This window comes from Cyprinodon tularosa, unplaced genomic scaffold (genome assembly GCF_016077235.1).
Source record: "Cyprinodon tularosa strain WSP-4 unplaced genomic scaffold, ASM1607723v1 ctg813, whole genome shotgun sequence".
NCBI lineage: Eukaryota > Metazoa > Chordata > Actinopteri > Cyprinodontiformes > Cyprinodontidae > Cyprinodon > Cyprinodon tularosa.
This window is the reverse complement of record NW_024039578.1, coordinates 1-58,036: the sequence shown is the minus strand read 5'-3', so window position 1 is coordinate 58,036 and position 58,036 is coordinate 1. Positions and strand designations below refer to the sequence as shown.

At 39.7% G+C, this 58,036-nt stretch overlaps 2 protein-coding genes and 2 long non-coding RNA genes across 4 annotated transcripts; 1 reads left to right on the top strand and 3 right to left on the bottom strand.

The window, feature by feature from the left end:
- Positions 1-7,984: 7,984 nt before the first annotated feature.
- Positions 7,985-13,610, bottom strand: LOC119774456. Its single transcript, XM_038271976.1, has 10 exons — positions 13,412-13,610; positions 13,135-13,336; positions 12,885-13,053; positions 10,715-10,808; positions 10,598-10,633; positions 9,481-9,531; positions 9,077-9,204; positions 8,800-8,935; positions 8,631-8,701; positions 7,985-8,534 (listed from the first exon to the last, which is right to left on the bottom strand). Exons 1-10 carry the CDS (start codon positions 13,608-13,610, stop codon positions 8,316-8,318), a joined length of 1,305 nt encoding a protein of 434 aa, XP_038127904.1. The 3' UTR covers positions 7,985-8,315.
- A 4,845-nt stretch (positions 13,611-18,455) lies between these two features.
- Positions 18,456-18,941, top strand: LOC119774455. Its single transcript, XR_005279536.1, has 2 exons — positions 18,456-18,567; positions 18,673-18,941. It is a non-coding gene; the product is annotated as an uncharacterized LOC119774455 (long non-coding RNA).
- Positions 18,942-19,136: 195 nt separating this feature from the next.
- Positions 19,137-22,021, bottom strand: LOC119774463. The gene is made up of 4 exons (XR_005279538.1): positions 22,009-22,021; positions 21,425-21,606; positions 21,200-21,319; positions 19,137-20,433 (listed from the first exon to the last, which is right to left on the bottom strand). It is a non-coding gene; the product is annotated as an uncharacterized LOC119774463 (long non-coding RNA).
- A 6,782-nt stretch (positions 22,022-28,803) lies between these two features.
- On the bottom strand, positions 28,804-38,555 carry LOC119774478. Its single transcript, XM_038272003.1, has 2 exons — positions 38,454-38,555; positions 28,804-31,826 (listed from the first exon to the last, which is right to left on the bottom strand). Exon 2 carries the CDS (start codon positions 31,817-31,819, stop codon positions 30,209-30,211), a length of 1,611 nt encoding a protein of 536 aa, XP_038127931.1. The 5' UTR covers positions 31,820-31,826; positions 38,454-38,555; the 3' UTR covers positions 28,804-30,208.
- Positions 38,556-58,036: the final 19,481 nt, after the last annotated feature.

Sequence of the window (58,036 nt, the reverse complement as noted above, 5' to 3'; positions counted from 1 at the left end):
AAGCTGGAGTACCCGAAGAGAACCCACACATAATCAGGGAGAACATGCAAACTCCTTGCAGAAAGACCCCGGTCCGGGAATCGAACCCGGAAATTCCTTGCTGCAAGGCAGCAGTGCCACCCAGTGTTCAGCCCACAACAGTGATCATTGAAAAGAATTCACCAACAAACAAAGCAAAAAGATTCTCAAGCATTTGATCCAGCTTTTCTACGCCGCACCAACAAGATGCCGTCAGCAGGTTTTTAATTTTCAGCAAATCCCGACAAAAGTTGCTCTGATTTTACTGGATCTGAGAACATTGAGATTAGTGAACCAGAAGAGAGGTTGGTCACTTGTGAGGTACCGCAGGGCTTCCTTCTAAGCCCGTTTGTTTCTGTGACCTCGATGATCTTCCTCAGTCAGATAAAAGACTATTGCTGCTCTCTTCATCGGATGTATGCAGATGACTCAGTAAATTATTTCTGTATCGACACGACATCCTCACTACTCACAGGGTCTGAGTCAATGAGTTATAAATAAGAAAGACCAGAAATGATGACTCAAAATCCCCCCCAAAAAATTCAGCTGGAATCACTGCTGCTGAACAACCACAGATCATTTTACAAGCTCTTATTACTTCATGTTTTAAATATTTATTTGACTAGATCAGGGATCTGCAACCTTTCATATCCAAAGAGCCATTTAGCCCCGAATCTGACCAAGTAAAAGTTGTTTAGAGCCTGAAAATATAACCTGACTTTTTTTTTTTTAAGCCTTTTTTTTATATCTCATATGGGAAATTAGTTGCCAACAAATTATGTATTTTTAGCTTTTAAAATAATAATAAACACATAAATTCCAAGCTAATTCAAAGAAAAATTCTTCTAAAAACATACTTCTGGTTCTTTTCATGTCATTCTTTTCCATATTGTGTTTATTTCCATCTTGTGTTTAAGAAAACATTTAAGACTAGTACATTATTTAGCTCTTTATATACATTTTAGCCACTATTAAGAGCCGCTGTAGGGGGTCCAAAGAGCCGTATGTGGCTCTGGAGCCGCAGGTTGCAGACCCCTGGACTAGATCATCCTTTAGATGTTCTGATATAGTTTTAGTATTTTAAAGTTTTTCTCCTCTCTGTATAAAGAATTTAACCCTCTTTCAGGTAATAATCTACTGTTTGCTATATTATTGGGTTCAGCATCTTTTTCAAACCAAAAAAGAAAATTAAAAACAATCCACTGGACTTTGTTTTGAAGTTTGAAGACTTTGCTTCCCATCCAGGAAGCCTTTTCAATTCAAAATGATGAAAAATCCATCTTCTTCCTTTCATTGTCTGTTTCCTTTAGCAGGATATTCAACGGAGCTGATTCCTAAAAGGGACTGGAAATATAACAGAGTTTTCTACATAAAACTCAGCTAAAACATCATTACAGCCTGCAGCTAAAGCCCAGAGGTGTTACCTTGTTGTTTGTTTCAGCGAAGCAGCGGGACGCTGTAGATTTCACACTGGGTTTCCTCTGCAGTCTTTGTGGTCTGTAGCTTCAGCTCTGTTTCTTTTTATACTTAAGGAGGAGCACTTCCTGAAAGTCCAATTCCTGGGAAATATTTACTCTGCCTTCATACAACCGGTTTCAAGCACACAGAAATGATTTAAGACAATAGTTTCCAACCTCAAGGAACAATAAAAGGTTAGAAAGTGTTTTATGCAGTTCCTCTTTTCTGCAGCTGAAGTTATTTCATATTTATTAGCTGCTTGCAAACTGTTGTGAACATCCTGGACGTTGCAGAGCTGCATGCTGCAGCTCATGTTGCAGAGGGGCGGACTTTGGTTTGACTTTGGGGTGTTTCAGCATGAAGTTTTATAACGTTAAGTATTAAATTTTTCTTATAATAGCGCCACATTTTACACCATTACAATACATTTTATCTGAGGGAACTTTACAGAGACAACTCATTAAAATCATCCAGAAAGACCGATTCAAAGGAAGCCCAGCTGATTGCATCCAGTCACTGCCTTTGCAGGATTCGTTCCTCCTTAATGAACTTGTGTTTACAGCAGACTTTAATTTGCACTTTTTCAGTGACTGCAGAGCAATCCCTCACGCTGATTCATGCAGTTACTTTTAAAAGGAAAAATGTTCTCTTTTGATACGAAAAAACATCCAACAGAACCAGAACCAGGCTCTGTGAACGATCCTCTGCTGAGGCTGCCTGGGGGTTTAAGGAGAAAGAAGAATGCAGATAGTGTAATGATCTCGCCACATTTGCTCTGCTCTTTGCTTTGCTCTGTACTCTCAGTTGCTCTTATTACACCCGCCTGCATCTGCTGCTATTTAGCCCTCTGGGCTCCAGCCTTGTGCTGCCAGATTATGTAGCTTTCTAGGAGGACTAACTCTAGCATTCCCTTTGTTGTGGTTCTACCGGTTCCTGATCTGTTTTTTTCCCACGGACCTCTGAGTTTTCGACCTCCTTTTGTGCTCTGTTCTCCTGTTTATTTTTTGTTTTGGAATGATACCTGCATTCCGCCTGGTGCCATCCCTGGACCATGTCTTCTGACCATGGCTTGGATTACCCTTCTGGATCTTTCAGTTCCCATGGCTTGTTCTGGCAGCTGAAGGACGCTGCTTCTCTTCTCTCCTGGATCTCTGGTTCCATCTCAGCATAAAGGAAAGGAGTTCTGCTGGACGACACTCATCTGAGCAAAGACTGAACTTTGCCAAGTTGGTGGCTTTCATATTCATTATTATAATCCATCGTTTGAGCTTAGAAGTCACTGACCTGTGCCTCTAGTCCTGCAGAGTTTCCAGTGAGCCCTCCACAGCAGACAACCACACGCTTTATTAATAAACTCTTTTTTTTAAATATACCACTGTCTGTCTCGCCTGAATTCTGGGTCTTATGTTCTGAGCCTTCTGACAGAATCTTTAATCAAGGAACATTTTACACGTTAGAAAAAGTCAGAAAAGGCAGGACGCACTTGTTGGAAGATGCGTTAAACATGGCGGACATGGAAGGAGGCTGTGATAAGGAAACCTAGGAACTGTACTTTAATACTGTTAACATCAAATATATGTGAAGTTTTAGAAATAAATTTGAATAAATTAGAAATATATAATTCTGCCTGAAAGAATGAGATCCCAGATACAAATGGGTTGAAATGAGTTTTCTCTGTAGTATATCTGGGCTCTCCCTGAGAGAAAGGGGGAGGAGCTTAGTCATCCGAGGAGGACTCAGAGTAGAGCCTTCGCTTCGCCACATCGAGAGGAGCCAGAAATTACTCCCTGGTGAGGTGTTCCAGGCCCGTCCAACCGGGAAGAGGCCCAGGGGGAGACCCAGGACTCACTGGAGGGAGTACAGTAGTTGCCATTCAACATTTCCCCACTTTCCTTGATGGGTTCTTGGCTGGTCTTTGGCTAGTTCTTGGCTGGTCCTTGGCTAGTTCTTGGCTGGTCCCCTACAATTCCTTTTTAAACATCAATCTTTGTACTTGAATATTTTTTCCGTCATGATTTGTGGACATTAAGATCTAAAGGGAAGCGAGATCTCCTGCTCAGACCCTGTAATTCGATGAAAGGCAGGAATCACAGTAAAAAAATATGCACGCCCAGGAGAAGGCCAGTGGCTGGAAGTTGCAGGGGATTTTTGCTGGGAGTTGCAATGGAGTGGGCTGCCATTTGGCTGGCGTTTGACTGGTTGGGGCCATTTTTAATGGCTACTACTTTATGCTTCTTGGCTGGCCTGGTAGCGCCTTGGGAGTCCCTCAGGGGCATCCCTACTGAAGCTGCTACTTCCGTGACCCGACCTCAGATAAGCGGAAGAAGATGGATGGATGGTTTTAGAAATATGCTGAAAAAAATGACTTAATTTGAGAATACCAGATTTAATTTAGAAGAGGCAGAAGGACTGTGGTCACGGTAGCTTGTTTGTAAAATGAAACCAAGAAAGCTTTTGAAACAAAATAAATTGTCTTACTGGATTGTTTGATGTTGAAAAGAACTAGAACAGCTGTTTCAAACTGGTTCCAGAAAGGGCCGTGTGGCTGCAGGTTTTCTTTCCAACCAAGCAATAGCACCAGACTCCAGTCACCTCATCAAGGGAGTCCAATCTGAACATGATGACTTGATGAGATGAATGGAGTTTGGTATGCTATTGTTTGGTTGGAAAGAAAAACCTGCAGCCACACGGCCCTTTCTGGAACCAGTTTGACTCCTGTGAACTAGAAGATGATGTGAAAGGAGGGACAGGCAGGAGGTGCTAAAATTGAGCTTTGCTGCCTTTGAATCTATTTCTATTTCCTTGTTGTTTTATCTGGAGGACTGCCTTTTGACTTGCAAAGGCAATAGTTTATATCCAATTACTGGATAAATCATGTTGAACTAGAATTCTATAAGGTATCTGGTCCTTAAGGTCTCTAATAGGGTGTGTAACATTGGTTGGTATGAAAATGGCATATTAGCTGTTCTATGAATCCTAATGCAAGCCTGGTTAAAAACCCTAGAATGAAACGAGGTTTTCTTCCTTTTATGGTATGATCATGAATATTTAGATGAGCTGTGCTCTGATTGGTATGTTTACAACGAGCGAAGCTGCTGAGCAAAGACGCATCATAGCAACAAGCACTCACTCACTGAAACATCAAATTGTTGATATGGTAGGGGGACCAGACGGCCTCTTTTTCCCAAACATGTCCTGCTTTTCAGACCTAAAAAATGTCCGGGGGGGGAATTCAAAATCGTCAAGGATTTTGGTTGACTACAATGCAGCACGTAGTTGAAACACACCGGACACTCGAACCAAGCCATCAGCTCCCAACCTTTTATATCAAACTCAGTTATCAGACGTTCAGACAGATAATCACTCCTCTGTTGGTCCACTGCATGGTGCCTGCGCCATCTTTGGTATTAGTCGCCACTGTCGGGTAGCGACAGTCTATGGCAACAGTCGGCCGCTGTGACAGCAAATTTGTGACAGCAAAGAGCTCTCAGCGCAAAGCATTCTGGGATATATCTGCCTCTTCTGATGCCTTTCTTTTCTTCTCATACACTTCGTAGACACTTTTGCTCTTACGACCAACTGCCATTTTCCAAGAACCACCGTGAGAAAGGCAGAGATGGGAAGCAACGAAGTACAAATACTTATGGCGACTTTTTACTTCTACTCCTTACATTTTTACACAAATATCTGTACTTTCTACTCCTTACATTTTAAAAAATTGTCTCGTTACTTTAGTTTTGAATCATTTCAATGGAGTTACCGTTATTAGTTTTCACATCATCAATACCAAATTCAATCTAATTGGATGGGAATCTACGTTGCATTTGACGCACCACTACAAGATGAATCGACAGATTCGGCGGTATTCATTGGCGGCAAATCATTGCACCTTGGTGGCGGTGGCGTTAGCATAGTAGCATGGACGACGAGATGATTGAAAATGAACACAACGGAGATCTAGTCCTATTGGCAGACATCCATTTAAAATGTAGGCAACGGCATGAAAAAAGTGGTTTCTACTTTTACTTTTATACTTTAAGTAAATTTACAAGCCTGTACTTTGTTACTTTTACTTGAGTAAAGAAGTTTAATCAGTACTTCCACTTTTACCAGAGTATTTTTTAACACAAATATCTGTACTTTTACTCAAGTACGGAAAGTGAGTACTTTTGCCATCTCTGGAGAAAGGTGAGCTTCAATGACTGCATTAAACCGTAGCTCACCACATATACACGCCTGAAAGTGCGCAGAAAAAGATAGATAACTGGGGTTGAGCACGTAGGACAGCCTTACGTAAACATATCACAAGAATGAATGACAGTTAGGAGGACCGCTTATTTAAGATCCGAGTTGGGGAAAGCAATTAGATATTGAATCAAAGGGCCACTAAGATGGAGCCTTGGGGAACGCCACATGTGATTTCTGTGCTGTCTGATGTAAAGTTACATACTGACACTAAAAATTCCCTGGTCCTCCAAGTAGGATTTAAGCCAGAATGTGCTGGAGTGGAAAGGATCATCCAGTTTTCCAGGCGATCTAATAAGATGGGTGGATCAGCAGAGTTGAAGCCGCTCCCTTAAACTCAGTGACCTCTCCACTACATATGGATGTTGCTCAGTTTGGAAGAAGGAAGGCAAATGAAGGCTTAAAAACATTGTATATGTTTATTTAAGGAAATTCAAAACAAGTCAGTAAGACAGAAATAATGAAGAACTTAGAATTCCAAACATACATTATATCATTTAGAGAGGTGGATTGTTGGGATCCTCAGGCTTGCCCACCAGAGGGCGCCGAGGATCCTCTTCTGCTCTCTTTGTTTTTTCCCTTAGGTTTGGAGTTACTGTGGGGATCTGGAGATTACCCTCTGCCTCCAGCAGAGTGCGCCGTGGGTCCTCCTGAGCTGAGCCTCCCACACACCTGTGGCTGATCTACTAATCAGGAGGACCACAGTATTTAAGCTGACTTCAAACCTTGATTCCACGCCGCAGTGTTGATCTTAGTTGGTTAGCTTCCTGAACCTCTGTTACAGATGAATCTTAGTTATCTCCATTGTGAGACCAGATTCTAATTCTTCCTTGTCTCTGCCTCACAGGAATCCTGTCTCTTCGTGAAAGCTCTGGATGAGCTTAACCACCTGTCTCCTCGTGAAAGCTCTGGATGAGCTTAACCTCCTGTTTCCCTGTGAAGCTCTGGAAGAACTGTCTCTCTGGCAACCTGTCTCTGGCCTGCAGCTCTGGGAGAGTTGCATCATAGGAAGCCAGTCCCAAGCCTGACGCTCTAGGAAAGCTAACCAGCTAATCTGCCCTGGTGAGCCAACCCAAGAATCCTACGTGGATGCTACCTGCTGACTTCCCTGTGGAGTTTTCCCTAAGAGGTTCCCATGTGGATATCCCCTGTTGTTTCCTGTCATCCAGCCATTCCCCGTTCCCTGCACAGACTGCAGTGAACCCCCCCCCCCCCCCCCCCCCCCCTGAACCATTCCAGTCCCAGTGTTTTCTGTGTGTATTTGGACTTATTAAACATTTTGCACTTTTCCCCTGTCTCCTCCGTGTGTGTTCTGCATCTTGGGCTTGACTCTCTAGTGCCCATCATGACATGGATAATCCAGGTCCAGAAAGTAAAATGTCCTTACAGATCAGTTCCAACCATTTAGAATTTCAGTTATTTACCAGGTTAAGTTAACAGGATAAAGAAAAACTGGACAGGTTTTTTCTGTAATAATCCTCCTCTGATCATTCTGCCTTAAATGGAAAAAATACATTTATAGGTTTAAGACTGTTTTGAGACTGAAAGTTAGATATTGCCAGAAAAGAACATTAAGGAAAAAAAGAACAAACATTGTGTTTGTACTCTGGCATCACTTGGTAGGTCTTACCTTACCTTACTTAGTTTCCCTGTAATCAAAGGTGTCAAACATTTTCACATGATTTACTCAAGTAAAAGCACAGATTCCTGTTTAAAAAGGGTGTGGTAAAATAAAAGCGCTGACTGAAGTCAAAAAGAGCAGGTTCCATGTTGTAACTAACCACAAAAACAAAAGTTAAATGATATAAAATAAAAGTACAAAGCAGAGAAAACAGGCAAATTATCTTATTTTACTTATAATACTGACTCCATCTAGGTTTCTTCTAAGTTAATACTACAGAGAGGATAAAATAGATTAAAAGGCACATCAGTCTTCTGTAAGCACTTTACAGCACTGGTATTTAACCAAGAATTAAAGCTGCAAATAGAATGAAAATTGAAATAGATGGGGAATGTCTTTCCTCTCAGAAACCAAGCTACTGTCTGTAGTACCACAGGAACAGGGGGTACTGGGGGAGCTGCAGCACCCCCTGCAGGAAGGACTACAGAATTACAAATGGGCTTACACCAAAACCAAAAACAAACAAAAAAAAACAATGAATATTCTTACATGAAAAAACGTAAGAAAAACGTAAAAATAAATGGAAATTGGCTACAAGTCAAAGGTAAAGGTTTAATTTTCTAATTATTGTCATATGGCTTAAATGTATAATGTATGTTTCAAATGTTGATCTGTCATTTTTTTCTTCACATTGGATAAAATTAAATGGTAAATTAAAAAAATGTCTTAACATTAAAGTGGAACCAAAATAAAAGGTATAGTTTGTATAAGAAACGGGCAAAGAAAGCTGATTCTGTAATATCAATGATTGCTCTTATTTTGAAAGTTGCTGGACTCTAAAAGCCTGATATTTGCAAATTAAAATTGCTTTCATCAGTGTTTGGTGTTTGTTGGAAAAAAATGAGGAATAATTTGGCCGGTCATTTGGTGTAAATGCATTGCTGCTCCTGAAGCTCCACCAGCAGAACCAGCTTCACTCTCTGGGCTGCAGCATGTGGACTCCAAGCACAGTCAGAGCCAGAACCTCCAGTAGAACCTCCGGTGGTTGGTCCAAGCTGTCACTCAGCTCTGCCAGCGTCTTTTCAGACGCACAGAGGAGCTCAGCCGCCCAGCGCAGCTCCCCGTCCTGCTGCAGGGAGACGGGCAGAGACTCTGGGAGAGAGGCTTCTCCTTCGTCCTTCAGGCTGTTCACCTGGAGACACAGAAAGATGGAGGCAGCAGAGGTCAGTAAATATTTTCCCATCCAACTTTGGGTCAAACATAATATCAAACAGAAATGTATAAGAACCAGCTGGCTGAGGACTGTGAGAGTTTCAGGATCACAGAAGGTCAAAGGTCGCACCATTACCTCTGGCAGAGCTGCACAAAACATACAGGATAGAGTTCAAAGGATCCATGAGTCTGAAAACCTAAAAAAACCTAAATGGACCTGAAATCTACACGTTCTTCAGGCCTACCCTCCATGGCTGAGACCAGCAGGAGAACAGAGTCCTTCACCGCTTTGGACCCTTTGGACCGGTCCAGGAGGTCCATGAGGTTAGAGATGGCCTGAGAGCGGGGATGCTCATACTCTCCTTCACTGCTCTGATCCATCTGAAAGGAAGAACAACATGTTGGAGAATCGTTTCTTTACAAACCGTCAGAGCAAAACAGATAAATGGAGATGAAATATGGTTGTTATCCAACCCAGAATTACAACCCCCCAAGATCCTGTGGCTTGTGTTTCAGTCGTACCGTCTCCCCCAGGAGACTCAGAGCGTCTCCTTCCTCCAGAACATCTTGAAGACCCTTCAGCAGCTCACGACGAGTCGACTCAGGAAGTTCTTCCAATGGTTTCAGTAGAAACTCCTTCATCTCAATCCCTGCAGGAAAAAACGCAGCAGAAACCAGGAAGAAGCAGCTCAGATTGTTGGAGAGCAGCTTCACTCATAAATAATTAGAGTTAACAACAGAACTTTTACAAGAAGGAAGAGAAATCAGACATGTAATTTTCTTTCTTTCGCTTCCCATCAAAAGTGTTTTAATGTTGTAGTTTAATATCAAAGCGTCGGTCGAAGCAGAAGCTGAACTTCAACCACAGCTGGGCATCAACAGGCAGCTGAGAACTTTCTGGAAATCCTCCCAGGAACCAGACTCACCTTCTCTGACTTGTTCCATCATCTCATAGTTCAGAGCATCGTGGCTCAGACCTGCGAACAAAAGAATGAATAAAACAATAAATCAGATATTTTCCTTTTTTGTTATATGGAAAACATTAAAACAATTTATAAAACACATACACATTTATTCAAAAAAACAAAACAAAAAAAAAAAAAAAAAAAACGCTGTGGAAAAAATGAGGTCAGAAATATACATCTGTACAAAAACATCTACAAAGACCTACAAACATCTGTGTAGCTTATCTGTTTTCAAATATCTGTAAACTTCAATACTTTAACATCCTTAAAGATCTCACTTTAATATCTATAAACATTTATATATAAAAACCTCTAAACATCTAGAGATCAATAAGGATCATTATATCAAATCCGTATTTTATATTACCAATTGCAAGCTTCCTTTATAGACCTATAAATATCTATATCTAAAGATCTATAACAATTTAGATTTAAATAAATGCCTGTATTGAGATTAAATAAACAACTGTACATCATATCTGCATTAAAATACCTTCAAATATCTATATGTAAATATCTGTAGACATCTGTATTTTAATATTTATCACCATCTATAATAAAGATCTATCTGTGTATTATATTAGTATTTAAACATTATCAAACATATGTAAATTGCTGTTAACACCTTAGTGAAATATATGCACACATCTATACTTAAAAATCTGTAAATATCTATATTATAAAAATCTATATTTAAATATTTATCTTTAAAAATCTGCCAGCATCTCAATGACATTTGCTCACCTGCAGTGAGCCAATGTCTCCAGCAGGGGTCACCCATATGTTACTCTAAAATCTCTTCTAGACACATTCTGTCATGTGTTTTCTATGCTGTTTAGGTTTATGATTTCTATTAGCATTTTTCCTATAATATAATGTTTTTTTTAATCTATTTCATTCTAACATTAATGGATTGATTCTGTGAAAGGCAGATCTGGCAGATTTAACTGGTTTTAATTTATCTTTAGGACTGAAAGGCTGATCAAAGTGGAATAGATGTACTTGAACCAGATCTGAACCCAAAGACTCAAAGAGCTTAAAAACAAATCAGTCAGAAAGTCAGAAGTCAGAAACCAACCTCTTCGTGTATGAGTCCAGCTTTCTAGTGAGATTTCTGAAGAACACAGAAGAAGGAATTATCTCTCCAAACAATAATCTAACGTTCTGTACAGAAACACTCGAAGAACCCTCCTACCGATCTTCCCATCCTCCAGGAGGAGCTCCACCAGGCTGAAAGCAAAGGTGCAATTTTCTGGTACAGTAAAGCTGGTGTCCTGCTTCGAGTCGCCCTGATGGAACAAACAGAGATTGAGCATTCACAGAAACAGAGTCAGACTCTTTTTCCAAAAAAGTTAAAAAACAATCCTGGACTTCGTTTCCAAGTTTGAATACGTTTCTCTTCCCATCCAGGAAACTTTTTCAATTCAAAATGTCAAAAATAGCGTTGAGTTCGAGGGTCTTATACAGTAGACTAACAAGAGAAGCCAAGTAACCCCCATTGCAAAGCGCCAGGCCCTGTTCATCTGCTTCAATATGCATGTTTTTCGAAGAGCGTTTATGGGATACTGTATAAGAACCTCAAACGTAACTCTATTTCTAACCTTTTGAATTGAAAAAGATTCCTGGATGGGAAGAGAAACGTCTTGAAACTTGGAAATAAAGTCCAGTGGATTGTTTTTAACTTTTTTGGAATGACTATGACCTGGATGACTGAGAATCTTCACCAGCACAGTCTGAGACTCATTTCCACCAGATGGTATAGACTGAATGCAACCAGCAGGGGGCATGCTAGGCTCTGTTTTACTGGGCTGTGATGACCTGAACCATAAATTGAGGAAATATTCCTCTTGGAGCAGCTTTTATGAGTTTGATTCCCAAAACCAAGAAAAAAAGGCACCAGCTTCACTTATATACATCAGAACGTTCTGTAGGTCCTCTAGTCATCATTCAGCCACACCTGAACATTTGAGGGAATCAGATCCTGAAGAAGAACATCTGATGTTAACTTCTCATGTTGTTTTCATGTCCATGGAGGCTTAATGTTGATGGCTGAGTCCCTGAGGCCTTGGAAAAAGGTCTAAGATGCTAATGTCTAATATCAATTCTGTAAAGGTCTGTTATCCTCCCACAGCAGTGTGACACAGTGAGTTTGTCGCAGATATTTTTGATTTATGCCCAATATTGAAGTGTGGTCTGCGCTATGTTATTCCACCCCACAACGCCAGAGGGCCAGTCAGGAACTAGCTGTGAGTCTAGATACGGCCGAGGCGGTGAGGAGGTGGGGGCAAGTTTGTGCGACAACGGAGGGACATGAGGGCCAAAAAGAGCGGGAATCCAGGTGGAAAAAGGGTCCCAGCGTTCTCACGCACCTCGCTCTTCTAGCTGGTCCATTTTCACCAGTCGTTTTCCACAATGGCGGTCAGACAAGCAAAACAAGCCGCTAAGGTACCGAATACGAAATGCACATAGTGTAGAGCAGATATAGATTTGACCAATCAGAAGCCTCCTGTCTGCGGTCACCTACAATTTCGGAGAGGTGCACCAGGGTGTCTGCGGAAGGGGCGGGGCATATCTGCGTTAACTGTGACACACGCAGACAACCTGGTTTCTGAGCATAAATCAGCCTTAAGGCTTGTTTGTAGTTCCAGCAGACCTGATTTAAATAACTGAGTCACTAAAAGAACTGTATGACACATTGAGAAGAAAATTCTCCGTCTAGGATCAGCTGTGCTGGAGAGGGAAGACCTCAAATATCCAGGATATCATCCCTGGACATATGGAACAGGAAACCACTGCTTTAAAAGTCCTGGATAAATTTTAGAAGATTTTTATTGTCTCTCTAGCTTCTCTTTAAAGGTCAGTTATAGGTCTCTTCTAGGTTCTGTCAATCCTTAAGATCTGCCTGGTTGTGCTGAGCGGTGGGCTGATCGTCTGTTTCTCTTCTGTGCTCCGCCACCAGCTCCTTGCTGGTTGGTAAGTAGAAGGCCAACCCTGCTCCCTACCCCTGAACATTTCCAGGTCTCTGTATCTGTGTTCTCTTTCAATGCTCCAGAGAAGTGTGTTAGCTTCCTGTGTGAATAGGATGGTTCCACTGAGGAAGCCCTAAGCTGGATGCCCTCCTACAGTCCAGAGACACGTTCTGCAACCTGAACGGAACCCAGGAGGTCAGAGAATGGTCTGAGAATGATGCTGGGACCTGGGTCTGAGATCTACCAGAACCCTGCAGATCCCTGAAAGAAACAGCTACAACCTGATGAAGCTCTAATACAATGATGTTGTTGAGTTGGAAACTACAATCAGATTCTAGATCTTTTCCTTCAGGGTTAGATTTCTAGAAAGATGTTCTGCCAGCATTTCTTACTCGCCTTAAAGAACAGATTGGCCATTTTATTGAAAGAAGCTGAGATGCATCCGTCTTTTTTCCTTTTGCTGATTATGGTCACAGCTCCGCTGTTGTAAACAGTCTCATAAACAACGGCCAGTTTGTCCTTTTCCTTTAGCTTGAGCAGCTTCAGGGTGTCTCCTTTTATCATCCTTAAGAGGAGAACATCAGCAGAAGAATCAGTCAGAAACCAGAAGGATCCACCAGGTGAGAACAACATAAAATACCTGTACCTGCCGCTAAACCTGCTCCTCACATCTGGAAGGTGGACTTTCTTTTTCTTGATGCTGACCGGCTCAGCCAGACCATCCACAGAGTCATAGTTCCCAGACATTTCCGCATTACCAACAGCGTCATGTCCTCCGCCCAGTTTGCTGCTGCCGCTGGTTTCGACCCAAGTCTTAAAGTCGTCCACCAAGACTTTCTCCTCAAAATCTGTCATTAAGGCAGAAATGTCCTAAAATCACTCTAGTCCACTGTTTGTGTGTCTGTGAGCTTCAGATGACTCACCTGGAGAAAAGTCCTGCTCCTTCATCAGCTCAGGTAGAGTGATGTTCAGGGGCTTGTATTTGGGGTACTGAAAGATGCTTCCCTTTCTGATCCGAACTAGAGTCAGAATTTCCATCTTTTTATTTAAATTACAGTTAGCAATCAGATCATCTTCCGCTCCGGTGTTTTTCACCAATGCTTTGGTTTCAGCAGCGAACATGGTCTGGGGAGAAAATATCAAGAGACAATTCAAGCTTCATATTCTGTCCTTAGTGCAAAGACAAGATGGAACCATGTTCCAGATGTTCCTGTCTACGTGGTTTTTATTTATTTGGTGTTTTATGGTAACCTGGCAAACCAGATTGACAATGTGTAGCAGTAAAGCTCAGCTACACAAACACTGAGTTCAAATTCAGTGGCTGAATCCTCTGAAGGCCAGATTCGTTTGCCGATTACGTCATAGCGCGGCACCAAGGCCTGTTCGAGCCAACTGCTCCGTGCTCAGAGGAAAAAGAGAATGGCACCTAACAATGGTGAATATTGGAAATGCAGTTTAATATAATCCAACTATGCGAATAGTTCCGTCTGAAATAATTAAAAATAGTGGTTTTAAATTAGGGTGACCAAACGTCCGTATTTCCCGGGACATATCCGTATTTCACGTCCTGTCCCGGGCGTCCCAGGTTTTTTTTAGAAAGTGAGGAAATGTCCTGATTTCACTGCGCACAACGCTCTGTGTGACGTAATCCCTGAGCCGCGTCAGTGCGGGCAGCCCTGTTCTTAATCAGAGGCTCTGTTCGAAAACCTGGGCTGCATCCTCCAAGGACGCGGTCTACCTAGACTGGATCCTTCGAAGTCCTTGAAAATAAGGAGGCCGGAAGAGTTTTGGCTGTAAATTCGAACAGGTCCACCCTTCAGCGGTTTTTTGCTCTGTTGCTTAGCAACCGTGAAAGTTGACACACAAAGCAGGAAAATAATGAATTGCCGAGGTTTTCAAAACTGTTTGTTTATTTATTTATTTTTTAAAAAGTTAAAGTGAACAAAGACTACACTCACAATAATCCAGAGTGGAATAAATGTTCCAACAGCGGGAGCAGGAACAAATAAAATCAAATGTAATGATAGAAACCTTAGTCAGTTAAATAACCTGCTGCTGTCATTCTGCACATCTCTGATGTTGCTGCTATTTTCAAATATCCATTACTGTAAAAATGTCCATAGCTGCATATTGGTTATTAATTCTCCAGTTTTATATTGTTTAAAGACTTTACAGTATTTTATTGTTTATATTTTAACTCTTCGCTATTATGTTATTCTTATACATTTTTCTATGGTCCACATTTGTGTGACCATTTTCAATAATCTTTCTGTTGCTGTAAATTTGCCCATTGTGGGACAATAAAGGGATTTTCTATTCTATTCTATAAAAGGGTTAGAAATATATAAGTTAATCTAAACAATGTATCTACAAAATGTATCTGCAAAATCTCTAATATTCAACAACAAAAAATACTTAGTTAAGCATATTGTGCAAAACAACAATAAAAAAAATTAAAATCCTATCAGATTTATAGTCCCCACCCTGCAGATCTATTAGAATCTGTCCTTAAATTACAGCCAAACTCATTTACACAGTAACAGATAAAAACCTTTAGATAAACCAAACATTACCGCCACATATCTGACTCTATAACCATTAAAACAACTAGTAACAAGTTACATTTCCTCTCATCACGGAGCAAATCCCGATGATGAGACATTTGTTCTTTCAATCAAAAGCTCCAAGGTGTCCTGGTTTTCCCAGATGAAAATATGGTCACCCTATTTAAATGCTTATTGAGTCAGATATGTGGCGTGTAATGTTTGGTTTACTGAAAGGTTTTATTTGTCCCTGGGTAAACGGGTTTGTATATTGAAGCTCAGATTCTAATATCTCTAAGTATATTCTCATTATCAGTTCGTATGAAATCGTACGAAAAGTTATGCACAGTAATTTCGTACGTTTTTGACGTTTTTTGTCACATTTCGTCATATTTTTACATCTTGCCTCGAGACAAGATATGCTTGCGCATGCGCATCTTACGCACCATTAAATAACATAGAATTTAACATACAATTAACCCTAACCCTGACCCTAAGCCTAACCCTAAGATACAAAACAGCAAGCAACCTAGTTAGAGACCTGAAGAAGTAATTATTGCACTGTTTTTCCCAGTTTTACGTCCGTCCGTTGATCTGCTTTTTTCGTCTGTCTGGCTGCTCATGCGCACTGATCTGTTTTTTTGAGGAAAAACGTCAAAAACGTACAAAATACTGTGCGTAACTTTACGTATGATTTCATATGAACTGATAATGAGAATATGTTGCATCTCTGCAGTGTGGGGACTATAGATCTGATATCTCAGACGACGGTACTTCTGCTGAAGCTCCTCAGAAATGTTATTAGCACTCAGAACAGCAGTGAGAAGTTCAGTATCCGTTCTTGGCCTGCTTTTTGTGTCAACTGTAACGGTTGCTAGGCAACAGAGCATACAGGTGGTGAAAGTCAGCAAAGGCTGGACCTGTTTGAATCCACAGCTAAACTCTTCCAGCCACCTTATTTTGGAAAACCTTCTAGGATCCAGTCCAGATAGACCAGGTCCTTGGAGGACGCAGTCGCTGAAATTGAACATTATCGATCTCTACCCGCTCTGATTGGATCTCAGAGAAACATGGAACATTCAGCTGAATCTTCTGAGCTGATTGAATGCAGTGACACCTAGAGGCTCACTACTAAACTGTAGTTTAATCCAGTCAAGGTAAGAGATGAAATACCAGCACAAGCCATCAGAAACCACAAAAATGTATACTTTAATGTTCTGACTGTTTCTCTTTCAAAGATGAAATCTTAGAATCTGACCAATATATGCGATAGCAGAAGCTACTCATACATTCTCCTGTCCTGTCACACTGCAAGCCTTAATGCTCAATTCCGATTTTTTTGTGAAATCTGATTTTTTTTTTGCGTTCCCGTTCATATTTCCAAATACAGTATATGCGACTTGTATATGATCTCCTGTGTGAACTACAGTCATAAAAATGCAAGTGTCCCACATGCGCAGTAGAGGACGCAATGACATCACAGGCAGCATGCTCTATATTTACAGGAGTAAACATGGATGGAAGTGCCGGCGCGTATCTGGCGATCTTTTCCAACCATAAAAACTCAAACTTTTCAATATGGTTAAACATAAATACTGCTCTCTGTGTTATCGTCCTCCATGGTTGTTGTTTTTTTTGCTGCTTCTGCATAGCAAGACGCAGAATAGTGACGTTTGTAGGGTATTAATGACGCCCAGGTCGATGAATCTGACCTGGCATTTGAAAAGATATGATTCGTATCGGATTCAGGACCACATAGCCAAGTGGCCTGGGTCATGAAAAGATCAGATCCAGGTCGCATATGGGCAAAAAATCATTGGATTTGAGTCACTTCAGGCTGAAATATGAACGTAGCCAAAGTTTTCTATCTAAGGAAAACCAGCTGATTGCATCGACTCATTGACTCTTCAGCAATCCCTCACACTAAGCATGCTTGTAGTGACAGTGGAGAGGAAAAACTCCCTTTGAACAGGAAGAAACCTCCAGCAGAACCAGGCTCAGTGTGAGCGGCCATCTGCTGAGGCCCACTGGGGTTCAAGGAGACAGAAGCAGACATAGAAAAAGAAGCATAGATACAAAAGGCAACTGTCAACCAGCTCCACAGGCGGCTCCGTCCAGGAAACACACAGCCAGGCAGACGAGCTCCGAGCCAGCTCCCATGTTTCTTAGCCAACATGTTTCAGCGAACAAGACATTCTGTTTACTGGTTACCACTTTTCAACTATTCAATAATCTACTTTAGAGTCATTTTCATTCTAGTCTTTTAATTTCTTTAATCTGCCCATTTTGTTAAAATAATTTATTTGTCCTTTATTTATTAGTTTCATTTTGTAATTGTATAATTTACCACACAGTGAGCATTGTATAATCCAACTTTAAATTTTTCATATTTCTACACATTACAGGCAAATACTACGGAGCCCCCTAGGGGACATGGGGAATTTTTTTTCTTTTGCGTTACCTCGCAAAACTTTTGCGTTCCCTCGCAATACTTTTGCGTTCCCTCGCAAAAACTTTTGCGTTCCCTCGCAAAACCTTTTGCGTTACCTCGCAATAGGGCTTGGTCGTCGTGACGTCACCACTTTGCGTGGTCGCCCTGTTGACGGCGCACTTTACGGCTTCCTTAGACTATTGCCTGTGACTAACGCGTACTGTACTCCCTCTCAGCCGTGTTTTATTTCGTTTAATTTCACCGTAACTTGATTTCAACCATGGTAAACCGTTGCTGTATTGTGGGCTGTAACAGCGCATCACATGATCGCCGAGGGAAAAACCTACAAAATGGGATAACTTTCCACCGCTGTCCTGCCTGGAGGCGCAAACACGGAGACCAAGTTTCACAGATAACAAAAAGTCGTCGGCTAGCTTGGATCGCGGCTGTGAGACGACAGAACAGAACTTTCCACAGTATCCTGATGTCAATGCGAGTGTGTTCCCTGCATTTTCATTCTGGTAAGTTAAAGATGCACGGTTTTATTTTATAGCCTACAGTGTTTCCTTCCTTCATCCGTGGCACCACATACAAGCATGAACGCGCGCCCAGAGACTGTTGATATAGCATTTTCATCCTCGTTGGTTGATATAGCATTTTATCCTCTTTGGTATAACACACTGCCAGTTCCTACAAGGACAGGGACATCCCTCTCCATTTTCAAAAAAAAACCCTGAGGTTGACAGCTGTCATAGCACCACTTATAAATTTTGCTGATCCTAGCGCTTACCAGCCGTCTTGTAATGTAATGTAATCATATAATACAATATAATAATGTGTATATTGAGGATCATTGATAACATTATGGTTCTGTATGTGTTCAACACTGCTGCTGTGGATAATAATTTTAAATTGTGTCACCAGGAAAACCAGCAAATGAAATGTACACCTCACATCCGGATTGGGCACCATCACTACACTTGGGCCACACTGGATAAAGGCCACACAGACTGCACGCTATGAGAGACAGGAAAAGAGAAAACGGCAAAGGACTGACAGTACACCTGCGAGGATGAGACAGCTATTGATGACCTTGTTCCGCCCGGTAAGCCTTACAGAGCCAGCAGATTCAACACCGTATGTTGCTTTTGTGGATTTTTCAGCTGCATGATGCACATTTAGCTAAAAGATGTCCTTATTTTATCCATAGTGGAGACACCAGCACCAGCTGAGGATGGAGCTGAGCAGACACTGCTGACAGAATGTGACTTCTGTCAGCGCCGGCGTGCTGAAATCAACCGGCTGCTGGAGGAGAACAGGACCCTGAAATGTGAGCTTGGCCAGAGAAAAATGGATGAAGATTTCCTGAAGGAAGACGCCGTCAAAGTGAAATACTACACTGGACTTCCACACCTTAAAGTCAACCACTTTATTCTGGTGTTTATGAATTACTGTATTAAAGAAAAGATTGATGCTCAATATGGAATTGACAATTTCTTTGTATCAACAATACACTCTAAGCAAACATTTAACAAGTGGGTTGTTTTTTAGCCATAGGTGTGTTTTGCATCCATACCCAAAAGCAAGAGGTCTCAAACGATCAGATCCTTTTCAGTGTTTATTTGCAAGTAGTGAAACTTGAGAACACAGTGCAGCGCAGAACAGAGCAGTGCAGTTTGAATGCTTGTAGGTAAATGGTTACAAATAAAAAATGGACGCGATGAAAATGCAGTGCAATTACTTACAATAACATAGTATGTATTTATACAAAATGTTCAATCCTATTAATAAGTCGGTCTTAATGAAACATCAATGGAGAAATGGAAAGTGGAGATATTGCAAATTATTATTATACAAATTGTAGTTATAGTAAACATTAACAGTTAAACACTGTTAGTGCAAATTCTTATATAAGTATTTATAATAATATGCATTACTTAAATTGTATAAATAAAGGCTGCGATGCAATATGTCATGATATACAATAATATAATCTATAATTGTATAATATAACAACGTGCAATAATATGCAAATATAACAATACAATGTAATAATACAAAATACTATGCTTTTTATAAAAAATGTCTATGTATAAAAAAAATTCCAAAGTAATAAAAAATACGTATTTATGAAACATCAATTACAAACATAAAAATTGGAGGTAGATCAAATTAAGTAATAACAGATATCAATAACATTTGAAGTAGTGCAAATTATTACCGGTACTATAGTACACATTAAAAAACAATGTTAGTGCAATGTCTTATATAATTACTTTTAACAATATGCATTTCTTAAATTGTATAAATAAAGGCTGCGATGCAATATGTCATGATATACAATAATATAATCTATAATTGTATTGTAATATAACGACGTGCAATAATATGCAGCTGCAATGTCTTTCACTGTCTCACAGTGCTGGAGAAGGACAGCTGGTGGAGCATTTTCAAACTTTGGGTCGCGCAGACGGTCTTGCAGGGGTTTTGGGATCACAGCTGGCTGGACAGGAGCAGCATAGTTGTGAAAGTAGGGCTTCACTGTGGACATACAAACTGACCTATGGTTCTGAAGAACAGGGAACATTGACGATAAGTCGTCCAATGTGGCTTGGGCAGTGCGTCTGCTGGCCCGTGTCCGTAGGCCAGGCATGGGAATGTTGTCATCGATGACTCTGTCCAGAGCAATCCTCTGCGCTTTGGATGAAGTGAAGTCCATCTTGTGGGCGACTTCACCGCTGACTTTGTTGATACCTGCTGGTATTTTCCAATAAGCTGGCACATCTGTCACAGTCTTTTTCCCACGGATGCGGACTGCTGCCTCAATCTTAAACAGCAGAGCCCCAACATGTGTACATGCCTCTGCAATTCCAGCCATGCATGTACAGTGTGCACAGCAAACCTGCCCATCGTCAGCAATGATGACCCATGGCTTCAGGGGAGTCTCATTAATGCGCTGAGAGTGCAAGACCTGAGGAGAAAAAAAATAGACATAAATTATGCAGGTAAGGACACCATTATATTTCATTCTATGCAGGAAAGTAAACGTTAACCTCAACCCCTCATGCATGTGTATACATATCATATAAATCATAGTTATACAACAGTAAAGTATAACAACCACGCTGTTATATTGTTATATCACTTAAAAGAAAAAGAAATGAAATGAGCACAGGACATTTAAACCTGCATAATACCTCTGACTGAATGATTTAAGCTCAAAGTTACCCGTTACAGTGTTTTATGAGGTCAGATTTAATAACCCGCAGTCAATACTGCACTCATTTTTCTAAATAGTTCACTTTGAAAGACTGATTCAAACTAGGAGTTAACTTGAATGGCCACAGCACTGCACTATTGTTTATTTTTTTATATTTTGCGGATCTTTGACTATTTAATCTGTTCCTTAAAATTTTATTAATAACAATGTTCAATAAATGATTTTCAACAAAATACAGATGTAACACCTATCCAGTTTCTGAATGATGGTAAAAAAATCTTGTTTCTACCAGCAGCTGGGGGAGACTAGATTAGAAGATGGTTCAGAAAACCTGTTAGGACACTTTTTTTTTTCTAACACTAAGTATCAAACAAATGCTGATTTCTATTTCAGCAAATTATTCTTAAATTTTTTTTTAATATTTTGAATAAATGTTTTGATGACGATTTGAGATTCCTTTCACTGAATGAATGGTCACAAAGCTAGTGTTAAGCTTGAAGTCTCTGGCCAAGCTCACATTTCAGGGTCCTGTTCTCCTCCAGCAGCCGGTTGATTTCAGCACGCCGGCGCTGACAGAAGTCACATTCTGTCAGCGGTGTCTGCTCAGCTCCATCCTCAGCTGGTGCTGGTGTCTCCACTATGGATAAAATAAGGACATCTTTTAGCTAAATGTGCATCATGCAGCTGAAAAAGCCACAAAAGCAACATACGGTGTTGAATCTGCTGGCTCTGTAAGGCTTACCGGGCGGAACAAGGTCATCAATAGCTGTCTCATCCTCGCAGGTGTACTGTCAGTCCTTTGCCGTTTTCTCTTTTCCTGTCTCTCATAGCGTGCAGTCTGTGTGGCCTTTATCTCAGTGTGGCCCAAGTGTAGTGATGGTGCCCAATCCGGATGTGAGGTGTACATTTCATTTGCTGGTTTTCCTGGTGACACAATTTAAAATTATTATCCACAGCAGCAGTGTTGAACACATACAGAACCATAATGTTATCAATGATCCTCAATATACACATTATTATATTGTATTATATGATTACATTACATTACAAGACGGCTGGTAAGCGCTAGGATCAGCAAAATTTATAAGTGGTGCTATGACAGCTGTCAACCTCAGGGTTTTTTTTGAAAATGGAGAGGGATGTCCCTGTCCTTGTAGGAACTGGCAGTGTGTTCTACCAAAGAGGATAAAATGCTATATCAACCAACGAGGATGAAAATGCTATATCAACAGTCTCTGGGCGCGCGTTCATGCATGTATGTGGTGCCACGGATGAAGGAAGGAAACACTGTAGGCTATAAAATAAAACCGTGCATCTTTAACTTACCAGAATGAAAATGCAGGGAACACACTCGCATTGACATCAGGATACTGTGGAAAGTTCTGTTCTGTCGTCTCACAGCCGCGATCCAAGCTAGCCGACGACTTTTTGTTATCTGTGAAACTTGGTCTCCGTGTTTGCGCCTCCAGGCAGGACAGCGGTGGAAAGTTATCCCATTTTGTAGGTTTTTCCCTCGGCGATCATGTGATGCGCTGTTACAGCCCACAATACAGCAACGGTTTACCATGGTTGAAATCAAGTTACGGTGAAATTAAACGAAATAAAACACGGCTGAGAGGGAGTACAGTACGCGTTAGTCACAGGCAATAGTCTAAGGAAGCCGTAAAGTGCGCCGTCAACAGGGCGACCACGCAAAGTGGTGACGTCACGACGACCAAGCCCTATTGCGAGGTAACGCAAAAGGTTTTGCGAGGGAACGCAAAAGTTTTTGCGAGGGAACGCAAAAGTATTGCGAGGGAACGCAAAAGTTTTGCGAGGTAACGCAAAAGAAAAAAAATTCCCCATGTCCCCTAGGGGGCTCCGTAGTATTTGCCTGTAACGTGTAGAAATATGAAAAATTTAAAGTTGGATTATACAATGCTCACTGTGTGGTAAATTATACAATTACAAAATGAAACTAATAAATAAAGGACAAATAAATTATTTTAACAAAATGGGTAGATTAAAGAAATTAAAAGACTAGAATGAAAATGACTCTAAAGTAGATTATTGAATAGTTGAAAAGTGGTAACCAGTAAACAGAATGTCTTGTTCGCTGAAACATGTTGGCTAAGAAACATGGGAGCTGGCTCGGAGCTCGTCTGCCTGGCTGTGTGTTTCCTGGACGGGGCCGCCTGTGGAGCTGGTTGACAGTTGCCTTTTGTATCTATGCTTCTTTTTCTATGTCTGCTTCTGTCTCCTTGAACCCCAGTCGGCCTCGGCAGATGGCCGCTCACACTGAGCCTGGTTCTGCTGGAGGTTTCTTCCTGTTCAAAGGGAGTTTTTCCTCTCCACTGTCACTACAAGCATGCTTAGTGTGAGGGATTGCTGAAGAGTCAATGAGTCGATGCAATCAGCTGGTTTTCCTTAGATAGAAAACTTTGGCTACGTTCATATTTCAGCCTGAAGTGACTCAAATCCAATGATTTTTTGCCCATATGCGACCTGGATCTGATCTTTTCATGACCCAGGCCACTTGGCTATGTGGTCCTGAATCCGATGGTAAGCGTGGCAGGGATGGTGAGAGAGGGGGATTTAAATGTATTAGTATGGCTCAGTAGAATTCCCACCCCCTCTACTGATCTTGCCCTTTTGACCGATAACTGGACACGTGGTGTCCCACAATACAGGCTAAGGTTAAGCTGAAACCTGCGGGAACACTTCTCTGTGGAGAGCCTGGTTCGGCCGAGCTGCATGGGTTTAGGTTCAGCAGACAAATTTGAACTGGTCTCTCTTTTTCAGGGTATAGGAGCTGAACTGACTCCAGTAAGGGTCCCAAAACGCCTCTCTCCTACTTTCCCTCAATACATGAAGCCAGCGCCTCCAACTCTCAAACTGTTGTTTCATTGATAATCCTTGGGATCCTTCAGAAAAACATCCATTAGGGCCTCCTCATTCAATTACTGTCTGCTGCCAACAGGTGAAACTCAATAATATAGGCCGAAACTGTCCTGTCCAGGGCGAGTGATTTAAAAACACTTTGATAAAACTTAGGTAATTCCCTTAACTTTAAAAGATTTTAATCTTTTTAAAAAAAACAACGAAGCAGCATCCAGCCCCAGCTTGCTCCCGTGTCTAAAAATACAGCATATGCCACATCCCTCCACACTAAGTTAGAGGGCCCCAAAAAGTATTTCTGAACAAACCGTAATCCAAAAGCTTGTGTTCGTCCTGCTGGGTGGACATGATGCAGGTCATAAAACAGCATGACCCTGCTTAATGACCAACTGGCTGGAGGCAGGCCATAAAGTGAAATGACCCTGAAATAAACAAAATTACCCCTCCTGACTGAATCACAGGACAGAATGTAGCATCTTATTTCTTCAATGTTTTATATGCACACATTAACTTTATAATCATCAAGGAATAAACCTAACAGAAAGTTCGCAAGCATGTTTGGTTGTGGCCGGTTTGTGGAAAGCATCTTGCTAACCAGTTAGCAACTTAGTGCTAGCAGGTTCCCAATGGGAAATTCCATTGGGACCAAGTAGCACTAAATTGGTGACTTAGAAACAACGCTGTCAAGGAACGCTATGGACAAGGGCGTAGGTTTGATTTTAACTTTGGTAGGGACACTATTCTTCAGTTTCATCGGTCCTTTGCAAAAATATGCATGCTCTTTTTTATGCTTAATTTGAGCTTCAGGGCTAATTTTGTTTAAAGAGAACAGCAGCATTTCTTGCTACATTAATACAAATCTTATAAGCACTACATGCACTAGATACTGTTTATCAATATTTAAAGCATAACTGGCTCTGATGAATGTGGAATTAGGACTTTTTCCACTTTGAAAAGGATTGCATTTAAATTTACCTGCGACTAAGACAGTGTCTGTTTAACCAAATATAGTCTATAATATGTGGATTTATCCTGTGTTTTGTTCTGAAGATATAGAATTGTGCAGAGGTAAAACCCACTCTTATTTTTTTTTTTATGTAATATGCTCTCTCTGGATCATGCAAAATAATACATTCAAGGGACGGCAAATAAATGTATTGTATTTACATGTGCACTGGAACTAGAAGAGGAACTGACACTGAGCATTTAAAATATTAATATTAGAAGTTGTACATCTGGGCTGTAGTTACTCTGTGTAGCTAATTTCATGTATTTTATCTATGGCTGAAACAATTAATCATATTAACAAATTATTTAAATAATCGTGAACTAATTTAGCAATGAATTAATCGTAAACTGGAGTATAGGGCCACTAAAATGTGCCTTTAGCCGACAGAGCGACCCACTTAGAGCAGGAAGATTGTAAAAAATATGTTAACATTTTGCATTTAAGAAGTAAAAAAAAATAGTTTTTGTCTGTCAATATTCTCCATCCAGAACTCCTCCAAAAGAAACATTTAAACGTTTCTGTCACCTGGTTTCATTTCATAAAAGATCTTCTTTAAGGAGCCTTTGGCTATCTGATTAAAAGATAAAATAAAAGAAATCCTAACGTTGTTAACTTACATTTCTCAAGTTCCACAAATCAATAAAACTCTCTCCTGCTTCTTTACAGAACTCCAGTCAGAAGCTTTGGCCTGTTTTAGCGTAGATAATAAGTTTTTTAATTCGGACTAGTTTCGTAGCCCAATATTAATTTATTTTAGCGTCTTTTTTTCCGCGCTCCAAGCACCCGCGCGCGCGCATACAGACTAGAAAACACGCAATCAGAAAGAGAGCTTAAGGCAGAATAATCAGAGAGTTAAACCGCGCAGCACAGTTGATGCGCTGCTATGTGAAAGGGACAGGAAAGAGCAGGCAGCTGCAGCTACCAGGCAGAGAAGCGGCGAGAGGAAAAGAAGCGGCTGCTGTATAGTAAATTATAAACATGTTGTTCACATCCAATTATTGGTAGGGACAAATAGGTCCGTCCAAAATTTTGGTAGGGACATGTCCCTATGGTCCCTATGCAAACCTACGCCCATGCCTATGGACAGCGGAAACATGCAAGAGGAGGAGAGTTTAGTGTCGGAGGTCGTGGATGAGTCTCCTCCGTCATCCATTTTTTATTTAGAGGAGGAAAGCGGGGACGAAGATGTTGTGGAAGAGGACGCCAGGGCGGCAGAAGCTTGGTTTGGTGTAGAAGGCTTCCAGCCGTACATGTTTGAGCCCTTGCCTCGCAACGCTGCCAGTTCTGTTAGCTCTACGCCTGCCGAAGACACAGACGTCCATCCCCGGGAACACTGGGACGGAACTCAATGGGAAAGGAAAGGATTCTGATTTCAACCGTTGTAGCTGCGACATATGAATCAAGATGCTATGACTGAAAAAATTGATTGACAGATGACCCAGTGGCGGCCGGCCCATAGGGGGTGCTGGGGCACCGCCCTCCCTGATAAGAAGAGAGAAACGTAAAATATATTTTTAGAAATTAAATCATAAATGTCAGTTTTACTCTCTAGACTGTGTACCTATAAGCAAAACAAATTATATAAACTACATTTCCCTATCTACTGTCATTAATTTGTGGATTTCCACAGACAGACTCCTACCGTCTCTGTTCTGGGGGCGCTGATCAGACTGACCCACATTTGCAGAAAATCTGTCAATCATGTACTATTGCTAGGTGAATTTAATGGCCAATCAGCGTCTCGGAACTTTATGGTCTTGGGGCGCTGAAAATACTGCGCTTTAACAGGCTTCTGAACCCAAGCGCAGGTGCAGACAATGAGAGGGACGATGGCGAATGTAACAAGGAAGATGCAGCTTCCACCAAATTCGGTGAGATCCTTATTTATCTACCCGTTTGCCGGAAGAACATCCCTGTTGTAGGATATGAACATTTCATGTCATGGTTATTGTGACTGTGACGAATCCACCTCGTCGCTTAAAACAACCTCTCTAACTTTGCGCGCCACACACACGTTCCTGTTATACTGTGTTTGTGAGGACCAATACACTCGCGCTGAGACCAGTAGCTCCATGAACTTAAAACACACAAGCTGTTCCTGGTTACCTGCTGGCGTATTGAGGGTGCACACTTAATATTTCAGTGGGGTTAGCCGTGTGTGTGTGTGTGTGTGTGTGTGTGTGTGTGTGTGTGTGTGTGTGGGTGTGTGGGGGGTGTGGGTGTGTACGTGTTTATGCGGGGACTTGTCATCTTCAGTCTGGCTGCGTCTTTGCTGGGTTCAAACCCAGTTTGGTGTAATTGAATAAGTCAATGAATCTGTGTAAAAGAATTAAGTTGTAAAAATTATTTGTTTTTGTAAATTAATTGTTTGTGGAGGTAATATATGGACAAAACTGATTAATGAGAAGAAATCAGAAATAAGAGAGCCTGAGGTGAGGGGCTTAAACTATTTAATGAGGGCTGTGGGAAGAAAAGCGGCAATTTTTGTTGTCTGTTTCTTTGTTACATTGCTGGTAACTGGAGGGAGGCTGAGGCCCAGAGTATCTTGTATGTTTAGTTTCTTTTGCACCCTGTTTTGATTTTTTGAGCTCAATAAATCAGCAACACCGGTAACCCGACTGAGCCTGGATTCTTGGAGGCCAAAGAACCCCGTCACAGTGACCCAAATCATCACTGTTACTGTTATTATATAGTAAATTAAATCATTACTGTTAAATTGTATGTATTGTCCAATTGTTTAATCGAATTCTTATTCCGGATTAGTTGGAGACATACACTAGGCTATATCAGCCCCACCAAAAATATTTTTCACCAGCCGCCACTGAGATGACCGTTGATATATGATTGGCCGAATTTAGGTGTTCAGGCTGATGTAGAACTAACTGGCCTGCAGAAGATAACGGAAAAAAAACACAGATTTTAAGACAGATTTTTTGTAACTTTTGGGACAATATGGTCTGATAAAGGATACATTTATATACATGTTTAAGCCAGAATGATTTGACATTTAAATACGACTTTAATCTCAGTTCTTTCAGAAAATGTATCTGGTTCAAAATGTCTGGCCTTGTGCAATTTGATTAGATGCTGTGACTGTTGGATGAATGAATAGTTTCCTTCATTTTGTTTTTTCTGGCCAGTAAGACTCATCGTTTCTCCAGCCTGAAGAAATGATAAAGAGGAATGGACAATTGGCATAAATCTTTGTCTTTTCTTTCAAGACGATTTTCTGATTAGCAACTATGTCAGGTTTTAACCAAATATATTTTTGCTTGTACTAGAGAACCATCTTTTGGTGCTTTAGCAACATCTGGTGGCCACATATAACTTCCTGGTTTCTGCTATAGTTTCTTGTAGGACAGAGAACTGGATGTAACTGCTACTGTTTACATATTTACATATTTAAATATTTATTTTTATATCTTAGGTTTTTATTTTTATTTTATGCTATGGTTCATTATATATATTTTTTATATTTTATTATGCACCGTGGGGTTGAGAGGACTGAAATGTCATCTGTGTTGTATGTTTACCATGTAGCACATTTGACAATAAAGTTGAGTTGAGTAACTGGATCAGGATTCCACAATAGCATTTATGGCCGTTCCCTACCTAGTTTAATGTTTCTAAACATGCCGCTTCCGCTGAGCCCCAGAGTTTAGGTTGGTTCTCTTCTTAATTAAGCTGAATAGCTTATTTTGTTCAAAACAAGAGAAAATTGTGAAACTAAGTTTGCATCTGTGCTAATTTACTGAATCAATTATTTGCTCTTGTACTAAAAAGAAAAACCATCTAAATAGTTTCATGTCTTTGCAAAGACAATAAATCTTGTGATGATCTTGTTATAAGGTTTCCTTTTGTGCTGCCTTGCCTTGGTTTTTTTTTTTTTTTTCAAAATTAGGTTTATCACTTTATTCTTTAACATTTTTTATTCTTTAAAATAATTTCTCTGTAAATGTACGTAGTGTTGTGATGTTATATTGTCTTGTTTCATATTTGTGAAAAGCCGAGAGAAGGTACTCTGACATTATTTAAGATCCAGATACATTAAAAAAATTATTAATCATATTAAACTTTGTTGCAGCAAACTGCACAATTTTCCTAAAATGTCAGGTGTTTCGGAAAATTATTTATAAAGCTTTCTATTTACATTTTACTACATAAAACATACCTTAATTAAGAATCATCAAAAGAACAATTTTCTGCATCTTAAAATAAAAACATACAGGTAGTTCATAATATTTTTGTTTGGTTGGATTTTCAAGATGCATGAGAAGAAAACATGAAAACATTCAACATTGGATTTGGGTTAATAAATCAGACAAAAAAAATTTAAAAGAGCAAAATTACACAAACAAAAATGCTTGAAAAGGAGTCAGAAGAAGGAAAACTTACATTATCTCATCCCTTTTTTTCCTACTGAGGATGATTCTGAACATAACTGCTTTACATTAATGGTAATAAAAAGGAATTACAAAATAATAAAGAAACAAATATTTAATATTTTCTTTGAATCTCAAATGTAAGTGATTTCCTGTAAATATTATACAAGCATTGGTAATCAATGTTATAAAATAAGAATACAATAATGGTAAACATGGAACAATAACAGAAAAATTAAAGCAGATAACAACAATGGAAGGAGACAATCATACAGATAAGAATAAAGAATATAAAAATAGCAAATAACAACAATCAAAAAACAATGTGATTTCTATTATGCTCCAATCATCTTATATTGATCCCAAACTATTTATTTATACCATGACTTAATAAATATGAATATTCTGGCCTTGCTTGTGGTGTGGATTTAGAGCATTCTATAGTTTAACTCCACATAAAGACATGCAAGAAGTTTTGCAGTTGGTCTGACATTTGGTAATGGGAAATTCACAATTCCTGTTAGCTTATGAGCACACTCTTTTGATTTTAAAATGTTTTGTCTATTTTATGGTAATGGCTTGTTGAACATTTTAAAAATGATTTATACTGTGTAATATATTACAAGATTGTATATTTTTTAATTATTTGGATTGAATAAATAAAGTATCACTATGCTGAAATAAACCAGCATTGTACCGTAAATAATTGATGCAACATTAATAGTTGCGACCGCACACAATGATTTAGATAATTCAGTAGTAAACAGAAGTATAACGTATGAAGTACATTATAATCAAGGATATGCTTTACTTTATTAATAATTGATTATTTTTTATTTTTTTTATGTTTCTGATGCAGACTTTCCATAATAGTTGATTTTTTTTCATTATCACTCCTAAGAATTTATTCTCATCTACATTTTGAATTTGAACATGATCTATCTTGGTCAGTTAAAGTTTGTTGTAAAATACCACCTATCACTGATTTTGATTAATTTATGTTTATTGTTAATTAGTTGTCTTCCATCCATCTTTTAAATATTTTCTTCTTTATTTACTGTTTTATTTAGCACTGACTCATAGGAAGGGCTACCAATACTGACCTATGAACTGGAGGAGTCAGCATTTACCTGAAAAATATTTTTACATCTCATTAAAAGCAATTGAAGACTTAGGGAGAGGGAACAGTGGCCTGTAGCAGTAAAAGAGCTCTCGCTTTATTTCATGCATTTCCCATTTCTGATTTGCTCAATAAATATCATATTGCTATTGCTTCTATCCCTTTTGCTAGTTTACTCTTGATGTTGCCCCATGCGTAACGCAGACCTCCCCAGGTTCTCTTGTCAAACTGTCCACTGATCTCTTCCAGTTTTTGAACTTTCTCTGTGTCTTTCCTTTCCTTTAGCTCCTCAATAATAACATTAATGTCTACAAAAGCAAACAAGGAGCCAAAACTCAAAGCGTTCTTCTCCAGGCTGAGAAGATGGTTGTAAGCCTTGTCTAACAGGGAATTTATTTCTGTTTCAAGTTTTTCTGTCTCATCCTGGAGTTTAGACAGAAGGCTTTCACCCATGGCTAAATTTTTTTCGTGCATCTGCTTTAATTCCTCAATGGTTTTTGAAACCTTTCTTGTCTTGATCACATATTTCTTTTGCTCTTTCACATGTTTGTTTGCAGGACACTTATTGGTGCAAACAGTGCAGCGACCATTTTTCATGACCTTACAGTGGCTTGGATACCAGGCAACAGTGCATCCAGGATAATGACAGTTCTCCTCACAGACATTACAAGTCACAGCTCCCCCAAACATAAAAAACCTCATCCCTCCATAAATGTCTCTTTTTTCCTTGTATGGCTCATCAACTTCTAAAGTGAATTTCTCTCCACTACTCAATTCGTTCTGGTATTTCTCCAGACCTTCTAGAGTTTGTTTTATCTCTTCTTGCTTCTTTTTGTTAAGATCAATTCTGTCTGCCAGATTGTTAACACAGGCTGTCAACCCAATCTGTTCATTAAGGACTGATATAGTGTTGTCTAGGTTTTTAGATTGACTATTTTCCAGGAAGGCTGTAAGTTTAGTCATTCCTCCGATTGTAACAGCCCATGCCTGGTCCAGTCCAAACTCTGTATCTTCTGTTATTGTAGTGCTCAGGCAATTGTTGAACACAAAGTGAACTGGCTGGCCCTTCTCATTTTTGGCCATCTTAATGTTTGCATCCTCTAGAGCTTTGAGGGCAACTTTAGGTGGCATTCCATCTGAGTGTGTGATGAGAGCTACAATATTTGATTCCAGATCTTTTCCAAACAACGCCAGCACTGAATTGAAAATGTATATCAATCTGTCACTCGGTTGATTATCACTTGCTTTCAACACCAGACCAACTGCATCAACTGAACTGACACCATCTTCTGAACGAAACAAATCCAAAAGTTTTCGAGCAACTAATGCATCATTTTCAATCCCTCTGGTGTCTCCATATCCAGGAGTATCAATGATGGTCAGAGAGAACGGCAGAGTTTGACCTTCAAAACCAAAAATGTCATAAACTGTAACCTGAAACGTAACACATTCTGATTTTGAGGTTTCCACATTTTCATGAACAATCTCATACCACACTTTATCTTCTTTTTTTACACCCATTGCATAGTTCAAAAATGTGTTAATAAAGGCAGATTTTCCTGCTCCTGTCTCTCCAACCAGCAGGATTGTTTTATTTGGCTTGCTTGGATCTTCCTCACCAAGGCTGCATCTTTTGATTCTGGACACAGCCTGATCTCCATCTAGATTCCTCTTGGTAGTTGTCAGACGAATACGGGCAGGGGGTCCCTCATCTATGGTTGCGTTCTCATAAATAAAATTCTTAGACATTCTGAACCTAAAAAGTTTGGAAAACAGCAAAGTTAAAATCAGTAAAATATTTTGAGAACTATCTATCTAAAATTTGTCTTTAGAGAACCTTGTGAAATTATAAATGAACTGAATTGAAAGATAAATATATTGCATAATAAAAAACAAAAACAATAATATGTAAAAAATGAATTCAAACTTCTTATGTCTGCCTTCATGAACATGCAGGTCATATTTTTGTGAGCTTAACTGCTGCGTGGAGCATATAAAAATATATTTCCTTATCCCCAAAAAGCTCTTTATCAAACTCGAAACTGATTTTTGTTGCAGTTCTTGTGTCTCTGAAGACGTTTGACAGACAGGTTCAAACCTTTATTCAAAAAATGCTGTGGTCATCAACAAAGGAGGCATTGCTACAATGGAGTAATGTTTTCGTCAATAATGACATTGACGAAAACATTACTTTGCTGTTGTTTTTCATGACAAAGGAGAACTGATGAGCTAAACATGGATATTTGAGGACGAAAAAATGACGATTCACGGGTGTGAGTTTTCGTTGACTGGATGAGACTAAAAAAAAAGTTAGTGGGTGGTCTGTCAGATGTTTTAAATGCATCATAGTTGTGTAATCTGTTAAGTAGCACCAGCCGTGCTGCTGCGTCCCATTTGGTAACACCGCCCACCTGGCGTGCAGCGTTCCACATTCTGCATGACCACAGATGGATCATGGCAGCAGCGGCAGGGGAGAAAGGAATGCTCTGATACTGCGCTCTCAACTCTGATTAACTCTGCTCTTTCAGCTGTGCTTGTGCAGAAATGCGTCTTTGTGTGGCGTAGCTCAGAGTCTGCGCTTTACGCTCCACACTGATGGTTTGCTCTCAGCAGTGTGGCTCTTTTTGCCCTCGCTATTTGATAAACTATATGTGACTGATCATCCTTTGCCAAGCATAGAAATTCCTTTTGTCTAACAATCAGGATTTCATTTCTTCTAGCTCACAAGGTGGTGCTAAACATTTTTTAATTTCTACCAAAAGGAATACCTAAATCATATTCAATAAAATATTTAATTGCATTCTGTTCATTTTTTTGATAAAAAGACAGATGAGTAGGTACATAGATCTTTGAATATTTTTCTCTTATTGTTCTCGCTTCTATTTATTTACATATGACGGAAATGTTTCCTTGTATTGTCATTAAACATTTTCTCTGCTTTCTTTGAATATTTCAACATTTTAGGTAAGATATTCTTAAAATTTAGGTCCTGATTATCATAGCCTTATGAGGCAAACCTAGCGGTGAAAGATGGAGTTTGACATTAAAAAGTTAAATATGTTATAATAAAAAGTTAAATATGTTATTGTTGGGATCTGGAGATGTACCACCTTTCTCCAGCAGAGTGCGCTGTGGGTCTCCTGGGCTGGAGCCCTCCAGCACACCTGACGCTCATCAACTCATCAGGAGACCTACCTACATAAGCAGCAACCAGACCTTCCTTCGACGCCGCAGTGTTGACCTAGTTTGGTTAGAGAACCTGAGCCTCTGTTACCTGAAAGAATCTTAGTTGTCTCTTGAGAGAAACCTGATTCTAATCTGCCTCTGTCTTTGCTCACAGGAAACATGTCTCAAGTCTGAAGCTCTGGATGAGCTTTAACCTGCCTGCCAGCCCTGGTGAGCCAAACCTGAAGATTCCAATCTGGATTCCTCCTGCTGCTCTCAGGGAAGAGCTGGAATCTCTAATCAAGGTCTGCCATTCATTAGTCAGAAGTTAGACGCTGCTGCTGCTGAGCACTCTGCTGCACCAACAGTCTCTGGACCCAACCGGTTCCCTCACTCACAAGGAAGCTTGGACCTCTTCAAGGTAGACTCTGAAATATCTAAGACTCAATAAATTATCTGACTGCCTGGCTAATCAAACTGTCCGTCTCTGCAGACATCAGTGAACCCAGACCAGTACCTGAACCAGTTCATGTCTTTGTGTGAAAACCTGTTCAATAAACTCTGTTAAACTTTTACTCAGCCTCCGTTTGTGTTCTGCATGTGGGTTTAGCCTCTTAAACCAATCATGACAGAACACTGCGGCCAAATACAAAACCCAGCAGATCACCTCCGGAGGAGGCTCGAGGAGCAGGATGCCCAAATCCAAGGACATGCGCACACCCTCCGTGAGTTAAACACTCAAATTGAACATCAGAACCAAGTTTTACAGGCATACGCTGGCTACATGAGGGATGCTAATGCCACGCCAGCAGTAAGTCCTGTTCCGGAAGCACTTCAGCCTCTAAGGTCACCGACAGTGACATCATTTCCGGAGTTCCGTCCGAGTACTCCTGAACGATTTTCAGGTAACCAAAAGGATTGTAGAGGATTTTTGTCTCAGTGTCGTTTGCTTTTTGAGCACTCCCCTAGCATTTTCCGAATGATAGGAAGAAAATCTCCTTCATTCTCTCTCAACTTACTGGACGAGCCCTTGAATGGGCAGAGGCAAGGTTCTCTTCTGAGTCCAGCTTTTCATGTACGTTTTCTGAGTTTATATCTGAGTTTTCCCAAGTTTTCAATCATGACTCAGACAAAACAATTGATTCCCGAGCTCTGCTAAGTTTGAAGCAGGGAAATTCAACAGTGGCTGAGTTCTCCATTGACTTCCGGGTTAAAGCTGCAGCCTCAGGCTGGAATGAGTGCTCACTTAAGAGTGCTTATTTCAAGGCTTTAAATGAAATTATCAAAGACGAACTCGCCACAATCGACGAACCAGCTAGTCTGGAGGAATTAATCCGATTAACCATCAGACTGGATAATAGACTCCGGACTAGAAATAACTCTAAACATTGAAGCCTGAATTTTTCTGTTTCTGCTCCTGCATTTAACAATGCTTCTGTTTTTTTCTGGAACCCAGTTCCAAGCCAAAGTCTAAGAGCCAGACTTTTTCAGTACCTGTCCAAGCCTCTCACACAGATGGATTGGAGGTCAAACCCATGCAAATTGGACACACAAGGTTATCCCCCGAAGAAAGACAACAGAGATTTAGAGGAAAACTTTGTCTGTACTGCGGTGAGACCGGCCATTTCATTTCCTCATGCCCGGCTAAATCAAAAGCCAGGGCCCGTCAGTGGAATTGAGGAGTCTGACGGGCCATCTGAAATCTGAAAAGACTCCTCATTTATTGTTGCCAGCAACCCTTTTTTCTCTAACCAGAATCTCACATTATCTGCATTCATCGACTCTGGGTGTGAGTGAAATCTCTTTGATTCTGAGCTGGTCCAGCAGTTAAGGATTGAGACTGTTCCTTTAACTAAGCCTCTCAGAGTATCGGCAATTGACGGAAAGAAGCTTCACCAAGTTACTCATCAGACGCAACCTTTAGAACTTCTTATTTCAGGAAACCACCGTGAGAAGCTAACATTTTTTGTTTTTCCCTCAGCATGCTCTCCTTTGGTGCTTGGTTTCGAGTGGTTGGAACGTCACAATCCCCATATCAACTGGGCTGAACGCCACATTGAATCTTGGTCCACTTCCTGTCACGAGTCATGCCTTCGTTCTGCGGCTCCTACTATTCAGTCCCCTAGAGGTAGGGGGGAGATGGACTCTCCTGACCTTACTTCTGTTCCTCCTGAGTATCATGATCTGGCACCAGTCTTCAGTAAGGTCAGTGCGACTTCTCTTCCACCTCACAGACCATATGCCTGCGCCATTGATTTACTACCAGGAGCCCCCCTTCCCAGCAGTAGACTATTTAACATCTTCAAACCAGAACGCGAAACTATGGAGAAGTATATCAATGAGTCTCTAGCCGCTGGAATTATTCGTCCATCTTCATCTCCTCTCGGTGCTGTTTTTTTTTTGTGGGAAAAAAGGACGGTTCCCTCCAAACCCTGTATTGACTACAGAGGCTTGAATCAGATAACCGTCAAAAATAAGTATCCCCTACCATTACTGGCATCAGCTTTTGAACCTGTTCAAGGTGCGACAGTGTTCACCAAACTCGATTTAAGAAACGCCTATCATCTCCTTAGAATAAGAGAAGGGGATGAATGGAAGACAGCCTTTAAGACCCCCTTAGGCCAATTTGAATACCTTGTCATGCCTTTTGGTCTCACAAATGCTCCTGCTTGCTTCCAAGCTCTAGTCAACGATGTCCTCAGAGATTTTTTGAATGTTTTTGTTTTTGTATACATCGTTGATATTTTGATCTATTCCAAGAACCTCTCAGACCACAAGAAACATGTTCGTCTAGTTCTTCAGAGATTACTGAAAAACAAACTCTTTGTGAAGCTGAAAAATGTGAATTTCATCAACCATCTGTCACCTTTCTAGGGTTTGTGCTCGAGGGCGGGCAGGTGAAGCCATCCGAAGACAAAAAAAAAAGGCAGTTCTGGACTGGCTGACACCTGAAAACCGTAAGCAGCTTCAAAGGTTTCTTGGGTTTGCAAGTTTCTACAGGCGTTTCATAAGAAATTATAGTCAGACAGCTCTACCCCGCACAGCTCTGACTTCTGTGAAGAGGACATTCCAATGGACATCTGAAGCCGAAAATGCTTTTAATAAACTGAAGAAACAGTTTTCCAGGGCACCCATCCTCATCCAACCTGATCCCTCTAAACAGTTTGTCCTAGAGGTGGACGCATCTGACTCCGGTGTTGGAGCTGTTTTATCTCAACAGTCAGACTCTGACCAGAAAATTCACCCTTGTGCATTTTTTTCACATAGACTCTCTCCGGCAGAACAAAATTATGATGTCGGAGACCGAGAACTTCTTGCCATCAAACTCGCCCTGGAAGAGTGGAGACACTGGCTCGAGGGGGCCGAGCATCCAGTATTGGTTTGGACAGACCACGAAAACCTGGCTTATCTCCAATCGGCTAAAAGATCCAACCCACATCATTCTAGATGGTCTTTATTCTTCTCTCGTTTCAATCTTATCATTTCTTACAGACCTGGTTCCAATAACGTCAAGCCCGACTCTCTCTCTCTCGCCTGTACTCCGCTGATCAACCTGAGACACCCGAACCTGTTCTCCCTGCCTCATGCATGATTGGAGTCGTTTCCTGGGAGATCACTGATTTGATCAACTCTGCCCTAGCCTCTGAACCTGACCCAGGTAACGTTCCTCCAAACAAAACTTATGTTCCATCTTCCGTCAGATCCCGCCTTATCCATTGGATGCATGCAGCAAAATTCTCGGCCCATCCTGGAGTGAGCAGAACCATAGCCCTCATCACTAGACGTTTTTGGTGGCCGTCTCTTCACAAGGACGTAAAAGAATACGTTCTGGCATGTTCCATCTGCGCCAGAAATAAGACCTCTCACCAACCACCTTCTGGCCTGCTGCATCCTCTACCTGTTCCTACCCGTCCTTGGTCCCACATCGCAGTTGATTTTGTCACCGGTCTCCCAATTTCCAGAGGTATGTCCACTATCCTTACCATTGTCGATCGTTTTTCCAAGGCCTGTCATTTAATTCCCCTCAGGAAACTACCCACTGCGTTCCAAACTGCCCAACTTCTCGTGAAGCATGTTTTCCGTCTCTATGGGATACCCCAAGAGATCCTCTCCGATCGTGGTCCCCAGTTCATCTCACAGGTCTGGAAAGCCTTCTGTTCAGCTCTGAATTGCAAGTCCTCTCTCACCTCTGGTTATCACCCTCAGACTAATGGGCAGACGGAGAGGATGAACCAACAACTCAAGTCCACTCTCCGCTGCCTAACCTCTAACAATCCGACTGACTGGAGTCAGTTTCTGACATGGATCGAATACGCCCACAATTCCCTGAGATCTGCTTCTACCGGTTTGTCCCCTTTCCAAGTCTCCATAGGTTATCAGCCACCACTCTTCCCTGCAGACAAGAGAGAGATAACGGTTAGATCAGTCCACCACCACATCCGCCGTTGTCAGCGTGTCTGGAAGGACACCATCGCCACCCTCAACCGCTCATCTGCCACCATGAAGAGATGCGCTGATTCTAAACGGCGCCCTGCCCCTGACTATACCCTGGGCCAAGAGGTATGGCTATCTACATGGGACATTCCTCTCAAAGGCATGTCTAGGAAGCTTTCACCTCGGTTCATCGGTCCATATAAGATTGCCCAGATTATCAATCCCTCTGCTGTCCGCCTGCACCTGCCACCGTCTCTTCGTATCCACCCCACGTTTCATGTTTCCCAGATCAAACCTGTCATCTCAAGCTCCTGCTGCTCTCAGTGAAGAGCTGGAATCTCTAATCAAGGTCTGCCATTCATTAGTCAGAAGTTAGACGCTGCTGCTGCTGAGCACTCTGCTGCACCAACAGTCTCTGGACCCAACCGGTTCCCTCTCTCACAAAGAAGCTTGGACCTCTTCAAGGTAGACTCTGAAATATCTAAGACTCAATAAATTATCTGACTGCCTGGCTAATCAAACTGTCCGTCTCTGCAGACATCAGTGAACCCAGCCCGTACCAGTACCTGAACCAGTTCATGTCTTTGTGTGAAAACCTGTTCAATAAACTCTGTTAAACATTTACTCAGCCTCCATTTGTGTTCTGCATGTGGGTTTAGCCTCTTAAACCAATCATGACAGTTATATATATTTATGGAATCAAGATCATTTAAATTACAACAAGACACACATTTAATTTAAAATAGTAGAAAAAAATGGCTAAAATGTTTCTCAGCTTTCTTACCTGTGTTGATTTCTTGGTTCTTGATTGTGCAGCAATACAGAGTTCTATGTCTGCAGTCAGGATGATTTATAGCTCTAAGGGTTGAGAGGTGGAGCTCTTCCTACAAAACAAAGTAGAAATCATATTAGGTTAATATGTTCATTGTATTTTCAGTTGCGGGGATGTTTTCCAGAGGATATACCCTTTCCCTGAAACCACATGACTCCACAGACACAAATTACTCTCATCACACACACAAAATAATTGCATATATCTTACCTGTGTGGCTTTGTTTGCTTCTGGATTGGGAGTACTGAAGAGTTCTCTGAATGTGTGCAGACAGGAGGAGGTTTTAAAGGGGGTGAGTCGGAGCTCTTTATAAAAAAATAGAGACAGATAAGGCAATGAAAGGCAGATTATATAGCACGATTTAGCACAAGGACAATTCAAGGTGCTTTCCATGGATTAAGTAATAAAAACAACAAAGATAAAAGCAATTAACAATCAAACAACTAGACAATGACCTTAAACCAGTGATACCTCAGTTAAAAGTTTAACTTAAAACAGTGAAAGGCAGTTCAAACAAATGGGTTTTCAACTTTTTTTTTTTACCAGCCTTTTATAATTTTTGCTCAGTTGATGTTATACTGAAAACATACTTTTTCTCTGAAATCATGGGACACCATGTATAAACAAATTACTCTTGGCACACCTATACAGTTATTCTGCCCCACCACCTGTCTGTTTATGTAGAAGAGGCTGGTGATGGTCACATTTTTTTTTACAACTATAGAAACTGCTATAAATGTTTAGTCTGACAATAATGTAATTCTGATAACATCAGTAGTTTGTGGGTCTACTTCTTGCAAGAAGAAAAACCACAAACTATGAAAGAAAAAAGAAAGATTAGGCAAGGAAAGGCAGATTTTAAGTGCTTTCCACGGATAAATAAATAACAACAAAGATAAAAGCAAGTAATGAAAAAAAAAAAACATTAACAGCAGGTAGTAAAACATATCAAACAATTGGACCATGGCCTTAAACCAATCATACCTTAGTTAACAGTTGAACTTTAACAGTGAATGGCAGTTCTAAACAAATTGGTTTTTAACTTTTTTTTTAAACTAGCGTTTTTACTTTCTATTCAGCTGAAAACATAGTCTTTCTCTGAAATCATGTGACACCACCTATAAACACATTAATCTCAGCACACCCATACAATTCTTCTGCCCCACCTATCTGTCTCTGTCTTCCTGCCACCTGTCTATGTAGAAGAGACTGGTGATGGTTCTCACAATTATTTACTACTATCAAAACTCCTAAAAATGTTTTGTCTGAAGGTAGATAATTTTTATATAAAAATTGTGGAAAATGTATAAACTTTTAAACATAAATCACAAATATGTAATCATGACTGTGTTTTGCGAAGCATTATATAAAACTTAAGAATCCACAATTGTTGGGAAAAACTGCTGGACTTACGAACTTTCAATAGTTCACAAAGTATACCAGTTTACCAATATAAGGGATAGTTTTTAAGAGTAAATGAGTGAACATACAGATTTATTTATTGCAGGTTTCCAGCTGCAGACCAGGGAGAATGACATACTCCCTCTGTCTTCAGGATACTTTTGAAGATAAAGACAGTTTCTGATTCAAAGGCTTAAGATGATGACTGTAAGAACAGACTGAGAAAACAGATTGCGTATCTTTTATATAGATGAGTTTGCGTCGAACAGCTTTCCAGAGGGTAGGGGACAGACAGATGACGCAGTTACCTTTGATCCATTGAGTAATACATTTTTTTATTCAATCTCTAACAACAGTTTAATTATTACTTCTATCTGACAATCAATGAATCCTAGGGACGTGACATAGTGACACAATCTTGTAATTTCACCTTAAAAAGATGAGGAATAAAGTCTGTATCTTATTCAATTCAAAAGCTACTGATCACTAAAGCAAAGTGGTTTACCTGTAACAATTAACACTAACACTAGATTGGTTGTCCCACCTAATGGGGTGGATTATTTCACTGTTATGGCAATGGTAGTAAAAAGATCTATTAATATTTAGCTTTTAACTTTTAAATGTCAGATATAATTTGTATGTGTTGATGCAATATATTTATGGACTTAATAAAAATTTAAAGAAAACATAACAAATCCATTTTATTTAAATTCTAATTTGTATAGAAAATAGCTAAAATTTTTAAAAAGGCTAAAATGCTTCTCAGCTTTCTTACCTTTGTGGACTTTCTTGGTTTGGATCATGAAGTCCAACTCTCTCTCTAATGAAGCTTAAAGGTATAGAGCAGGGGTCTGCAACCTTTCATATCCAAAGAGCCGTTTTGCCAAGAGTACGACCAAATAAAAGTTGTTTAGAGCCGCAAAATATACCATGACTTTTTATAGAAAACCTTTTTTTTTTTTTTTATCTTGTATAGGAAATTAGTTGTTGCCATCTCAAACAATCAATAGATATATTCTTAATGTTAAAACGTATAATTTTCAAGCTAATTAATAGAAAAATGTCTCTTAAAACATATTTCTGGTTCTTTTTATCTCATTCTTTTCCATCTTATAAAAAACGCTAAAGCTATTGATACCGGTATATATTATAGTAAATTATTTAGCTCTTTATATACATTTTAGCCGCTATTAAGAGCCGCTGGAGAGGGTCCAAAGAGCCATATGTGGCTCCGGAGCCGCAGGTTGCAGACCCCTGGTATAGAGGATGATTTTTTATTTCCTGGTGGATCACCTAAATCAGTGGTCCTCCTAACTGTAAATCATTCTTGTGATATGTTTGCGTAAGGCCGTCCTACATGCTCGCCCCCAGCTAGCTATATTTTCTGCACACTTTCAGGTGTAGATCTGTTGTGAGCTACATTTTCATCCTGTGAAGCTTGCCTTTCTCTTTCCGCTGTAAATGGCTGAGAGAAGTGAGAGAAAAAGTGTCTACAAAGTGTATGGGAAGAAGAGAAAGGCCACAGAAGAGAAAAACAAGACGTGTGTTTTTGGAAGATTCTTCCACACGATGGCGTACAATGCACAGGTCGAGCTTTTCCTTGATGCAGCAGTTCCAAAGTTTCTATTCGATAGGTAAAGTTTGGCATGCTATTTGGAGAAATCCATTTCACATCACTGCTAGTAAAATGTACCTACCTCTATGTTGTAATTTTCTAGGGAAGATGCTGTAAGTTTATTTATTTTTGTAATTTGCATTGTTAGTAGTTATATAGTTGCCACAGAGATCAATTTTTACTCTGCCAACATGCTGAAATGTTTTCACTGCAGTACACACACACACAGATACTAGCATGCCATGATCTTTTTAATGCACCAGTAGTCTTATTTGTGGGGAAACTTTTTTTATAGATAAATATGGGTGAAGAAGATGAGATCCATCCGAGCTCATCCATCTTATCATTGCGTGTGACCCCGCACATCCTCGACATAAATAGCCTTTTAAGCTGAACATAATTCAAAAGTAATTGGAATTACCTTTCACAGGTAAGTCTTAACAATTTTCTAGATTATATTTCAGCATTTGTGAGACTTCCTTGAATATCCCTGACTCAAATCGAGCCCTACAAAGATGCAGATACTTTAGTCTTGTAGGTTAGAAGACGATGTAAAGAAACATACCAAATATAGAGGCCTATCAACTGAAAAAGTAAATCTTATTTGCAAGATTCTAAGCATTAACTATGACCAGCTAACTTTTTTAATGTCAAAAACCAGAAGTTATGGGCAATTTTCTCATCATGGAATATTTTTATTACTAATATGCTTGATTACTTTTAATCTGTGGCCCCTTATGAACGAATGGAATATAAACAATTAAAGACAGGATTTGTAAAACGGCTTCTGGATGCCTTCAAAGGAATTAAGTTGTGGCTACTTTGTCATGTTTACATTTTGACATGCAGCTATATCTGTGTTAATTGTGCTTTGCTGCTCACTGTGTCCATAAAATGAACTTGGTGATTGAATTGTGGCGAATCAAAGCTTTCCAACAATGTCTAACATGTTTATATTGGTAAAAATTTTACCAATGTAATTTTCATGCATTCTGAGTTAGTAGTTGTAGACGCTATAAAAAACGGTTGCCGGTGATCGGGAGGATAAAATATTAGGTCTTGTTTATGCCGACCGCATAGTGGGTTAGCAAATGTTATCATTGAATATCAATTTGTGTTCATAAAGGGTATAAATATTTATTATCATAATAAACTTATACTTGACATGCTAGATTACAGATATTTTATTAACAGTGACAGTTTATTTTATTTCTCAACTTTTATAAGGCATTTGACTCGCTTGAGCATCACTTTTATTGAAGAATGTTAAAGAATTTTGGCTTTGGAGAAACATTTTGTAATATAAAATAATGTTTTTTACCGGCATAGACAGTTCAGTTTCTCTTGGTACAAATCTCACCCCTAGCTTCACGATATCATAGGGCATCTGGCAAAATGTTCAATTGCACCAAAACATTTTGGACTGACCAGCGATGGAAAGTGTACTCAGAAATGGTACTTAAGTACAGGTACCAATAAACAAACAAATAAATACTCTATTAAAATATAAGTTTCACACTGACATTGTTACTATAGTAAAAGTAACAAAGTATTTGTTTTTAAAAATACTTAAAGTATTAAAAGCACTTTCTGAATAAACTGCACAGCAATTATTGAGTGTGTTGTACCTAATATACATATATTTTATTTAATTCATCAACAATGTTACTGTAATGAACATATTGTTTTTACCTTCTGTCAAAGTTCACACTAAGGAATTGTAATTATGGAATTTCAGGGGTGATTATGGAATTTCAGGGGTGATCTGCTAAGTGGCCTCCTGCCACTAGAAGGTGCTACTGCAGCTGCTGGTGAGACGTATTGTAATCACTTCCTGTTTTGACTGCTGAGCTGCACAGTTAAGGCTTTCTCCGTGTGAATTAAATTATTTTTTCTGTGATGTGTCTGTATCTAAAGCCCCATTTACACAAACTACCCTTTTGAAACCGTGCCGAGATCGGTCCGAGTACGGTGGCCGAGATAACTGCTGAGTGTAAATGGCATGCACATCTGAACCGAACCGTGCCAGACACCACCGAACCATGCAAAAGTGGTACTTGTTCATCAGTAGGGCTTGCTTTGGTTCCGTTCTGGCTCAGTTCTCAGAAAACAAAGTGCACATGAGCAGACTGCTTGGCCATTTAAGGCTTTATATGTGAGAAGGATTTTAAATTCTATTCTGGATTTTCATCAGAACTTTGGCTGCAGCATTTTGGATCAGCTGAAGGCTTTTAACTACAGTTTGTTGACTTCCTTACTTGAAGACTTCTAAAGGGGTCATGTAAATATTTGAACCAGGTGTGCTGCAATAGAGTGACATCTAAAACATGCAGGGTAGTAGTACTTGAGGAACAGGTATGAGAACAAGTGGAATGGGTCAGGGCGCCCCCTGCTGTTGAACGATGAACTTGTTGCAGCAGCTGCTTTGCTATCAACATAAAGTCTGACTCTGATGTCCTGTGAGTAAAAGCATGAGAACCAAGAAGGTTTTGGTTTTCTTCCTTACAGGAGATGTTGGAGACAAGAAAATCGTTCACATTTATGTGAAGCAGCATTCCACCATCCAGAATGAATGACAAACGCTTCCAAAAGAAGAAAATTAAGAATAATTATAAAATGATAAAAGCATGAGGGATTTTTGCTGATATCATATCTGGTCCATATCAGTCAAAGCTGCAGTATGGTATCAGAGTTGAACATTCTGTATCGGGACATTCCTTACAGGGACCAAGAGGAGAACTGGTTGAATATTTGGCCAATAGGTGACTCAAATGTTGGCAGTGGATGTGAAAAATTTATTGGAGATGACGCTGTTCTAGTTAAGTTTATAACAGCTGCTGAAGGAAGGAATGTGATAAAACCCGTCTGGTTCCACTGGTTGGTTGAATGCCTGTTCAGTCAGATATTCCCGCAGCTGAACAGACAAGATTGGACAAAAGAAAGTTATTAATGGTGACTTTCCAAGAGAACTCAAAGTACAGTAGAGGAAAGGAAAGTTAGACTGCAAAATGTATCCTCTAATGGTTCATTTAACAGTTTACAAAGAAACAGTCAGAAGCAGCTCTAAACAAATAGTTTTTAATCTTGATTTTAAAAAGTTCAGGGTTTCAGTACTTCCCAGTTTTCTGGGAGATTAGTGGCACGAAATAAATAAAAGCTACTTCTCAAAGTTTGTTTCTGGTTCGAATCTGCGGATTCGGACTGAGCTAGGAGAGCTGAGAGGTCCGACTGTTGATCCACTAACAACAAATCTGTATGTAATTTGGAGCAACACCATTCAGAAAGGTAAAAACTAATTAGTTGAAGCAGTTATTCAAGCTCCTGCAGAGACATCAGCGCTTTAATCCTGGAGATGTTTTTAGGTGATAGAAGGTTGATTTTGTTGACTCCTTTTTCATTTTGTTTATTTTCTCCACAAGCCATATCCATATGAGACACAAAGAGCTTCAGGACTTCAGGGCATGAAGCTTTCCCCAGAGAACAGGAGTCCAGAGCTGGATTATTAGATCAACTGAAGGATCCACAAACACCATGACTAAGAAAAAGGTTTGATATCTGCTGCTGGATCAAGAACAGATTCAGTAATAATACAGCCAGCAGCAGCATCATGAAATCCTCTCAGCCTGAGGCAGGAACAGGCAGCAGCTCATAGATACAGATCACATGACTTCATAGTAACCAGGTGCTTCACGCACAGGTGGAAAAGCCTGTGCAGCGAGGAACTGCTTCAGAGGGAGAGACGGCAATCTGTTGATCTGCAGGTAAGACCAAAGCTCTGCTGGAAATGATATAAACCATAAAAAATTGGAGATTTCTGACATCAGAGCTGCTTTATTTGACCAATGGCTGCATTTCTTCTCTCACAGACCATCTACACTATTGGGATTCCTGGTGAGGTTCTAACAATGGACCTTTTAAAGATACGAGCAGCATCATTTATCCAAGTGTGTCACAACACTGAAGCAAGAATGAGCCGCATGGTGCTTGAAGCTCAGCACATCACTGCTACAGAAAGACGTATTAAGAGGGAGACACAAAGCGGGATTCATTGTGGAATTGGTGTTGCAGCAGCTTTAGCTCTGCTGTGCCTCCTAGCAGGCCCTGTTACTAATGACTGGAGCATATTTGTCTATGGAACAGTTGCTGCTTATGGAAGTTTTGTTGCTGTTTGCTTTATTTTATTCAAGAAACTGGTAGAGCTGTCTAATGCTAATAAAATGACAACCCTGGTGGTTGAGTTCAGTGTGTTTCTGGACCCACTGAAGAGCTCATTGGAGGAAGTTAAGATTTCATGTGAAAATCTTTCCAGCGAATCAGCCCAAGAGGAAGCTTTAAGGTTCACGCGGCTGGAAGTCAACATCCTGCAGATCTTCTTCATCATTGAGAAACTTAGAAACTCCTCATCACTGATCTCTGTCACACAGCAGGCTGAGCTGGTGAAGAAGGTGGCTGATGAATTTGGAAGGATGAAAATAGACCTAAAAACATTTTACTGACACACACTAAAAATGCTCTGATGCTGAAGATCTTCCAACCATGAGCTGATTATCTGTTGATTATCTAGAGAACAAAGCTGTTTCTATTTACTCTGAATGTGAAACTCAACACAGGAAAGCAGCACCTTATTTTGTCTTTGAAGTTTATAGAAGCTCATTGATGTGTTTCTACACATAAAACAAGTGGATTTGTATTTTTTTTAAAACAAGGAAACAAATCTAACAGATAGATAGATAGATAGATAGATAGATAGATAGATAGATAGATAGATAGATAGATAGATAGATAGATAGATAGATAGATAGATAGATAGATAGATGATAGATAGATAGATAGATAGATAGATAGATAGATAGATCAGAAAAATGTACATACATATATTCAGTTGGAGGTAAGTCTGGAAGTCTCAGCTAAGTCTGACCCAAGATGAAGAAAATATCTAGTACTCATTTTGTGTCACCAACTGCCACAAAATAAATGTGTTATAATCATGACACATTTATTTTGTGTCAGTTATAAGGTGTCATCATTATGTTAGACTAATCTGATGAGCCTCACTCCTCTTTTTTCCAATTAAATGCATTTTCTTTTTTCTCTTCAAAATGAATGGGTGTTTTTTTACATTAGTATTTAGGTCATGTGATGGCAGAAATAAAACTATTGTTATATAATGTTCCTAGGCTGGACAAATGAGCCCTGATCAGCTTGGGCTTATATGCAGGGATAAGAATGACAGATAGATGATCTGATGACCCAAGGTGGGGGCTGCTCTGAATGCATCTTTGATGTTAGAGTAAACCAGGTCTAAAAATGAGGGAGAACAGTCTTCAAGTTAGCCTGGTTAGTGTCATGATCGGTTTTACGAATCTGACCCACATGCAGAGATACCACTCAAAGAACACAGGAAAAGTTTAACAGGTTTATTGAGGTAAGAGTACACCGGTTGGATCAGGACCTCAGTTAGCTGGTGAACCAGAACTGGAAGTGAGAAGGAAAGTTCAGAGGTCAGTTCAGGTACCATGGGAATCTTGGATGTTGTAGATAGCCTAATGCTGGTGAGGGACTCACATTTGAGGGGCGCCTTGTTAGTCCTTGAATCCAATCTGTGTGGAATAATCCAGAGAATAGTGCACACGTTGGAGGGCGGACAGGTAGACAAACGTTGGACCCGGAGGAGTAATGGAGGGGACTGTCACTCGGATTTCCGATGGGAACTTGAACGGATCATGTGGAGGTTTTCCCCTGCTCGGTGTCAACTCGGCTTTTCCTTCCAGGGGGAGAAGGTCCAGGTATCCAGTTAAACAGGAAGTCTTCCTGCAAAAAAACAAAGACAAAAGTACATAAGTCTCAGAGGAACAAAGCTAGGTTAGACTCAGCCTAGTGTACCCAAAACTGGCAAACACTCTGGCGTCGAGGTAGTGACAGTCCACTGCTCAAATACTCCTCCAGATAATGGTCCAATGAGCCGCAGGTGTGCAGGGAGGTGTAACGAAGACATGGCGCCTCCTGGTGGTGGAGAAAAGGAAACATACAAACAGACCACACAAACTGGATTCCTAACAGTACTGGATGGGCGTGGGTTGGAAGACGTGAAATGTTGGATGAATCCTGAGAGTGGAGGGGTGGCGAAGGTGGACAGCAGATGGACTGATAATCCTCTTCACCTCGTAAGGAACGATGAACCGGGGGGAACGTTTTTTAGACATTACCTCAAGGGGAATGTCCCTAGTGGGGTGAAAGTAGGGGCGACCCTCCTCCTGCAGTCAGCCCACCCACAATTCTGTTCAGCGGTGTCAGATAGCCGCTGCAGTCCTGCTCCAGCCTGCCTTGCAGCAGCGAATGTGGTGCTGAACAGAGGGAACGGCTATATCAGCCTCCTCAGCCGGAGAAAGGGGAGGCTGGTAACCTAGAGAGACCTCAAAGGGGGATAGATTGGTGACAGATGAGGTATGTGTATTGTGGGCACACTCAACCCAGGGAAAGAACTGGCTCTAATCAGTGGGGTTAGCTGTGGTGAGACATCTGAGTGTGGCCTCCAACTCCTGGTTCATGTGCTCAACATTTGACTCTGGATGATAGCCAGAAGTAAGTGGGACTTTGGCCCCGAGGGCTGAACAAAAACTCTTCCAAACCTGAGAATGAACTGGAAAACACGGTCTGAGAGGATATCGTGGGGTATCCCAAGAAAACGGAAAATGTGCTTGACCAGGATAAGGGCCGTCTGAAGAGCTGTGGGTAGTTTTCTCAGAGATACAAGGTGGCAGGCTTTAGAGAAATGGTCGATAACTGTGAGTATGGTTGTTGGGTTAAAAAAATATATGTTTTGTAAAAGGAAGTACTGAAAAACACAGTAAGGGGTTTTTCATACGGCTTCTGCAGGAGAGACAGTTGAACCCCAGACTCACTTTCTCCCACTGGACCTCCTCCGCAGAGCGTTTTATTAACAGAACATGACACATGGTTACAAACAGAGTATTGTTCTGACAGAACAATCGATAAGTTCATAAAGACAGGATGCTCCACTAGAATGACAAGGCAGGATGGTCTCCTGACTGAATCATGAGACAGGAGTGGAGCATCTAATTTTTACAATCTTTCATGTGAACACACATTACTTTAATAATCATCATTGAACAAACCTAACATTTCCCTCCTGCTGTGCATATAAACATTAGCACATAGCACTTCTAAAAAGATTTTTACTACACATATCATAAATGCATTGCAGATAGGGAATTCGGTAATCAAAGATTAATATGCAAAACACAAAAATATGAAAAGGATTAAAATGTAAAAACTTAAGCAAAAATTTTAAATTTATTGAGAATGTAAAAAGCTTCAAAAACCTGTCCCTTGAGTAGGCAAAACTTCTCCAATAGAGGGAAAATTCCTACCCGATCCTTCCCTAGAAAGCGATCATTATCCCTGTAACAGATTACACAGTTGCCACACCATCAGTATCTTCACCAGCGTCTCGGCGGAGTTGAACATAAGTTACAGCTGAATACTGGATTAGAGTGGATCCTATCATTCTCTGAATCATTGACTGGAGACGTGGTATTAAGCAACAAATAAAAAGGAAAAATATAAGAACAATCCTACAAATGGTAAAGCTATCTTCATCAGCACCTGCCACCATGATCCCATCGTGAACCAACTTGTCCATGGTGCTGGACTTGCACCGGAGGTGTAATGGTCAACATACCTCTTTAAATCTTCAACTCATCCAGAGCGGTCTGTATGAGTACAAACATAACAGTCCGTTTTATTCAAACCTTCAGCAACGGGCTTGGAATGCTGCCACCACATATTGGCACCATAGGGATGACTTGCTGTGGATCCATCAAAAACCATTCTGGTTTTTCTTTGTTTCTGGCGGTCAATTTGAGTCCTTAAGAGCACCAGTCCAATGGTCATCATCAGGCAGCAGAGCCACTTTAGTTTTCCCATCTTCACCAGTCCCTCCAAGGAAGCACCCACTAACCAGGACGCTAAGGGATTGGGTTAGGTTGGTTTCTTCACCAGCTTTGAGACGAAAAGCTCTAAATTGCTTAACCCCTTTGTAGCTGGGCTTCACCACAGATCCCTACCTTAGTCGTGGGGTCCCTGTGAAGGAAACTGGGCTTCCTGTTGGGGAAAGTCTTTAATCAGCTTACAATGACTCTGGTGGATCCAAGTGTCTCTCCTGGATCTTCACAGCTGTTGGAGTTGCTAGTTGCACAATGTAGGGTCCTTCACACCTTGGAGCTGCCCAATTTTCCCCTTGATGGTTTTATTTAGCACTCGGTCTCCAGGCTTCAGGCCTTCCTGTGGGGAAACAAAAGGAGTGCTGGGCAGATTACATGTTCTTCGCAACATGTCAGACATGCTCTGCAAACATTTTTAAAGTAGTTATTTAATCCTGCAGTTGGATTAAACACTTGTTGTACTATACTCATTATCCCTCCTATGGAGACATGATAAACTCATGGCTCAAAATAGCTGCTGCTTTCAATCAGAATCAGAAATACTTTAATAACTTACTTTAATACTTTTGTGACACGCTTCAGTTACAGTTTTATATATATATATATATATATATATATATATATATATATATATATATACACATGAAACTACACAATATAACAAAGACAAAAAATAAGAATATAGGGAAACTATTGTTTCCACAGGTTCTCTTTAACCCTTAAGAGTAGGACACTACAGGTATGAGCCTATCACCGTGAGACTGTAACAACACAGAGGTCATATAACTTGCTTAACCATCAACTGTTTGGATGAACGGTTTTTGATAATTTTGCAGAGCTAAGACAGTTGCTGAGAAAAGTTGTACATTTAGCTTTGTGAATTGCTGTTCTGCTTCTCTGACATAGCTATTAGTGTGTCATAAAAAACTTGATAAAAAAGCTGTGTTTTTTCATAATGTGGAATCTAAGCCCTGCAGTAATTGCACAATTCTAAAAAGACATTCTTGTAGCTTTTTACCTTCTTCTGAAATAACATGGCCCAAACAACAGACTTGTTTCTGCACCCGCCAAAAGCTTTTATAACTGGCTTTATACTTTCCTTTGCTTCACATTTGAGTAGATATTGTTTTATCCTTGGCCTGTATTGTGATTTAGGAACTATTTTAACTAGATCTACAGTTGTCAACATTCCTACATCAATTTTTCCTGTAGACCACAAAGCATTTGGAATATCTTTGAACTCATTTTGATCAGATTGTGATAGCAAAGAATGCAGAGTTATGTTAATACATGCTAAATCTTAGACCTGGGGTTTTGCATTGAACAGAATTGTATAAGGCTGTTTCCATAGTTGGAAAAATAGACATGGAGCAGAAATGCTAAGCATGTTGCATAAAACACAGAAGGATTTAGTTGCAACACCATTACATGTATTATTCATACAGCCTTCATTCCCCCCAGCATGGGGAAAATTGCAATGCCTAATTTTCCATCAAGTCTCACTTTAACAGATTAATGGGGTGAGTTGGTGATATTACTACAAAAACATGCAACCTTGCCACCTTTTTCCTGTTTGAAGGATTTCTATTTCTAATGCCCTTGACATCCATTCCTAGGATGTTTGACCATTTACTGATTTTACAAAAATTAGCATTTTAGATGGTTTTAGCATTTACATTATCTTTAACACAAGTATTACAGGCTCTTGAATCGCATATAAGTCTAACTGCCTGTCCATTAATTGCTAGAACTATTAATGTTTTTGGGAATGAGCCTGAATGTATCACATGTGTGTCAGCGGCTTTTTAGCTCTGGAGTAACTTCCCCCTTGCAGCATGTATATCTTTTCACCACTACCCCTCTGTCTGTAGGCACCAGCACTAATTGCAATTTCCTTAACAAATCTCTGCCTAATAAATTAACTGGACAGTCTGGGCACAAACACAAAATCAGCTTCCAACGTGGATCTCTCTTTATCAGTGACCAATTGTTTTTCCCCTGTGACCACCAGCCCCTCACTTGAGCCTAATTATGGTCCAAACTACACTTCATAGCTTTTTCTATGTTTTAGCTTGCACAATCCACTTATTTAATCCCTCAATTTTTTTATTCCCTGTATGTAGCTTGCATGACTAAAATAATTTTCTGGTGGGTTATTTATTTAAAATTTTTCGGTTCCGAACCTAATAATTTTGGAGACCCTGCAGACGCATTAGGAAGGGTGTCAGTTGGATCAATGCTGCAGTCATCGATCCACAGACATACTCCCCCGCTGCTGCAGATTCAAGCTTTCTCCCTCTAAAGTGTGTTTCATTAACTTTTGGACGCACAAACAACGTAAAAAACCCACAAACCCAACTTTAAAGACGGAAACACATAACATTAAAAAACGGACAAACACATCATTAGAAATATTTATTAAATTTTTTATAATAACATATCTACTTTGCGCATGTATTATACCAACACCTCGCCATTTGGAGCTCATTTATTTATTTATTTATTTATATATATTTATTTATTAATTTTTTTATCTATCTATTTTTGCACCAGTGCTTGTTTCTAGCCGGCACACAACATTTCTCCATTGATCTACTTCCACACACCATCTATTTCATACTTTTACTTTAACTTCTACAAGTATTTTAAATTATTTGGATCAATCTGACACAAACTTTCCATACCCCTTATGATCTTCTCTATACTCTTTCCTGAACCCATCCTTTTTAATTATTTTACCTCCCTGGCTCACTTTAGTTATTTCATCATTTAGTTCTTTTTATTTTATCATTTTGGAATAGAGGCGTCCCTCAAACCCATATTTTTTTAAACCATATATTCAAGTGTTTATTTTTTTGTTGGATCCTGCGCTTCTACAAAATTCTAATCGTAGATTTTAAATTATCCCTAAATTTATTTTGACCTTTACCCATTTTTAAGAATTTAGTCCAGGACAAACACCTAGGGTATTCTACGCACTGGATGTTTATTCAGCAGGACAGCACCCGAAAACTGTTGTGGTAATTTCTGCTTCTACCTTTTCAGGTGAGAAATTCTTGCCTCTGCATCCACAAGAGCTGTACTGTATTAAACCCCTGCTCGATTGTTTCCTCACACACTCTTACACAGTCACTCCTATTTTAAGGCCTATTATATTTTTTTATTTTAACCAATATAGACAAAAAACACCTATCTGTGAAAATTCTGTGAAATTGTCAAGAGGAGCTGTTTTTGGCACTGCTTTAGAGCGCCGCCGTGGCAACAAGAATCTACCACATTCTCTGATTATCCTTGTTCTCTCCAGCCTGTAGTGAGAGAGTTTTTAGCGTACCTTAGTGTTTCTGATTACCTGATCCTGTTCTGCCTCTCAACTACTGAGTCTGCCTGTTCCCCTCTGATCTATTTGCCTGAACTGCCTTTGGACCTCCAAGCCTGTCTGTTCCTGTTCTGATCTGTTTGCCTGACCTGTCCCTAAACTCTTGCTTGTTCTCCAGGGCTGCAGGATCTGGGACACTCTTGGAGGCGCCTGTCGCATCTTGTTTTCAGCCCACCGGCTGGATCCTACCTTCTTCTCTGAGCACGGACTGAACTTGTAAACCAGATTAGTGACTCACATTAATAATCTTCCTCTGTTAGATTTACGTGGCCACTGAGCTGTATTTCCCTTCTGCAGAGTTTTTTGTGATTGATGCCCTAGCCACTGCTTGTTCGATCCTCTACTTTTAAAGAAAACCCTTTTTGGGTAATCTGACTGTCTTCTTGCCAGTTCTGAGTCATGACAACAAGTCTCAAAATATTTTAAGTGACAGAGTTGTAATTGTGTTTATGTAACCCAGAGGTTAACAGCCAATAAATTAGTTAATATGACAAAATACAAAACATAAAAACAAGAGCAAGACCCTTAACCCCACCCTGCTCCCCGGGTGCCGCATAGTGGCAGCCCACTGCTCCACAAGGGGATGGGTTAAATGCAGAGAATTAATTTCGTTGCTCTGTAATTGTGACAGTGGAATGACAATAAAGTTGAAATTTATTCTGAAAGTTTTATTTTATTTTACTGTATATTATTGGAGTTTTAAAAAAAACATTCAAAACAATTATTATTTAGTATTTTAATAGTAAATAGTAATCCATGTAGATTTTTATTAAAGAGCATTTTGTTGTAGCCTCTGCAAAAATATACCTCCAATCAGATCATTGCAGAAATTCCCCATGTTTCATGAGACACATGCAAAGTGCTGCAGTAAAAACAGCAGAGAAGCAAGCACAGAAATTTAGTCTAAACCAAGCTAAAAGTAAATGTTTTACTCCAAAGAAGATATTTTTGCTTTCAATCCAAAGAAGGTATTTTTTTGTTTTTCTGGTTTTATGCTGTTTTGCAAAGCAACCAGACTTGGTATTAATGGTTTGTGTGCTTGGACTAAATGCAGAGGTGTCAAGTAACAAAGTATAAATACTTTGTTACTGTACTTCAGTACAGCTTTTAGGTATCTATACTTTACTACATTACTTATTTTTCCTCCTACTTCTGACTTCTAATCATTACATTTTCACACAAGTATCTGTACTTTCTATTCCTTACATTTTTTAAACAAACGTTACTCGTTACTCTTGGCTTCGGTTTAATCCAGAGGTCATTAATTAGCAGACCACGGTCCGAACCCACCTGCTGGCTAATCCGTGACCCAACCTGATTTAAAACAATCATAAATTATTGCATGTTGTCTGATGACAGTGTCTAAACGTCACTTGCGCCGTTTCTCCTGTTATCCAGAAATCCAAAATCCTCCGTCACCCCTCCGCAGCACTCCTGACCTCCTGCCCAAAGCAAAACCTACAGCGTCCGCTGTTCTTCCCGTGTTGCTGCACTCCGACTTATCCTCTGAGCTTTAGGAGAGCATGCGCGATATTATCATTAATTCATAGGAGCGAAACATGCAGAAATTAATGCTTAATTTAATATGCTATATTAAAAAATCCCCATCAGCATCCAGCAGATGTTCAGTTTCAGATTGAGATGAGAAATCTGCTTCCTGGTGTGTTGAAGGACCAACAGTTTGCATCCGATCTTTTAAATAAACGGTGTTAGTTTTTTAAAATATATAAAAAATAATGCTCTAATGTGTACTTATTACTGATCTGTTGTTACTTTATTTTAATTTGACAAACCGGATCTTCTCGCCATTCTTTTTCCTGTTTGGTGCAATTGCAAAGCAGATCTTGACCTGGCTGGACCGGAGCGGAGCCTGAACATTTAGAGAATGTTTGGCTCAACCTGCTGCTGTGAAGCAGGATTCTCCACCATGAACAGAATCAAAAATAATTCAAACCCAGGTTTGAAGCCTTGCAGGGCAGCCTAAAGCCCACCGCTCTCATTAAGACAGAAAAATGAAAGAAAATGAATAAACGCTCAGTTTACGTGTTTGATTAAATATGGGAATCAGGAAATTCTCTATATAGCAAACTGAAAGATTGTTGTTCTCTACTTTAAAAAACACTTTAGATTTTAAAATGAAAACATTTTCTCTTTTTATATGTATAATTTGTTATTTAAGAATTCAATGTATAACATGAATGCATAAACACCTCATTTTATTTCAGTCTTAAATTCTGTTTAAATTAACAGATCATTAAAAATGTCTCCGCACCTTTACTGTTTGCTGATTTTTAATCGCTTACTCCTGGTTTAATGTTTCTAAATATTTATTTCCTGTCATGTGCTCCATTCAATGCAGATCATTGGCTCCATCCACATCTAGTGAAAACTATTTTGATTGGATGAGTCATATAACGCAAACACTCATTGGTTAGCTAAAGGAAATCATCAGAAGCAAGCAGGTATTCAAACTGTAAACTTGAATTGTCTATGCCATGCTACAATGTGGGATTCAGAAAAAGATGTTGAAATGTCTGAAAGGTCGGACACAGGCGAGAGCGTATCGGGAGACGGAGACCAACAAGACCTCCCTCATCCTTGGCCCTATTTTAAAGAATTTTTTGAAATAGTCGAAAAATTGAGCTTTTAATTCATATAGTGGCATCTGGCTGTTTTTTTAAAGGTTATGTACTTTATACTTTTATACTTTAAGTAGTTTTTGGAGCACATACTTTTTCACTTTTACTTCAGTAAAGAGGTCAAGTTGATCCTTCAACTTTTACCAGCAGTATCTATACTTCTACTTAACTAACACATGTGTGCACTTTTGACACCACTGATTAAATGGGACTTGATGAGTGGAAATCATGCATTTTCTTTTCTGTAAACTAACTATGTTTTTACTGAGTAAATGTTTAGTGGATTTTAAGCCAAATTGGAACATTGCCTTTAGAGTTAAATGCTTTGTCTTGTTTTTTCATTTTCCACCATAAGGTGCAATTTTAACATGCACTGCGTAGGACCAGAAATGTGCTTTTTCTTAGTTTTAGACCAACCTAGCTTTTGTATTCTGTTTCCTATTTTATGTTGTTTATGTTAGGCCAACTTAGCTTGAGATGAAGAATTGTTGATTATACAGTGGATTTGAAAATGTGAAGATTCAAGATTGAGAGCCATCCTATCGACACAGTGTGAACTGTGCATGAGTCATGATTGCCCCCTGCTGGACGTTTCATGGTTTACATCTGAACTGGTAGGATCTATTGACCTTCCACCAAAACTAGTGGATCAAGGTGGATAACAGTGGAGTGATAATTCAGAGGGGAAAAAACAAGCAGAATCGGAAGGAAGAGACTTTATTCTGTGAAAGACAGACTTGTTCAGTCTTTTGCTGAATATTTTGAATTTTGTAACATTTCCAATGTTTACTATTTAACTGGCCATAGACGATTATACTGTATTAATGCAGTGTTATGCATTGTTTGGTTTTAAATAATAAAACAATGGTACCTACACTGACGTAAAAGAGTTTGAAATAGAATAGAACTAAACTCATTAATAAAAGTGTTACATAGAGAAATACCTTGAACTGAAAATTAAAATAACTAAAGGTTGCAAACTATATTGACAGAATCCAAAAGGAATTAAATATCTCAAAAAAAAGGTTTAACACAAAAAATGGATTTATTCCACATTAAATACTGAATGTAAGTCGTGGTCTTTTGTCCAATCAGAAGCCAGCATTTAAAATTCACTCCCTGGTGTTTGTCTCTTATTTATTTTAAGTCTTATCTTACTCCTCTTAATCGAGTCTAGATTTCTGATCCTGGTCCGTAGAAGGTTATCATACTATAGTGACTCCCAGAGGTGCTATACTTAAATGAATAGATTAGGAGGTTTATAGTGTCTTTCCCCGCGGCCTGGACACTGGTAGTGGGAAGGTGTAGGATGGTGGGAGCCTAGAGTCTTTGGCCGGGAGGTGGAGGAGGGAAGGCGGTTGGTGAAGATCGGATAATGAGCAGGCGAGAGGCTTGGTGGAGAACTTAATGAATGACGTCTTGGCAGATGATTGTCTTCAGGAAGAAGAGCTGCCTCATGATGATAGGCTGGCACTCGGGCGAGGAGCCTCAGCAGGGGATGCAGGTGAAAAATATCAGTCTACTAGATTTAATTTTCACTTAGGCTTAGGCTGACATAATAGAAATAGACATCAGATGATACTGATAGAGTACTGAAAATAAAAAAGGAGAAATATACACATGAACACACTTTGCAAATACATATAGACACATATATACATATGTTCTTTATGAACAAATTATAAACATCATACCTATAGGTTAGTAAAGACTACATATATGAAAAATACTCTTATTTAGGAGAATCTTTTTCATTTTTTTTTGTATTATTGTATTGGTGTAAAATTGGTGTAAATGTGGGTCCTCTGTAAGAAATACTGATCTGAGACTGAATAGAAGGAGCAGAGAAATGTGCCATGATAAGAAAACTACTTTGAGTGGAATATTGGTAACATTCACTGTTTAAGGACAAAATATTATTTAAATGTAGGGACAATAGATAAGAATACATATAAAAGTTGTGTTCTCTATATTGATTCACAGTTTATTAGACTTGAACCAATAACATAGCTTGTCTTCATTAATAACTTTTATATGTAACTTAGGATCCTTATGGGAATGAAACAAACTTGTGTTTTCCACAATAAAGTTTATAAGAAACATAAGAAACATCATGAATATACATCAAAACCAACAAAGGACCCAAATAAAACCTTGGGTTAGACCACAATGAAGGAGAGGAAAAGGAGAATCTATCCTATAATAGTGAACAGCTTGGTTTCTGTTTGTTAGATAACTAATAAACCAGTGCAGTGGGTCCTTCATGCCTAAAAGTGAGAGCTTATCTGACAGGATTGAGAAGTTAACTGAATCAAATGCTTGAGACAGATAAGCAGTGTTCCACTTGAAGATTATCTATTATTTTCCTTTCGGTCTTTAGATTAGCATATTTCATTACGTAATTACGGAATTGTCAGAAACTTTGGATATATCTTATTTAATATATTGATTTATGCTATTACTGACTATAAAAGTTTTCACTCAGTAAGTTTCACCTGCAAATCCACACAATGCCTGAGTGAGGGTGTTTGTAGACAAGG

Bases quoted from the DNA above. Each gene is read 5' to 3' on its own strand.
- LOC119774456 (XM_038271976.1), bottom strand. From the start codon at position 13,610: ATGTTCGCTGCTGAAACCAAAGCATTGGTGAAAAACACCGGAGCGGAA. The intron at 13,054-13,134 runs GTACAGGTATTT...TCTCCTCTTAAG, and splicing joins AGGAGCAGGTTTAGCGGCAG to GATGATAAAAGGAGACACCC. The intron at 9,532-10,597 runs GTTGGTTTCTGA...TTTTGTTCGCAG, and splicing joins CTGGACTCATACACGAAGAG to GTCTGAGCCACGATGCTCTG.
- LOC119774478 (XM_038272003.1), bottom strand. From the start codon at position 31,819: ATGTCTAAGAATTTTATTTATGAGAACGCAACCATAGATGAGGGACCC.